The sequence below is a fragment of the Maylandia zebra genome, linkage group LG6, assembly GCF_041146795.1.
Source record: "Maylandia zebra isolate NMK-2024a linkage group LG6, Mzebra_GT3a, whole genome shotgun sequence".
NCBI lineage: Eukaryota > Metazoa > Chordata > Actinopteri > Cichliformes > Cichlidae > Maylandia > Maylandia zebra.
The window spans coordinates 11763937-11836025 of record NC_135172.1 but is presented as its reverse complement, the minus strand read 5'-3'; the positions used below and the strand labels follow the sequence as shown (position 1 = coordinate 11836025).

Sequence of the window (72089 nt, the reverse complement as noted above, 5' to 3'; positions counted from 1 at the left end):
GCTGTAATTTTTGCTATGGGGATGCTCCTCGTGGGTGTATATGTGCTGTTTTCGCACAGGACACTGAAAATTTCGGAATAACTATTTGAAAGTTAAACAGTGTTTGGGAATCTCACTGCATTATAGACTTGATTTTGTCACAATGCAGAATATTTAGGTTCACTTTGTTTGCTTCCTTTGCTTTTATTCCTAACTGTATTCCAAACACGTTTGTACAGTTTTACTTTTGTTTGCTTTAGATCTTCTATTTTTAATGTGAAGCGTTTCTACTATTTTAAATGTCTTAGTTTTTTCGTAGACTATTTTATAGCAAACAGCATATTCCATCCAGCCATTCTTTTCCGCGTATCTATTTCAGGGTCGACGAGGGGCTGGAGCCTATCCAAGCTGTCAGACAGCGTATTCAATTCAATTCAATTTTATTCATATAGCGCCAAAACACAACAACAGTCGCCTCAAGGCGCTTTGCATTGTAAGGTAGACCCTACAATAATACATACAGAGAAAAACCCAACAATCAAGCAAGCACTTTGGCGACAGTGGAAGGGAAAAACCAGGCTCAGGGAGGGGCGGGGCCATCTGCTGCGACCGGTTGGGGTGAGAGAAGGAAGACGGGATAAAGACATGCTGTGGAAGAGAGACAGAGATTAATAACAGATATGATTCAATGCAGAGAGGTCTATTAATACATAGTGAGTGAAAAAGGTGACTGAAAAGGAAAAACTCAATGCATCATGGGAATCCCCCAAGCAGCCTATGTCTATCGCAGCATAACTAAGGGAGGATTCAGGGTCACCTGGTCCAGCCCTAAATATATGCTTTAGCAAAAAGGAAAGTTTTAAGCCTAATCTTGAAAGTAGAGATAGTGTCTGTCTCCCGAATCCAAGCTGGTTCCACAGAAGAGGGGCCTGAAAACTGAAGGCTCTGCCTCCCATTCTACTTTTAAATACTCTAGGAACAACAAGTAAGCCTGCAGTGTGAGAGCGAAGTGCTCTAATGGGGTGATACAAGGTTGTTAAGATAAGACGGGGCCTGATTATTTAAGACCTTGTATGTGAGGAGCAGGATTTTGAATTAAATTCTGAATTTAACAGAATGCGCTGGTATTACCAGCATAAAAAAATGTTTCAGTTGACCCAACTGAATAATATGGAAAAGCTCTGCACTCAAGTATCAACAAATAACCACAACATGGCAGGCCGTTGTGACCACAGAAGCACTCTATGTATGTTTGATTGCTGTTAGTGATTTTTATTTCATTATTCATTTCATTTTCATTGTATCCTCATTTTATAGTTTATTCCTGTATTATTGGGACATTGTCACTAGTAAGTTTTGCCACTTAGCGCTTCCCTTTGCCACTGGTATATATTTAAACATATGATGTGTGTGTGTATAAACTGTGTTGAAAATTTGGATTTACAAAATATGGCAATTACAAATACAGATTACAGTATACAGACAACTAACCTGATTTACAAATGAATTTAGTTGTGGTGACAAGCAGAGACAAAAGCTTTTCACTTGTAAACTCCTCACCCAGCTTCTCGAATAAGGTTCAGACCACTGAAAAACAGAATGAGTGTAATGTACATGAAACAGAACATTAAATGTAATGTTGGCATGGCACTTCATCTGCAACACACACACACACATTTTCATGTGCACTGATGTGATTGCAATCAGTTTCTAGCAGAGAGAACTCTAGTCATAGCTAACTTTAAGAGAATAATAGGGTTCAGTGGAAAATATTACTGAAAACATAACCTGCAAGCGCTAACCAAATGTCCATGATCTCAGCAGCACAGACTGCTGCTGAGATCATGAGCTGTGATAATGGCAGCCTGCGGTGGGCAGACCACAAACTGCTGAAGAGCAGAACAAGCTATACGGGTGTCTTATAATGGTGATGTTTTCAAAATGGTCAGTATTATCATTATTATTATTATTATTATTATTATCATTATTATTTAACAGGCTGTAAATGTGCCTTGTAATAATGTTTGCATAAACATTTTGACAGGAGAATCATTTAACTTTTGGCAAATGTGAAATGATTTTTATTACACTCCATCAGGTTTGAGCAGGAGAGTTTTAGAAAAAATAATAAATATATACAGCATATATACATAAATGTAGAGGAATAATAGAAACACTAACTGAAAGTTACCTGAACATCTAAAATGTTCAGGGCAAGACAGCTAAACCATATTGTTTTTCCTGCAGACAAAAGAAGAACCAAAAAGGAAGGGCATTCATGTTTAGCACAGAGGGGCTTTGTGTGCCAAACCGCTGAACATAAAACATTCATGTCAGTCCTCCTATTTTTCCGTCAGTTACAGCCTGTGAGATAATTGTGTCTACTTTTCATTGTCTGCTACTGTCAGCTTTATGCTTGCAAGCTGGACTCCGACCACCATGCTGCTGACAGATTTTCAAAATGTGTTTGTCTGTTTCATCTTCTACATTTCAGGTATGAGTAATCATTTATACATCCTTATAAAAAACATAGAAAAAACTAAATTTACATTCTAAAATAATTCAAATAAGAAAAAGTTGGGACAGTATGTTAATTAAAATCAAACTGAAAACAGTACTTTGTTAAATTGTCTTTGCTGTGTATTATACTGAAAACAATACAACAGAGCATTATTTAATGTGTTACTCATTAATTTGATCATTTTTGTCAAAATAAAAACACATTCCAATTTTGGTTCTTGCAACACATTTCAAAAAAGAAGTATTCAGTAATTAGTTACTAATTACGTTTTTCAAGTAACTTGTCCAAGACTGTTTGTTGGCAAACTGGCGGTCCTTGGCACATCTTTGCTCTTAAAGGACTAGACCTTTCTTGGATGCTGTTTTTGTACCAAATCATAATTACAATTACCTGTTGACATCACTTTTTTCAAATAACATCATTATTTAACCAATTTTCCTGATTACGAGCCAAAAATTGCTCCTGCCTCAACCTTTTTTGATATGTGTTGCAGGTCCAAATGACAGGAAAGAATGTATATTTACAAATGAAGGGAAGTTGACCGGACAAAACATGAAATATTTTGTGTTCATATCGTCTGCAGTGAAATAAAGATCAAAGTAAATTTATAAATCAGTATTTTCTTTTAATTTTTTCTCAGTTTTCCATACTGTCCCAACTTTTTGGTATTTGGGTTTGTAGGAAGAACAAAAAACACAGTTAATTGTGATAAGACAATAAGTACATTTGCTAGTAAAAGTTTCTGTTAAAGGTGTTAATGGAGGAGAAACCAGGATCTGTGCTTTCAAAGGTTCATCAGTGGATCTGCACTGCTCACATCAACATCTGACTTCAAGCAGAAAATGGTTCACTATCCAATGGAAGGGAAATTATGTTCAGAGTGAGCTCTCTGTGGATGGACAACGTGTAACGTACAACATCTCTGATAAGAAAAACCCAACTTTAACCATCAATGATCTAAGAGAGAGTGATGCAAACGCTTACTGCTGTATGAAGACTACAGACAGTCCAGGACACTGTTGGCTCAACAGAATTACTCTTCAAGTTGTTGCAGGTACAGTGACTTTTACTCATTAATAACTTTCCAAATGACATCATTGTATAAGTTGTTCTCCATCATCCTCTCAGAGCTGCAGGTAAAGGTGATTCCTGCCACAGAGGGACAGACAGTAACACTGATGTGCAGCAGCAGCTGTCCTCTGACTGAAAAGCCTGCAGCCTACATCTGGTACAAGAACAGAGAGTTTCTCTATGAGGACTGGTCTCCCTGGTACCAAGAGCGGCTCAGCAGTGAGGAAGCAGTCACATACTCCTGTGCTGTCAAAGGCTACGAGCATCTCAGAGCCCCTCAAGTCTCTGTGGGTGAGTCATGATGCTCATTCTGTTACAAAACATTATGCAAAGCCCTGTAATAATTCTCTCAGTACAAATATTAAATATTATTTCTCTGTGTTCAGAGTCCATCACACAAACATGCTTCAGTGTGACTTATGCTTATGGAAACATGTCTTCCCACAATCAGACATTAGTGAATGAGTCATGCTCCATCACATATCCGAGAGGTAAAAAAAAAAGAAAAAAATCCACACTGTTTATTAAACACATCTCCACCAAACCTCTAAATTCAGATTTCTTATAACTATCTTTTATATGAATTATATGAGCTCTTTAAATATAACTATGCATAGTAACAAGAAGTGTTTTTATTCTTTTCAACAGAGGTTCATGTTCAAAGAGCTTCTTCCACATCAGGGTTTGTCACACTGACCTGTAACACCAGCTGTAACCTGACTGACCATCAAACTGCCAACATGTGTTACCACAACAAAAGAAACTATTATGAGAATCAAGATTATTCCACTCATAACTCTTCAACTGGCACATTGTCTTGTGCAGTTAAAGACCACAAATATCTTCTATCTAAGGAAGTTTGTAAGTGTCAAACTATCAAGCGCTGAAACACAGACCAATCAAACAACTTTAAATCTTCCATCTATATTTCAGGTGTTCAGGATAAAAACTGCTGGAGAGTGAATTATGTCAGCAGGAGAATCTGTGCTCTGGAAGGATCTTCAGTCAACATCACAAGTGAATACTCACATCCTGACAACATGAAGCCAGAGTTCAAATGTTGGAGTAAAAAATGGAGAAAAGATAAAGTGGAAGTTGAAGAGCTGATTGAGGCTGCAGGTGGTGTGAAGTATCAGGACAACATGAAGAACCAACACATCCTGACCATCAACAACCTGAAGAAGAATGACTCAGGAGGATACACATTCAGATTCAACAAAGATCATAAAAGATGGACACAGTCTGATCTGCCTGGAGTCTTTTTGATTGTCACAGGTAAATCTAAACTCCTTATTCAACAGACTTTACTCATTAATGTCTGAACAGGAGCAGAGGTGGAAGAAATATTCAGATTTAAGTGAAGATGCTACAAATCAAAACCTCATTACAAGAAAATTAGGATTTATCTATTGAAACTGAATTCACTTAAGTTTTTTGCAAATTTGAAGAGTATTGTATTAATTAGTACTTATTTTGCAGAAAAAAATGTGTTTTACTATTTTATAAGATGCATTCATGTGTCTATTTTATTTTTTGCTTTGGTGTTCATGGATTTTATTTGAACAACCTAGATTCTGTTATTTTGTTCAAGCTACATCAAGGACTCACATTTCATCATATGACATTTTGATCTATGGAACGCCAGGACTGCCATAATGAATTAATTAAATACACCATTAAATAATTAATTAAATGTGGCAATAATTAATTAAAATTGGAATTTATTAATTTTATTAATAGTTATGACACATGCAATTAATTAATTATTGACACATTTAATTAATTATTTATGTATTTCACATTTTAATTAATTATTGACACATTTAATGAATTATTTAATGATATATTTATTTATTTCATTTTGGCAGTCCTGGCGCCTGGCTCTCATCTTGAATTAATTTTATCTGTCAGCCTCACCCATCAAACTCAGGGGGCGGGGTTAACGCTGCCCATGCAGCTTCTCTAACATTTGATTGGTTGCCGTGCAAAGTAAGTCAAAACAGGTCGATCCTAGATAATCGATTGCTTGTGTAGACTTGGGGCAGCCAGGTATCCCAGAATGCAGATCAAATCACAGGCAGCAATGGTGGTGGTGTAGTTTTAAAATACCCCGTTTTTCTGTCACCAGCTACACTTTTAACAGTGTTTTAGCCGCGAATGTCGCGACGTATGTCTGGTCAGGTTGTCAACATAGAACATGTTTGTGCTCAGATGTTTTCAGATATTTCACTAGCTCTGCTAACAGTCAGCATGCAGAGTGCACCCAGGGGGTTACGTTAACCGGTTTGTTTACATATTCCACTCTCCGTGTTCCACATGTTGCATTCGCAGATTCTCATTTTCACCGAACGATCGTCTCTTTCCGCCTGGTCTTGTGTTTCTGTAACATAAAGAACGAGCTGACATTTTTCTCACGAAACCAGCGATCAGCTCAACAGACCCTCAGTTTACCTGCATGCATCCTCCTCCTCATCTGTCAGCTGTTTAACACCTGCTGCTAATTCAAGAAACACGCCTAGTTACCTGGTGATAGTCACAGTTTAACTGGGCAGCCGGTGCTCGATATAACGCAATGTCAGCGCATTTTTCTGCACAAGATAAGTAAATATAGTGTTTTCCCCGAGCGCAGAGCTGCTGGAGCTTGTTTCCTTACAGAGCACTTTATAGGCGAACCAGCTTCATCAGCGGCTGATGTCCAATCACCGGCACACAGCTTTGAAACCTCAGCTGAGTTTTAGCTCTCAGTGGTTAAACGCTGGACTTCATTCACTCAGGTTTTGTCTGTCGGGTCACGTTTACTTCGCTGTTTTATTTACAACTGAGCAAATCGGTTTGGCTGAGGTTAAAGTTACGTTTCATAACTGCATAGTTTCACAGACGTTTAATGGTTCACTGGCACATGTGTTAGACTGAACTATTCGCTTTTCTTTATCTGGTGTGTTTTGGATTTAACAGTGAATTTTGAGATTAAACTGACTTTTAAAAGGAAAGAGAAGGCACATTTCCACCGGGAGGAGCAGGGTTTGCAACGGCATGTTCATCATGAAGTCTGCAACCTGGACAGAAATATTATATCATCTGTTTTTTAATAGTTATTCAACTGTATTCTAAGCACCAGCTGTCTGTTAGAATGTGATTTTTTTCTCTCTCTCTTTTTTTTTTTTTTTTTGCTTTTTCGGTCATGTTATGTTTACCTGTCAAAGGTTTGTTACAAACTATGAAACACATCGTGCAGACTTCTGGATGTTAGAAGAAAACTAATACTGCTCATGAGGGAGACTAAAGGCAGGAAGGTGTCCTTTAAAACTAAACATGTTAATAGGACCTCCCTATTTATATAATAGTTTATGATATAGCACATGTATTTCAGTAATAGCCTGCTGATTTCAGTGTAGTGGTGAACAGTCACACAGCTCACGTAGGCGTTATCTGTGATACTCTTTAACTATAATTTATCCAAGTTAACTTCAGTTAACCATTCAGACAGTTCTTTTGCAATGAAAAACATAAACACTCATGCTGCCGGTAGGTTTCCTCAGTGCCCGCTTTTAACATTATAGTTGCTTATGCAGTAACCATGGTAACCACGGACTCTGAGCAGCTGGATCGACGGAGGTCAGACAACAATTTTACATGTATGATCTTAAAACAGGACACAGCCACTATACGTGCTGGCCTTATATCAAATGTGAAGGCAGACTGAGTCTATGTTTGACGTTTTTTATATCTAATCTTCCTTTTCAAACATTTAAACAGCAGCGAGTCTGCAGCTGAGGGAATACAAACTCAAATTGTCGGAACAGGTTTGCTCGTTTCTTGGATTCATTTGGTGATTTATTAAATGTATAACTATTATTCTAATCTGCTGCTGGGTCTCTTACACTTTTCTTTATGCTGTATATTTTCATGTCTCTGGAATAGTTGGAAGTTAGATAGTCAGCTGGGAAACTCTGTGTTAACTCATGGAGCTGAGGATATCGTGGATATGCTGACCTCGCTGCGTGGTGTACAGAGCGAGGTCAGCATGATTAATATTCACAATAAAAATATTAGCCGAACATCATGAAGTCTGTATGTGTTTCATAGTGTCGAACAACCTTTGTACAGTTAAAGCCAGCAGTTACTACATGACAGAAACACCAACGTTATCTCTTTTATGTGTTTATACACAGGTCACGCTGATTACTGAACAAAAACCCAAAGATCAGATGTTAAACAGATTTATTTGCTCTCTCTCCTCCTTAAACATGTTTTTAATGTTAGTTATAATTCAGAATTGGCGACTGAAACACGTAGGACATATAAGAACATCAGGAAATAAAACACCGATAAATATAACCTCAGTAAAAGAAGTCAGCGGGGGTTAATACAGCTGTGTACCGGGGCCTGCACTTTGTCGGCGGTAATAATAGCTCGATTGCTTGCGAGGCGAGCGGGTCTATCCCACGCTTTGCCGTGAGACTGGGCAGACATCTCCGAAATCATCGCAGCACTTTTGCAAAGAGGCTGTATCTTGACAAACCGACCAGACACATGAAGATTAAACCACTACATTCTCTGCTAAAAAAATATTAAAACGGTATTTGGTGACACACAAACAGGGTTTTTCAAAGTTCAGTTCTGTTAGCTTCCACATGCCGGTTGTTGTGTGCTAGAAACAATGGCCACCAGGCCAAAGCAATGGTTTTGACTCGATCAGCGTTAACCCCGCCCCCTGGGTTTGATGGGTGAGGCTGACAGATAAAATTATTTCAAGATGAGAGCCAGGCGCCAGGACTGCCAAAATGAAATAAATAAATATATCATTAAATAATTAATTAAATGTGTCAATAATTAATTGAATGTGTCAATAATTAATTAAAATGTGAAATACATACATAATTAATTAAATGTGTCAATAATTAATTAATTACATGTGTCATAACTATTTATTTAATTAATTAATTCCAATTTTAATTAATTATTGCCACATTTAATTAATTATTTAATGGTGTATTTAATTCATTCATTATGGCAGTCCTGGCATTCCATACTTGACATCCATGAGCATACATTACTTTAAAAAAGGTCAGAAAAAAAGAAACAAAAATACTGTTGTTAAATTTGGAATAATAACATTTCTGGCTAATGGAATCCTTTTTTTCTTTTCTTTATTTGCATATTTGCATTCACAAGAACTGCACTTCCAAACCATAAAGGTCTCATTTCAATTCCAAAATATCTTCATTTTGACAATTAAAAATCAGGGAAAACTGTAGTGGTGCAGAAATAAACGTTTGGACTAAAAATTAACACTTACCCTGATTTCTTGCTTTCAGAGCTGAGAGTGAAGATGAGTCCCTTTGCAGTGGTGACAGAGGGTCAGAGAGTTACACTGACCTGCAGTACCAGCTGTCCTCTGACTGACAACACAAACTACATTTGGTACTTGAACAGTCGACCTCTGACCCTAAGAGAGAACCAGAACAAACATCTGATCCTAGACCCAGTCAGCAGGGAGGATGCAGGAAGCTACTCCTGTGCTGTGAAAACCAACAAAGATATCAGCTCTGCTCCAAAGACTCTCACTGTCCAAAGTATCACAGGAACATGGATACCAGCAGCTGCAGGAGTTTCTGCAGCTCTGCTCCTTTTAATACCTGTCATTGTCTGCTGGTGTGTTAGGTGAGCAATACGTTTATCTGATATATATATATATATATATATATATATATATATATATATATATATATATATATATATATATATGTGTGTGTGTGTGTGTGTGTGTGTGTGTGTGTATACATATACATATATATATTTGCTCTTTTTTTACAAATCAGAAAAAAGAGGATTTCAAACCAGCCTTCAAGAAGTGCAACACTGGGCAACAAACAGCAGGTACAAAATGAGAAACAAAAAACATTCTGCTGCAATAACAGCTGAATTTTTTTTTTTTAATGCCCCTTGAACACCTTGTTTTTCTTCACATTAATCCATTCCTCCGTATCCCAAACTCATGTTATTTTAGCCACTGCACTGTTCTCTTTCATCTGAATTATAACCTCTTTATGTAAATGTATAAAATGTGAAGCTATTTGTTACTTGTCTCCACAGATTTATCCTGATTTCATTGGTAAAAATGTTCCAGCTAAATCGGAAGAGCAGGATACTCATTACTATGTCGGGCTGCGTTGCAGTTTGAAAAACAAAATTGACCCCTACTCAATCATTGAGTTATCGCCTACTAAGTAAATACACATTTTATTTTTGCTATAATCATCATATTCAAACTATGATTTGAAATCTCTTGTTGATTTGGAAATTATTTCTTTCTTCTTTTTTTTTTTAATTAGAATGACGACGACTTCCAGTCACTTTCCAAGAAGTGAAACATCAGACAATAAAGAGCAGGTAGAGGAAAGAATTCAGATATAAACATCCCCTCCTCTGTGGTATTTTCTTCATGTATCATCAATTAGTCTCCTTTTTTTTTGCCTGTCCCGTTTGGTTCTTTTGCCATCAGAATTATTGTCTAAAGGTGAGGAAAGATACCCAACGGATTTACTTTACCAAATTGACCATCTCAGTCTTGCTGTAATGGTCTATTTGATTCACCTTTTATTGTTTATTTTATTTATTTTTTATTTTCACTTGCTAGATACGGGACAGACTTGAATGAGGAAAAGAAAAGGGAGAAAGGAAGAGGGGGAGAAAAAAAACTGCGGAGAAGAGGGACGGGGATAAAGGGCAAAAAAAACAAAAACCAACTAAATAAGCAGACAAAAAAATACATATATCAATCACCTGGATCACCTGTTGAGAAAGAAAAAAGAAAACAAGCAGAAGAAAACGAGAGCAATACAATAAAAAACATCACGATGAGATATGGGAATATAACAGTAAATACTAAATATTAAACATTATTGTGCAGCACGTAATATCGATAGCGCACAGTGTGCTTTGAGGTAGGAGCCAAAAAGGGTGTAGTTTGTGTGTGTGAGTACCCGTGTGTACACCTGTGAGCATGAACGCGCTTGTTTTTAAAAGGTTCCTTCATGTAATGATCTGCTAGAGGGTGTGGGAGACCAAGGAAGACCAACAGAGGGGCAGCCGCGTCACTATCCCAGAAAGAGCTGAGGAGAGTCCCAGATGAGGGGTCACTCAGCAGCCGCGGAGCAGAAGCCGGGGGGGGGGGGGTTGCAGTGACGTGCCCATGAGCTCCGCCGGCAGCAAGCTGTGCCAGAGTGACCCAGCCCCAGAGGCTGAGGGCACCCCACCCCCGAAGTGGCCCGAGCGAGCCCCAGGCTCCAGGCCCCGACAAGCAGCCACCAAGGAGTGAGCCGGTGTGTACATGGGCGCCCATCCCCGGACACAAAGAACCACCAACGCACCGATGTCTGAGGGCGTCTGCCACCGGCAGGGGAAGTGGTGGGGGGAGATAGGCCTCCAAACCTTGGAGGGCCTGAGATGTCCCCAGAGAGGTGGCGTCTGATGCCCAACCTGACATATAGACACAGACATACAGGCACACACAGATACAAACATCCATTCCCACCCTCATGCTCTCATATCAATTAGTCTCCATTTATCCATCCATCCATCTTCTTCCACTTATCCGGGATCTTACACCTCACCCAGGAGAGGCCCAGGAGGCATCCTTATCAGATGCCTGAACCACCTCTACTGGTTCCTTTCGATGTGGAGGAGCAGCAGATCTGCTCTGAACCCCTCTCAAATGCCTGAACTTGTCATTCTATCTCTAAGAGAGAGGCCAGCCACCCTTCAGAGGAAACTCATTTCTGCTGCTTGTACCCGCGATCTTATTCTTTCGGTCACTACCCACAGCTTCTGACCATAGGTGAAGGTAGGGGCGTAGATCGACCGGTAAATTGAGAGCTTCACTTTTACAGTCAGTGGGCACTCCACCCTTTTCTGGCTGAGGACCATAACCTCAGGTTTGGAGGTATTGATTTTCATTCCCACCACTTCACACTTGGCTCTGCATTGTTCTGGTGCGAGCTGGAGGCCATCACCCGATGAAGCCAACAGAACCACATCATTTGCAAAAAGCAGAGATGAGATTCTTAGACCACCCAAGTAAAAGCCTTCCCCCACTTGGCTACGCCTAAAAATTCTGTCCATAAAAATTATAAACAGAATTGGTGACGAAGGGCAAGTCCGACTTATTGCCGACAATGCAGACCAAGCTCTTGCAATGGTTTTATAAGAATCAAATGGCACGTAGCAATGGGCCAGACACCCCATACTCTGGAAACACCTCCCATAGAACACTCCGAGGGATACGGTCGAATGCCTTCTCCAAGTCCACGAAGCACATATACACTGGTTGGGCAAACTTCCACGCACCCTCAAGTATCCTTGAGAGGATAAAGAGCTGGTCCAGTGTCCCTCTGCCAGGATCTGCCAGACTCTCCTTTTCAGCACCTTGGCATAGACTTTCCAAGGGAGGCTGAGGAGTGTGATCCCCCTATAGTTGGAACACACTACAGTCCCCTTCTTAAAGATGGGAACCACCATCCCGATCTGCGGTCTGCCAACCTAGAGGTATCTCCCCTGATCTCCACGCGACATTGTAGAGGCATGTCAACCAAGATAGCCCTAGAACATCCATGGCCTTCAGGAACTCAGTGCAATCCTCATCCACCCCAGGGGCTCTGGCACCAAGGAGTTGTTTAATTGCCTCAGTGACCTGACCCCCGGAGATAGGCGAATTGTTCCCCTTATCCCCAGATTCCTCCATTAAGGAGGTCCTCTAAGTATTCCTTCCACCACCCGACAATTTTCTCAGTCATAGTCAGCAGTGCTCCATCTGCACTATACACAGTACAGCCCAAATAGCAGACAGGTCTGGCCCGGATCTGGTGTCAAGCTGGCACTGCTGGCTGACTTCTGGCATGCTAAGTGGTATGTCATCCAGATATGGGTCAGGTCTGGCAATGAATGCACTGTTTATGTGATGGCATGCCATATCTGGCCCGATCGTGGTTTTGTTTTTGTGGCCCAGGTTCATAGAAAACAGGTCTGGCCCGGATTCTGCATCAAGCTGGTACTTCTGACTGACTGGTGTCATGGCAGGATGTATGTCAACCAGATGCGGGCCAGGTCTGACAATGATGGCACTATTTATGTTCCTATTTTCCTATTTTAGTTAGAAGACCCAAATGCCATCTTGCAATACTATACTGCTATGGTAGCCAACGTTTCAAATGCAGGTTTGACAAGTTTGTGAGTGTACACTTTATCCAAAACCTAGTGAGGGTTTACTCACATTCACCACTGGGTAGCTGTAGCTCAGGCGGTAGAGCAGGTCACCTGCTGATCAGAATGTTAGTGGTTTGATCCCTGGCTCCTCCATTTTGCACTTAGTTTAGAGAAAGTGTGTGATTGGATGAATACAGCATGTAATCCGGGAGAGTAGAAAAAAGGGCTATCAGTCCATTCACTGTCTGAACAGAGTTTTGTCATGTTACTTTTGCACTATTATGTTCCGGGACATGTTGTTATTACATGGCTTGATTAAGGTACACATTAGGCTGACATCTGGGGCCAGAGTTTAAACTGTTCTGGGCCAGCACAGGGCCAGCAGTGTGTCTGCAACTTTGGCTGCACACGACTTACATATGGCCCAGATCAGGTTTGCCAGAAGTAATCCACACATGGGCCAGCACAGGACCACCAGTGTGCCTGCAACTGGCCTTGTTCTGGCCCATGAGTGGGCCACCTCTGGCAAATCTGATCTGGGCCACCAAAGGGCCGTCATTCTTTGAGGTATGTGGGCCGTGTTTAAGCACATTGTGTGGGCCAGATCCGGGCCATACCAATTTTGCTACGTGGGAGGTAGAGCACCGCTTTCCCCTTCTGAGTCCCATGACAGTTTGCCAGAATCTCTTCTAGGCAGACTGAAAGTCTTTTTCCGTGGCCTCTACGAATTACTCCCACACTCGAGTTTTTGCTTTAGCCATTGCCACGTTCTGCTTTGCCTGTCAGTTGTTACCACCACGACAGGCACCAACCAACTTGCGACTTTGGCAATGGAGGTGGTGAACATGGTCCATTCAGACTAGTGATGTGTCGGTCACGAACGAAACGGCTCTTAGAGCCGACTCTTTGAAGTGAACGACGTGATCCGGCTCCTTATTGGGAGCCATGGGTTGTTGTTTTTTTTTCTTTCTCTCACCCTCTCTCTCGCACTTTTTTTCCGCTTCACTCCGCACACGAGCCTTGTGCTTTGCGCTGGAAAGAAGGGGGAGGGGCAGTAGTTACACTCGCAGTAGCACAGGAACAGAGCGGGGACAACAACGTCACATTAGAAAGGTATAGTAATCATCCACAACTATTTTCAGTTGCGGATGATAAAGGATTCAGAAAGTTTATCCATGCAGGCCCATATGACAGAGAATGTGCATCTTCTTTTTGTTTTCATATTTAAATTTATATTTAATTGTGTTGTGGTTTGCAGTGTTTTGTGTTGTTTCACTTTGAATTTGTTTAAAAGGAAAAAGCTGAAGATTTAAATAGTTAAAATTTGAAAATAGTTGCTTTTTGTATTATATGATTTATTTATTACATTTTATGTGGAGTGAATAAATAAAAGTATATTTACGGTGTGGCCACTAGAGACAAAGCATGTACAAACCCCGAAGCACGTACAAACTCCAAAACACATACAAACTCCAAAACACGTAAAAACTCCATAGCACGTACAAACTCCGAAGCACGTACAAACCCTGAAGCACGTAAAAACAACAATACACAACAGAAGTGCTCCAGGATGCTTGGCGCAGTGTTGAGGTTTTGTTATCTAGTGGCTACACAAGCCATGAAGTACCAACGACCAGATTTGGTGTGTGGTAGTAACAGGTAAATGAACATTTATTTAAATTATTTGAATATATATGAGCGTTTGCGTATAAATACACAAACAATACACATATGCCTTCAATTGTGTAATATAAGTGATCTAGGTAGCTCTGTTTTGGAAGTTCAGTTAACGCTAGAAATGTGTTTTGGAGTTTGTACGTGCTTTGGAGTTTGTATGTGCTTTGGAATTTGTAGGAGAGGAGAAAAATGACCTATAACCCAGTATGTTGTTTGTCTTCCTCCTCAGGTGAACCCTGGTCCCATTTATGAAAACATCTCAGCCCGTTATAGCAGATTGCACCTACCTATGACCCACACAACTGATCTCTGCTCCAATATTGACACACTTCCTGCTTACTAAAGTAACTTTGTTACCATAGTGATTTAAAGGGCCTTTTTCTCTGATAGGTTTAGTGACTGAACTAACTTCAGTATCACAGCAGGGACACCACATTTGGTGGATCTGCCAGTGGTTTTCATACTCTGCAACACAAATTACAGAATAAATTAATCTTGAACTTTTTAGTTATAAAATACATGTTATTGAAACATATGTCACAACTGAAAGATGGCAGAAAACAACTACTTGTGTTTGAGTGACGTTTTCTTAACATAGAACATAATAAATGTTGTGACTGTTCAAATTAAGCCGTGTGGGTTCATATGTATTCTATTTCAAACAAGTACTGGTATGTGGTTTGTCTCTAAACCTGAGCTCACTACAGATAAATATCATGGAAAACTTCTAGAGAGTACATTGAGCAGATTTACAAAATTAGGAAATTGCTGCGGTACTTTGTGTGAGACATACATTAAGACAAACACTTAAATAAAAATAAAAAGTGCTAAGCAGATTGATATATAGATGAACACAGGTGATGATCAGTGCAAAGTTGCAACAGGTGTAGAGAACACAATACAGGGGTCATGTGTTTGAATTAGAGCAAGTGGTGGGAACAGTCTTATGGTTATTGTTCATGAGTCCAACAGCAGAGGGGAAGAAACTGTTCTTATGGCGAGAGGTTTTGGTCCAAATGGACCGAAGCTTGCTGCCTGAGGGAAGCAGGTCAAACAGACCTTGTCCGGTCAGTTGTGCGCCCCAGTGTCCTGGAGGTGTAGAGGTCCTGCAGAGATGGGAGTCTGCAGCAAATCACCTTGTCAGCAGAGTGCACAACATGCTGCAGTCTCTGTTTTTCCCTGGTGGTGGCTCCAGCATACCACACCACAATGGAGGAGGTGAGGATGGACTCGATGATTGCAGTGTAGAATTGCGTCATCGTCCATGTTGGCAGGTTGAATTTCTTTAGCTGACTCAGGAAGTACACCAGGTTGTTATGCCTGCACCATAACACCAGACATTCAGCCTCCATCCTGTAAGCAGACTCACCCCGTCCGAGATGAGTCCAATAACGGTCATCTGCAAACTTAATTACCTTGACAGAGTGGTGGTTGGAGGTACAGCAGTTGGTGTATAGGGAGAAGAGCAGAGGAAAAAGAACACCACCCTGAGGGGAGCCAGTGCTGATTGTCTGTGAGTCAGAGACATTCTTCCCTAGTCTCATATGTTGCTTCCTGTCTGTCAGGAAGTCAATGTCCCAACGGCAGACGGGACTGACTTGCATGGTATGACCTGCTTGTCCAGGTCAATAAAAAAAATGTGGATGGTGCTCTTCTTTGTCCCAACAGCAAGCAGATAGAATTGCGTAGTGGAGTTGAGGGCATCAACATGTTTGTGAATGCTTGTTCTGCCTCATTTTAAAAATGAAGAAAAAAGGAAAATATGTTGAATTACCGAATCAGAATTTCCGTTGTTGCAAAGTTCAAATCAAAACCTCATTTATAACAGCCAATATAATAGTCAGTTTCAGGCGTACTATTAAAGCAAGAATAGTGCATAATTACAAAGTAATATATTGTTAATCAACTCTATAATACACCTCATACTGTGTAATGGACTGTATTATGAGCTTGGTATCATGTCTTAAAATTATGTAATTTTATTCATAAGTTGTTATTTATGGGGGGTTCTTTTGTAAAAGATGCTGTACACACTAGTTGATTTGTTAAATACTACCTGTAAAAACTCAAATTATTACCATCTGAAATTAAGACCAACCTTTTTTTTCAACAGAGAAAGAGTCCACTGAAAGCGGCCTGACTCAAACCTGATTTTATTAATGGTTCAGCACAGACACACAGTTTCTCATCCAGGATTAAAGGAGCCAGACTTTGCTCAGACAGGTAGGATTTAATTTTACACTGAGCATGGGTCAGTACTAGTGATACAGTTTAAGTGACGCACAGAAATCAGCAAATAATTTATTATAGATGCATTAAAGCTTGTTGGGGTATTTACTGTGAATCTGTGGCTGCGATGAATCATTTTACTGGTAACTTGATCAACTAGCAACTTAAGTCATGACAGAAGATAGTATTTCAGTCCTGGCATTGTTTAAATATTAATTACTTTACTACTATATACGATAACCGTTACATAGTAACAGTAAAACATTTAAAAACATCTACAATTGCCATGGGAATGAAGCACTGTTAGCCAAGATCTGTTTTACAAGGACCAGAAGACCACAGTTGTGATAATTGTGTCAATCACAGCTAACAGTAAGAAAGCAGAAACACAGTGAAATCGTGGAGTACCAGGGGCTGAAGGACCAACTGGAGGAGATTACGAAGGTAAAGTCCAAAGTGGTCTCAATGGTAATAGGAGCATGAGGAGCTGCCACCCCAAACTGGGAAGAGTGGCTTCAGCAGATTCCAGGCACAGCATCAGAGGTTTCTGTACAGAAGAGTGCAGTCCTAGGAACAGCAAGAACCATATACATATGCAATATACATGAAGTATTAAAGTTGTTATTTCTATTTTACTGTAAAACACACTGAAGGAACTGACTTCTTGAAAATACAGCATGATTTGTTAAATATTACCTGTAAAAATTCTAATTATTAGCATTTGTTCAAGAAGTGGAGCTGATAATCTGATTAGAGACAAGAAAAACTATCCAAAATCAAGGCAAAAAGGCCGAAACCTGAGCTTTTGACTTATAGGGATTATTTGTATACATGTTGAATTTATTATTTAAATCTTGGGCATCCACCACTGTAACAGTATACAAATGATAGAAAATAAATACAAGTAAAATTGGTTCCTTTTAAGCTTGATTATTTACACTATAACTACTGATCCAATATTTTTTACATACTCATTTAAAATGTAAAAAAAAGAAGAAAAAAGCTACTGAAAACTTTCAACATAAGATAATGAAATAACTGCAGATATTTGCACCTCACTTATCTTGTACTGTGAACTTGACAAGAAGTAGCAGAGAACAATTCAAAATGTTGCTGAGATGAAGAGCTAATGGTGTCCTCTGGTGGACATGTCCTAAACTGCTAAGCAACTTCAAGAAGTCCCCCAAAATTATCTAGTTTCATCTTGAAGGTGACACAGGAACAAGTACAGTACTTATTTTTCATTAAAGAATATATGATAGTCCATCCGTCCATCTTGTTCTGCTTATCCGAGGCCAGGTCCCCGGGGGACAGCAGCCTAAGCAGACAAGCCCAGACCTCCCTCTCCCCAGCCACCTCCTCCAGCTTGTCCGGGGAAACACCAAGGTGTTCTCAGGCAACCCAAGAGATATAATCTCTCCAGTTTGTCCTGGCATGTCCCCGGGGCCTCCTCCCGGTGGGAGATGCCCAGAACACATCACCCAGGAGGCGCCCAGGTGGCATCCTTGTCAGATGCCCAAACCACCTCAACTGGCTCCACTATGTATGATAGTGTTTCATTTCATTTTGTTGAATTCCATTTATCCTTTCTGGGTGCGGCTAAAAAAGATTAAAGCCTTCCACAAGTTTTGACTGTTGAGCCACACTCAGCAGTGACATTAAAGAAACAGGAATAACCAAGTCTGCAGTAAGTGACAAGTTCAACCACTACAGTGAAGCAACAATAATAAATTAAGGTTAACTCTTCAAAGCCAGAATACAATTCAATCAGACAACTCAAACACTGGTTGCATATGGATATGCATACAAGCATACAAGAAGGCAAGAGACAAAGAGGAAGAAAGTCAGTTTTAGTGTCAAAGCTGTACAAAGTGTGAAACCAGTTCCTTCTTACAAGAAAAGAAAAAAAAGGTGTTTGTCACCCTCACCCATCAGTCTGCAGAGAAAGAGTGTTTAGTTTGACTAATGCATTTCTTTTTGTCTTTTGGTTGAAAGTTTTACTGTCAGCTTTACACAAAAACCAGGATCTGTACTGTAAAAGGAAACGTTCATGGAAATGGAAAATACAATTCAATCTGAGAGCTCAAACACTCGTTAAGGATATTTTAAATAACGTGTTTCCCATATCACATTGTTTAATATTTTGAAAAAGAAAAGATAAAAATGGCAATAGAATTATGTCTACATCACTCCAGCTGTGTGTTTACATTTTAAACTGTTATACTCAAACATGCTCAGCAGTTTAACACCTCCACAACTTCCTGTTGAACAACTTCAATATATTTAATAAACGGAAGATTTAACACATTCAAATCACAACTGCATGCATCAAGTAAGTAAAACAAAAGAATCATTATATAGGAAATCAATTGATGCAAATTAAAATATCACTCATGCTAACAAAGCATAAAATGAATGCAAAAGATTTAAAGAAAGAGGAAGCAAGTTTACTTTTAGTTTCAAAGATGCACGACATGTGAAACCAAAGAACATGAGTAGCAGACAGCAGCCACCCCCCCTTCCCCCCTCCTCACCCTTCGCTCAGACAAAGAGTGCTGTTTAGTTTGACCGATGACTTACTTTGTCTTCATGGTTCAAGCTTTTACTGTCAGCTTTATGCTCAAAGTCTGGACTAAAACAATGGAGTTGAGAGATGCTGGTCGTCTGCTTGTGGGTCTCATCTTTTACATTTCAGGTATCTGAAATTATTTATGAGTTCTTATGTAAAAATCATTAGTTAATATTAACTTAAGTCAAAAGTTTAAAAAAAGTTGAGAAATTTTTTAACAGATGAGAAATTTTAGATTAGATTAGTTCCTAATTTAAAGTACTGAAAATTATTAAGTGATTACTAACAAAGACATATTAATAAGATAAAAACATTTATTAACTCCCTTTTGTTAAAGGTGTTAATGGAAGAGAAACCAGGATCTGTGCTTTCAAAGGTTCATCAGTGGATCTGCACTGCTCACATCAACATCTGACTTCAAACAGAAAATGGTTCACTATACACTGGGATGGTAACAAGTACATTCAGAGTGAGCTCTCTGTGGATGGACAACGTGTAACGTACAACATGTCTGAAGAGAAAAACCCAACTTTAACCATCAATGATCTAAGAGAGAGTGATGCAAACGCTTACTGCTGTATGAATACTACAGACAGTCCACAACTCTGTTGGCTCAACAGAATTACTCTTCAAGTTGTTGCAGGTACAGTGACTTTTACTTATTACTTACTTTCCAAATGACATCATTGTATAAGTTGTTCTCCATCATCCTCTCAGAGCTGCAGGTAAAGGTGATTCCTGCCACAGAGGGACAGACAGTAACACTGATGTGCAGCAGCAGCTGTCCTCTGACTGAAAAGCCTGCAGCCTACATCTGGTACAAGAACAGAGAGTTTCTCTATGAGGACTGGTCTCCCTGGTACCAAGAGCTGCTCAGCAGTGAGGAAGCAGTCACATACTCCTGTGCTGTCAAAGGCTACGAGCATCTCAGAGCCCCTGAAGTCTCTGTGGGTGAGTCATGACTGTTGTTGCTACAGACTCTCCAGCTAAACCCTGTGAAAATGACCTCAGTACAAATATTTAACATCATGTCTTTTTGTTCAGATTCCATCACACAGACATGCTTCAGTCTCTCTTATGCTTATGGAAACATTTGTTCTTATAAACAGACATTAGTGGATAAGCCGTGCTCCATCACCTACCCCAGAGGTGAAGTTTATATCATATTTGTTGCAACAATACATGTATATGTCTTAAATAAGATGTATGATTATATCAAATATAGTGACAAGCAGTGTGTTTATCCTTTTTCAACAGAGGTTCATGTTCAAAGAGCTTCTTCCATCTCAGAGTTTGTCACACTGACCTGTAACACCAGCTGTAACCTGACTGATGATCAAACTGTTTTCATGTGGTATCACAACAAACAAAACTATTATGAGAATCAACATTATTCAGTTCAAAACTCTTCAAGAGGCACATTTTCTTGTGCAGTTAAAAGCCACAAACGTCTTCAATCTACAGAAGTTTGTATGTGTTAAAAAAAAATTATTGATTCACTGACATCCTGAAATATAGACCAGTCAGTCATTTCATAATCCATCTATATTTCAGGTGTTCAGGATAAAAACTGCTGGAGAGTGAATTATGTCAGCAGGAGAATCTGTGCTCTGGAAGGATCTTCAGTCAACATCACAAGTGAATACTCACATCCTGATAACATGAAGCCAGAGTTCAAATGTTGGAGTAAAAAATGGAGAAAAGATAAAGTGGAAGTTGAAGAGCTGATTGAGGCTGCAGGTCGTGTGGAATATCAGGACAACATGAAGAACCAACACATCCTGACCATCAACAACCTGAAGAAGAATGACTCAGGAGGATACACATTCAGATTCAAGAGAGATCATGAAAGATGGACACAGTCTGATCTGCCTGGAGTCTTTTTGATTGTCACAGGTAAATCTAAACTCCTCACTCAGCAGACTTTACTTATTAATGTCTGAACAGGAGCAGAGGTGGAAGAAATATTCAGAGCCTTCTTTGTTCTTTAATAATGTTAAAATATTCCCTTACAATGAAAAAGTTTGCTTTTAATTAAAATCATGTGCATTTTATGAAACATAACTTTAGTTAAAATATCAAAAGTAAAAGTTGGCTTCTATTGTAGATAATCATAATAGTTTTAATATTATATACAGTCGGGTCCAAAGGTGTTCAGACAAACTGCCCTTCACCACAGTTTCAACAGGTGGCATACCTGCTGCTTCAGAGCTATTTCTATTTATTGAATTACTGTTTTGATACTACAGGTTCTGTTTATAAAAGAAAATAATACTCATCAATAATACTCATATTATTTCATCAATATTTTTGCTCTCGATTGCTGTTAAATATAAAAAAAAACACCTCTGCTTTCAAGAAGAAAATAAAACAGTTTTCAGCTCTGACTCACAGCAGTATAAAGTTAAGGAAAGTTTCTTCGTGGTTCAGAGGTCACTCAGCAGAGGATGGTTTAAAGATGTGCATGAAATGGAGTGTTACAATTCACCAATAAAATTTTGATAAATGTTAACTTTTTTTTAAAGAAGGAAAAGACATTTAGTATTTTCATTTAAGTAGTTTTTTAATTATTAAAAATAAAAGCTAAAGCTACGCCCCCTTCTACCGTTGATTGACTGTGTGTAAACCTTACCTGACACAAACTCTTATCTATCATCCATCCATCTATGCATCCATCCAGCCACCTCCTCCAGCTTGTCCAGGGGAACACCAAGGCGTTCCCAGGCCAGCTAAGAGATGTAATCTCTTCAGCGTGTCCTGGGTCCGCTCCAGGGCTCCTGGGTCCTCCCGGTGGGACAACTGGCTCCTTTCGATGTGAAGGAGCAGTGGCTGTACTCTGAGACCCTCCCGGATGACTGAACTTCTCACCCTATCTCTAAGGGAGAGGCCAGCCACCCTTCAGAGGAAGCTCATTTCTGGATCTCAATCTTTTGGTCACTACTCACAGCTGCTGACCATAGGTGAGGGTAGGGACGTAGTTTTAATAGTAAATTGAGAGCTTCGCTAAGCTCTCTCAGCTCTCTCTTTACCACAACAGACTGGTGCAGGGTCTGCATCACTGCAGCCACAGCACCAATCTGTCTGTTGATCTCCTGCTCTCTTCTCCTGTCACTCGTTAACAATACCCTCAGAGCCAGGTGGCGGCTAGGAGCCTCCTACAAAATTAAAAAGGTGATAACACATCCAGAGTTTGAGTCCTGTGAGTAAAAAACAAAGCTGACTGAGACAAAAACAGCTGAAAACTTGTGATTATTAGATTAAATACAGCAACTTTTTCTCTATATGTTTTACTTTATAAAGCAAATTATTGTTTATTACGATCAAAGCCAGCAGCTGTCTCTAACAGTCTCAATTTGCAATGTTTGTGTGGGGATTTCTCCAAAACATGTGTTATTCACCATCATTGACAGTCTGGTTTAATAAGTATTTTTGTTTAGAATTGTGCTTGTCTGCATCCTTGTTTCACAAAACAGCATTATCAATTTGTGGCGATAGTCAATTTGGCCAGCAGATGTCACTGTGGAGATGGGTCTCAGATTGAAATAAAATTAGAAGCAGAGCACAGCTTGAGTAAACTAACTGAAACACAGACACTGACTAGCTGACAGGAAATACACAACTGGGCAAAACAATGCACAGGTCAAATAAGTCAGCCCAATGACAATGGAAGCAAAACTGAACACTACACACAGGACAAAAAACTATCAAAATAAATCAGGAGACTAACACTGACTGAAACACAAACTAGACAGGGCAAATTAAACACAAAGTTAAAACTGACTAAACATGGGAAACATAGGAAACATAAAAGAAACACAGACGAGGCAAAGAGAACATAGGAGGGCAGGAAAAACTTGAGAATATCTAACAAAGAAATCTTGAATACAACACAAGATTGACGACTGAACATAAGCAAATGTAATGTTTAAATTAAAACTAGAACGAAGTCAGACAGAAAATTTACTGAGTCCAAAACAGAAAACACTGAGTATAAAACCAAAGATCATGACATAAAGACCCAAAGCACAATGCAAGTTTCAGTTACTGAAGACAAAAGTCAAGGCGGAGACCCACAAAAAAAGAAGCAACTGGACAGGCAGGATGCAACGGTAGGATAAACCTTAAAGTAAATATTAACTCAGGCTGTCATACATTGTACATGGAGTGGAGTTTAAAAAAGCAACTATTCCCTCGTAAATGTCATAAAAGTACAGAACTTAAGTCAATGTTAGATTTTATCAGTGCATGGGGGATTAAAGAGTCTGCTTTTTGGCTTAACTCACTCAGATTCAGTCTCTAGCACATGTTGCAATTGTGTAATGTTTCATCTTAACATATAACATCTGTCATTATTAATGTTCCTGTTTCAGAGCTGAGAGTGAAGATGAGTCCTTCTGCAGTGGTGACAGAGGGTCAGAGAGTCACACTGACCTGCAGCACCAGCTGTCCTCTGACTGACAACACAAACTACATTTGGTACTTGAACAGTCGACCTCTGACCCCGAGAGAGAACCAGATCAAGCATCTGATCCTAGACCCAGTCAGCAGGGAGGATGCAGGAAGCTACTCCTGTGCTGTGAAAACCAACAAAGATATCAGCTCTGCTCCAAAGACTCTCACTGTCCAAAGTATCACAGGAAGGACACGAGGAGTTTCTGTAATAGTTCTGGTTTCAATAGTTCTCTTTTTCTTCTTTTTGATTAGGTACGCAACAGTGTGTTTGATTCAAAGTGACAACATTTTATCTCTGGCATGAACTCACTTATTTTTTCTGTTTATTACTTTCAATAACCAGAAAAAAGAGGACTACGAGTCAGTCTTCCACAAACGAAACATCAAACAACATAGTGGAGGTAAAGATTACTGTGGAGTTGGAAAACACATTTTCATACTGAATGATCTTTCTTACAGAGTCAAAGGAGTCAAATCTTTAAGTGAATTATGATGTATCGCTTTTTGTTCTCAGCTAAATCCTGATCCTGCATGTGAAGACGTCTTAGCTCAGCCACAGGTGGAGGATGAAGTCCTCTACAGCAAAGTTCACTTCTTCAAAAACCACACAGATCCTCTTTTTTCCACCATAGAGACACTTCAGCCAAGAGAAGAGCAGCATGCTGATTATGCTGCTGTGAAGTTTAGACATGAAACGAGCTCTGATGGAGAATCTGTTGTCATTTCAACAGAAACAGATGACACTTAAAGACCTGCAGACGTACACTGCGGCGAACAAGCCTTTTAACAAACCTCTGCACCTCTCATTTAAATGTTTGTGCGTTGTACTTGAATCTATATTTCACATTATTTATACATTTTTTTTCTGTATTCAACACAACTAGATTAGCCAGTTTGATTGGCTTCGTATGTTACTCGTGTTAATGTAATAATTCATGGTCATGTAAAAAAAAAGAAACAATCATAGTAAAAGTTAATCTGCCTTTTGTCTCCCTCTTCTGACATTGAGAGCAATTACACACAATGAGAGGGTGTAAAAACAATATAGCTCCAAGAAAGAAGGGATACAACACCTGTAATGTTTGCTGTGGGGATGCCCCTCGTGTGTATAGATGTGCTGTTATAGCAGAGGACACTGACATGTTTGCGAATCTCCCTGCATTATAGCCCGTGATATTGTCACAATGCAAAATTGCAGAATTCATTCAGAGCTATATATTAAACACATTTGTATAGTTTTACATTTGTTGATTTTAGATAGTCTAGTTTTGATGTGAAGCATTTTTACGATTTTAGATGTTTGAGTTCGTTCCTAGACAATTTTATAATATTATTCCAGACGGCATACTTCATCCGTCCATTTTAGTTTTGAGGAGGGGCTGGAGTCTATCCAAGCTGTTAGACAGCGTATTACCACCTAGCACTGCTTTTTGCCACTGGTACTGTACTGTACTGGCAAGTATGTACTCGCGTTCTCGGCGAGACCAGACTTGCCACTGAACACTGAAATAAACCAAACATTAACATTTAGAAGTGATCTAAGTTACTTATATATCATGTTTAACCTCAGTAGCAAAATCTCTATTAATAAAAATAGTGTGCATGTATGTCTTAATAAAAACAAGCAGGTGAGATGTTAGAACGCCTTTATTTTTATTTTAGTACAATAGACAGCTGCTGGGGTTTGTTTAACCTGACTAGCGAAAAGACTGCGTAGGGGTTGAAAATTATGTGCCAGGAGTCCGCTGTTCTCGCCGGCTCTAGTGATCCTCGACCTCACTGTCTGCTATGGAGCTGGCGGGTCACAGACGTCTCTGAAAACGTCAGAGCACGTTTGGAAATATATGATATCTTGATAAATCGAGCAGATATTTGAAGCTTACACAGCTACATTCTTGCTTGAAAATAACTTAAAAGTTTATTTTGTGACCCAGCAAGAGAAATATTTAAAAGTTTTCAGCCCTGCTCGTCTGCCATTGCCGCGTTTGAGTTTTGAATGAAATGCATTCTGGGATATTTAGCTGTACCAAGTCCACACAAGTCACCACCGATGCATGCTCGATAAAACAGGCGGAGCGAGAAAACATCCGGGACTTTTTCGCGTTCTCGGCTTGATGCATACTTTGAATTGGAACAGTACTTGGTCTCCGACTGATGACGTATCACGAGTACACGAGAACGCAAGGATGCACAAGTACGCATATTGAGACAGGACTCAGTAGCCAGAAGAGAGCAAAATAAAAACCGATTTTGCTAAAAAAATAAAATAAAAAAAACCTGCAGAACTCCTCAGATCCTTGTGTTTTGAAGCCGATAAATTCAAAAATTCAGATCCAATTAAATTCAAATCACTCATAATGATTCTCTGGAACACTGGAACACATAGAAAGCAAGCAAACAAAAAAGTGAGGCAACCGCGCGGTGCAGAGCCTTAAAGCACGAACAGAAAATACAGACAAAGACTGACAGGAACAAAGCAGCAGAAGCAGAAGAGAGAGAGAGAGAGAGAGAGAGAGACCCAATGCAGATTGGATGTACCTTATATAGGGACAGTGATCCTCCCCTCCCGTCGTTGGATATCCTTTTGTAAGGAAGAGGACTCCCTTACTACATTCATTTATATTATATTATCTGTATAGCACTTTAGAGCACACCTTTCACTTTATTAAAAGCACCTTATCAAGCACTTTATTTAGCATTGCACTTTAAGCATGGATTTGCACACAAGAAGTTTAAATTTAAATATTTATTGACTATTTATTGGGAATTTTAAAATCAGTTGGTAGCCTTATTTCAGATCCTGCTCATCTGCTCCTCATCAAGGAATGTGGTGGTTGTCTGTCAGGAGAGAAGAATGGTGATTGAGATTGTGATTAAGCAGTAAGGAAAACTAATGCAAGTGTGTGTGAAATCTAGGAATAAAAGTGGTGCAAATAAGTGTTTGTAAGATAATGATTACTCATCACGTGGGTGACCGTGGCTCAGGGGGTTGGGAAGCACATCTGTAACCGGAAGGTCGCCGGTTCGATCCCTGTACTCTCTGTCCTGGTCGTTGTGTCCTTGGGCAAGTCGCTTTACCCAAGGACACAAGTCTTTTACCCTACCGCCTACTGGTGTTGGCCAGAGGGGCCGATGGCGCCATATGGCAGCCTCGCTTCTGTCAGTCTGCCCCAGGGCAGCTGTGGCTACAACCGTAGCTTGCCTCCACCAGTGTGTGAACGCGAGAGAGAATGAATAGTGGCATTGTAAAGCGCTTTGGGTGCCTTGAAAAGCGCTATATAAATCCAAAACATTATTATTATTGTCACCTTTCTTGCCTGTGTCCTCTTCAAGGTGTTTGGACAAATGTTTCCCCGGGGGTTCAGACACCATTTAAAGGTTCCGGGAGAGACCATTGTTAAAGAGAGTGTGATGAATCTTTTTGTGCTTGGGGTTTCTGGGTTTTTATAATATTGGGTTTGGTGTAAAATTAAAGTGTGGAATATTTATTAATATGAAAATGTGAAATGTACTTATGTATTTATTTATTCTAATTTATATATTGTAAACTGTGGTGGAAGGTTGGGATTTAAGAATTTACCTGAGAGTGGAAGAATGGGTTAGTCCAGGGGTAGGCAATCTCAGGCCATGAGGGCCGGTGCCCCCGAAAGGTTTTAGATCTCACCTTGGGTCAACACACCTGAATCACATGATTAGTTTGTCACCAGGCCTCAAGGACATGTTGAGGAGCTAATTTAGCCATTTAAATCAGCTGTGTTGGTTTGAGGACACATCTAAAACCTGCAGGGTAGTGATGGCCAAATGAAGCTTTCCGAAGCACTGAAGCTTGTATCGAAAAATGGTTCATTACTCGAAGCTTTTCAACACAGTCCTCTCCGGTGACATCTGGTGGCGAATATTTTGAAGAGCAGCTTGAATCTGCAAAATAAAACGGACTGCTCAATCATCACTGCTCACTCAAGAGTGGAGTTCTCTCTGATATTGGGCCACCGTTCCGTTGCTTTGAACATGTAATTGGTTTTGTTGTCTCGATTGGGGGGCTGAAAAAATGTAATGCGTATTTGCGTAATACATGTTGATCAATAAACTATCCTTATTTAAACATGCACTATGGTGTGGCCTTTCTTTGCTCATAACTCCTTGATGTTGGTAAATACAATAAGTGAGCAATATATACATTATACATATGATAACGCACAGCACATTATGGAGTATGCCCCTGCTGTGGAGTCCTTCCACCATCTACTTGTCATTCAATCACTGGACAGCTGGACAGGTTCATACAAAATATTAGATGAGGCCAATTGTCCCATACATATTTTTGACCTAGGGGTAGGATTGATTGTGAACTGGAAAGGGAAAATGCTTAGGGGGCTGAGTACGGCTGCATCGTTACTGATTTGTAGAATCATTTTGATTCGATACAGGATCCGATTCAATATGATTGGAATCTGGAAAGTTTTGCCCCAGTCAGAAATATTACAATTCTGGTCATGTATCAGTATATATCCATAATTTTGTATCTATTAAAAGAAAGCTGACACATGTGAGACTTCATTAGAGATGTAAACAGAGAGTTATGAAACCTGCAGCTGCAGAAGCCAACGGAAAAAAAAGAGGCAAACACAGCGCGGACCCGACGACACACCAAAATCTGATTCTGACGCGTCGGGTCCGCGCTCTGTGTTCACGTTTGTATGCAGAATCCGTAAACCTGCTCCCAGTTACTGTTTTAGCTGTATGGTGTTTGACGACATGTTGTGAGGTTTAAGCTGAGATGCTGGCGTTTCAGGCATAATAACGTTAATTCACAAATCGACACAGGATTGTAATGAATCAATATCACTTTATTCTTTTTTTTTTTTTTTTTATCAGTATCATCGTCATATATTTTGCAATCTACATGCGAATGAACTTTTTTTTTTTTTTTTTTTTTTTGGCCTGTCCCGTTTGGCTCTTTTGCCATCAGAATTGTTGTCTAAAGGCAAAGAAAGATGCCCAACGGATTTACTTTACCAAACTGACCATCCCAGCCTTGCCGTAATGGTCCATTTGATTCACCTTTTATTGTTTATTTTATTTTCACTTACTGAATACGGGACAGACTTGACTGGGGGAAAGAAGGGGAGAAAGAAAGAGGGAAAGAGAAACAGCTGAGAAGAGGGACGGGGGAGAAGGGCAAAAGACAAAAACCAACAGAACGGGCAGAGAAAAAAAATGCATATATCAATCACCTGGATCACCTGCTGAGAAAGAAAAAAGAAAGCAAGCAGAAGAGAACAAGAGTAATAGAATAAACAACATCACAATGATATATGGGAATATTACAGTAAATACTAAATGTTAAACATTATTGTGCAGCACATAAGATCAACAGAACACAGTGTGCTTTGAGGTAGGAGCCAAAAAGGGTGTAGTTTGTGGGTGTGATCACCGTGTGTACACCTGTGAGCATGGACGCGCTTGTTTTTTGTTTTTTAAAAGGTTCCTTCATGTAATAATCTGCTAGAGGGTGTGGGGGGGCCACAGCCCCGTCCTCCAGGGCGTGAAACAGGTGTGGAGGAGATCAAAACTCCAGACATCCAGAGGCCCCCAGAACACAAGAGACCAAGGAAGACCAACAGAGGGGCAGCTGCGCCACTGTCCCGGAAAGAGCTGAGGAGAGTCCCAGATGAGGGCTCACTCAGCAGCCGCGGAGCAGAAGCCAGGGGGAGTTGCAGTGACGCGCCCGTGAGCTCCGCCGGCAGCCAGCTGCGCCTGAGTGACCCAGCCCCAGGCCGAGAGGCCGGGGGCACCCCACCTCCGAAGTGGCCCGAGCGAGCCCCAGGCTCCAGGCCCCGATAAGCGGCCGCCAAGGAGTGAGCCAGTGTGTACCTGGACGCCCATCCCCGGACACAAAGAACCACCAACGGACCGATGTCTGAGGGGGTCCGCCACTGGCAGGGGAAGTGGTGGTAGGGGGAGATAGGCCTCCAAACCTTGGAGGGCCTGAGATGTCCCCAGAGAGGTGGCGCCTGACACCCAACCTGACATATAGACACAGACATACAGGCACACACAGATACAAACATCCATTCCCACCCTCATGCTCTCATATGCACTTACTCCACACTCAACCAACGTGGAGACAGACATAAAGAGACGTTGTACACACGATCACACTCCCCAAGCGTACTCTACAAACCGGGTCTAGGTGCCCTTGCCCATGCACCCAGACCCAGGTGGTGTTTCCCCCACTTCGATAAGTCTTCACATATCTCGCGCCAAAACTTCTGAACTGGTGGACAGAACCAAAGAGCGTGGATATAATTGTCCGGTGAATTGGTTTGGCAGTGTGAGCAGTTGTTGGTAGACGAAAAGCCCATCTTGAACATCCGATGACCTGTATAGTGCACTCTATGTAATATTTTGTATTGAATTAATTGAAGACTGGGATTTCTAATTAGATGAAAGGTTTTTAAGCAAATCTGAGACCAGAAGTTTAGGTCTAAGTTAACTGATAAATCCGCTTCCCATTTTGCAATAGGAAGTGATATTGATTCATCTGTTTTAGAAAGCATTCTGTATATTTTGGATAGTAATTTGGGGGGTTTAAGAGTAAGAAATTGAACCACACTTGGTGGTGTTTGTAGTTCAACTTGACCCGGTTTAAATTTCTTTTTTACTATGGATTTAATTTGTTGATATTCTAAAAATCTTTTCTTGTTGATCCCATATTGTGTAACTAGTCCGTCAAATGAAATAAATTCTGTTCCTTCTAGTATATGTTCTAAATATTTGATTCCTTTATCACTCCAATCTGAAAAGTTTATCATATTATTGTTTTGTAATATGTCAGGGTTGTTCCAGATATGGTAAATGGTAAATGGCCTGTATTTATATAGCGCTTTACTAGTCCCTAAGGACCCCAAAGCGCTTTACATATCCAGTCATCCACCCATTCACACACACATTCACACACTGGTGATGGCAAGCTACATTGTAGCCACAGCCACCCTGGGGAGCACTGACAGAGGCGAGGCTGCCGGACACTGGCGCCACCGGGCCCTCTGACCACCACCAGAGGGCCCGGTGTACGTTTGCATGGGATTAATGAAGACGCCGTCAATTTTAGAAACTCCCACCATGCTGTCAGAGAAGAGCTGATGTTGATGCTTTTAAAGCATATCACTTTATTCAATTTACCATGGATTGTAATCAGAAAGGCGATAATCAAAGCCCACCCCTAATCAAGAACTTGCAAAGTAAAAACATGATCTATGTCAGGTAGCCCTTTTGTTAGTTACATTTAAAAAGAGGATTAGTGTTACTGTGCGCTGGCTGAGTCTGTTCCTTTTCTTAGAAATAGTTTCTCCTGCCCTGGAGAAAATCCACTTGCATGGAACAGAAGAGGCTGTGGAGTGCAGGAACTACACTGCAAGTTGGTAGATATGCAGGTATTCCTGGGTCCTGCAGACTATCACCTAAAAACAATAAACAAAATGATTGTCTAAACTGTAGCAATGTAATGTACGTATAGTGTCAAATACATTGTTGTAGTCTTCATCAGCTTTAATTCACATAGAAGTGTTCCTAAAGTCATATGCTGTAATGGCATTTCCATTATGAAAACATGATTTTGGACATGTCAGGTTTTTCACTTCGGCAGATAAAATGAATTGAGCAAAATCAACTCAAAATCCCGCGAATGATTCACCTGCCTGTAAACCACTGAAACACTTGTGTTCGGAATGAAGCTTCGGACGTCACCGATCACGTGACTCTGGCCAAACGACACAGTGCTTCTGCAGTGTGTTGTTTTTTGGGTACACACCGGAGCGCCAGCTTCAAGCGGGCCATCATTAGTCTAATGGGTAGATGTAATCAATAAACCGTTCTTATGTAAACATGCATTATGGTGTGGTATTTCTTTGCCTGTCACTTCTTTATGTTGGTAAATAAAATACATGCAAAATACATATAATAACATACAACACAGTATGGCGCATGCCTCTGCTGTGAGGTCCTGCCTCCAGGTACTTAGCAATTAACCACTGGACACCTGGACAAATCTGTTCATAGATCATATGATATTTGCTACATCTCTGATATATTTTGAAACTGGGGAAAGAACTGATTGTGAACTGGGTGGGGGGAATCCTTGCGAACATGTGAAATACAAAAATTCAGATTCAAATTCAAATTCAAATTTTATTTGTCACATACAAATAATCATATAACATGATGCATTTAAGGTTATCCTGTGTGGCTTCTATTCAAGAAAAGAATTTGTTCCACTGTGCGAGGACTGAGTCTGTTCCTTTTCTTGGATATGATTTCCCCTGCCTTAGAGAAGATCCTCTCACATGGAACGGATGATGCTGGGGTGCACATAAACTGCAAAGCAAGTTTATGAAGATGGGGGTATACATTCTTCCTGGTTGCCCAGAAGTGGAGCGGATCCTCTGTCCGGGGAATCAAAGGATCTGCCATGTACCTCTGTACTTCCACTGTGGCATCTGCTGTGGCATTCCTCACCTGCCTCTCCACCATATGGCTGTCCAGCAAATCCCACAGCCCACCACCTGAAAGACTAACGGAATTAAATAGCTGCACATTCTGTAGACTGACATTTCCAGATGTATTTTAAAATGACATCACATGTGAATATTCAACTGTAAGTGTTACTAAAGATATCTAATGAAATTTATATTTCGACAAGCAGATTGTCGTTTTGTTAAGAAACGTCTAATAGTCACATATTTCCAATAACGGAATTGAAACTTTGGGATATTAAAGCATATTCTTACTATTGAGACATTTTTAGAATATGCTGGAACCCTGTCATTGTGTTATGGACTTCAGGTCAACAAAAGCCATACCTGACTGAGTTGCAGAACTGGTTGCTGGCTCTGGCTGTGACGAGGTAGATGGGATAGGAGGGACGGGCATGATCTGGTCTTTTTCATTTTCAATGATGGTGGCACATTCTGCAGTCAGACGTCTCACTGCAGCTTGAGCATTGGTCTGACTGCAAAACCCCACAGCCTTGAATCTTGGATCAAGCAGGGTAGCAATGGTCATGACACTCATTGTTTCCAAGTGAGACGAACATTCACCCAGCATTCTTGTGAGGTTCATGCACAGCTGGCGGGCTTTGTCATCCAGAACTTGAGGTTGTTTTTTAGCAATTGCATACCGCAGCATGCAGACAAGTGGAATGACTTTGGACCCAGATACTCTCTGCTCTCCAGAAAGTTCAGTAGTGGCTGTGTAAAAAGGAGAAAGCACCTCCAGGCACTCTTTAACTGAGTGGTACTCCTCAGCAGTGACAGGTGTGAGATCTGTTCTCATTGAGACAAGGGCAGCACTAACTGGCTCTCTCTCCTCATACAGACGCTGCAGCATGGTGTATGTGCTGTTCCACCTGGTATCAACCTCCTGAAGGAGCTTTAGATGTGATCTGCCCATCTGCTGCTGCATTTGGCAGAGCTTCTCCTTTGCTGTTGTGCTAGATCGGAAATAGCTTACCAATTTACGTGCCTTACCTCTGATCTCCTCAAGCCCAGGCTATATATATATATATATATATATATATATATATATATATATATATATATATGTGTGTGTGTGTGTGTGTGTGTGTGTGTGTGTAAAGACAAGGTTTGTGAACTTTTCAGTCAAAATAAACAAATGCAAAACAGAGGCAAACAAGAACACAAAGCTGGCAAACCTACCCGATTGACCGAAATCAACTCAAAATATTCCCACACGCCAGAACGTCCTCTCTTCCTTGCTGGTTCCATATCTGTCAGTGGAATGGTCACCTCTTCGCTCTCTGTCACCATCAACACACTCCACGAATCCCGTGGATGATTCACTTCCTTATATCCGTTTGAATCAGGTACCGAAGCAGTTACGTGCGTAATGAAGCTTCGGACGTCACTGGTCACGTGACTTTTGCCAAACGAAGCAAGCCTCGACACAGTGCTTCTGAACCAGTGTGTTGTTTTTTTCGACACACGCTCCGGAGCGCCAGCTTCAAGCGGGCCATCACTACTGCAGGGACACCGGCCCTCGTGGACTAACTCTACGTCCACACGTACATGGGTATTTTTGAAAACTGAGATTTTCCGTTTTCATTTTAAAAAATAATCCCGTCCACACGTAAACGCAGAAATGAAGGAAAACGCTGCTAGGAACATGCCAAAGCAACAGGTGGCGATATATTCCTAACCGTGTAGAAATGTTGGGCAATCAGAAGTCTAGAAGCCTCGGTGGGAAATAGTAAACAAAGATGGGGCATAGAAGCAGAACCGAGTTGTATGTGTGGAGGGACAGTAACTGTTTATGCATATGTAAGCATTTAAACACTGCAGAGAGTATAAGTAACAGTACTGTAGAAATTAATTTGATCAAAACAATAACGTGGCGCACAGTGTGATGTCAAAAAAAGCGCACACCTTTGACGCTGCGTTTTCTCAGTTTTTCTCGTCCACACGTAAATGCAAAAACTGAGTTTTCGAAAATATCCACCCTGGCAGGCGTTTTTAGAATCTACGTTTTCAGTGACCGAAAACGCCGTTTACGTGTGGACGAAAGGTGCAAACGCATAGAAAAATCTGCATTTTCCAAAATACCCGGGTACGTGTGGACGTAGCCTGAGATTGCCCACCCCTGGGTTAGTCTGACAGCTGAACATATTTAAGGCTGCCAGTTGTCATTGGAGAGGGGGGATTTGTGCTGTGAAGAAGCTCGATGAGTTAAGGAGAGCTGTATAGCAAATAAATACTTTTTGTTCCACTACACTTGCCTTGGTCCATCTCACTGTGTTTCCAGCCGCTAAGGGCCGCCCTGTTACACCTTTCATCCTTTGTTTTTTCTTTTCATCTTCCACTTATGATATACACGACCCTACACCATAACTTCTTGCAAACCAGTCTCTCATCCATCATTGCACTGGGTCACTTTGACAGTTCCATGGCCAAAGTGAGTCTGAAAGTCTGCAGAAAAGCAGTTAATCAGTTAATCCATTCAAGAATTTTGTTGGGCGCGCATGCCAGACATAAACTGCTATCCATGCTGAGTGAGGGTTTACTTGTTCGCTTCTGGTGTTTGAGGCAAGAACCAGAATTCCAGGTACATGCCCTGCAAAGGCCAGGTATATTTGCTTATAAGGATATTGAAAGGACTGTACACTTCGGCTTTACCGTCATTTAAAGAGCTGTATGCATTTGTGTCACGGCCCCAGAAAGGGCTGCAGGCCTTTGCTTTACAGCTATCCAAACAGCTACATGCTTCTGTTGTACAGCTGGTTAAAGGGCTGCATACGGCGTGAAGCAGTCCAGTTAAGCACAGCTGCATGTTTCTGCTGCACAGTCAAAGGCAGCTGCATAATGAGAAGGGTCCTATGTGTTACACACTGGAGGACGACAGGGTTCATTCAGGTGCACATGAAGATTTATTGCACTGAAACACAGCAAAACAATTCAGTGTTACTGGCGGCTTCCATTGTAATAACTGGCCTGCGTTACTTTTGTGTCATTACGTGTAATGGCCATGTATTAATCAGCCCTTAACACACAGAGAAAATGACCAGTAAACAATAGACAACATAACATGTACTGGCTGGTCTATTTCCTATAACTTTAACTGACACCAGCTAACTGTTTCCTTTCACCTTACTGATGGAACAACACGGTTACAGAGATTAATGCAGGAGGCTAACATGACTTAGCTAGCGCACAAATGTTACTAGCATTACCCACAGATAACGTGAAACAACTCCCTTATTCGCTCACATCAAACACCATATAAACAAGAATTACACTCCAAACATGTTAAATAAGTATCAACTTTGCATAAATGTATGTAGTTCTCGTATATTGCTCTCACCTGAAACACAGCAAAACAATTCAGTGTTACTGGCGGCTTCCATTGTAATAACTGGCCTGCGTTACTTTTGTGAAGGATTATTTTGCCAGTTACCCATTTGGCTGAGCCGCCACTGCCACCTACTGGCGAAACTAAATATCGCCCTAACTTCACATCAGGTGGGAGCAAATGAGCTTTTCGCTCTGTGTTATGATGCAAACTATTGTCACAACAAAGATGATGGGGGGTGGGCACGAACACATAAGGAACACATCTGAGACTTGTTCTTAATGCTCAAAATACTCAGGGTGCCACATATGCACATACTTTAGCAGTGCCAAGCTAAATTGGCACTTCCCTTTGTTGGACTAATCACAGTTGGCCATAATACTAAACTATATTTAACCTAAATATATGGGTCCTGTGATTTGAGTATGCAGGTTAACTGCTTAATACAGTGACTCCACTATATAAAGACTTCATTGTGAGTATGCATAGTATATATGAGTATATATGTGTAAGGAAGAGGACTCCCTTACTATATTTAGGGCCCGAGCACCGAGAGTGCAAAGGCCCAATTGTATCTGCTCCGTTTCTTCTTATTATTATTCAGGCAAAACAAGGGCCTCTTTGAGGGCCTAAACATGCTCAAAAACTCATGAAATTTTGCACACATGCCAGGTCTCATGAAAAATTTTGTATTTTAATGGTTTTACATATGAGCACTGGGAAATGGCTCTAGAGCGCCACCTATGCTTTGTTAAATGCAGCCCTACAACCACATCGTTTGAGGTACATGTATGAAATTTGGCACACATGTGTATCATGCCAAGACAAACAAAAAAGTCTGTGGGCCCATTGATGCAAACCCAACAGGAAGTCCGCATTTTAGAAGTGAAGGTGACATTTTTGCTCTAATTTTGCCATTTCCATGCCTCGAACTTTTTCGAACTCCTCCTTGGAATTTGGTCGTATAAGCTTCATGTTTGGTCAGTGTCAACTACATACCTGGGCCATGTTAAATTGCGGAGCTTTTGAGTTTTCGTGATACGGTGTGGCGGTGGCGCCACGGCGAATTTCGATGACTCGCCATGAAAATCTTATTGCCTCTCATTCCCTCATACATTGTCCGATCTGGACCAAAGAGCACACATATGATAAGGCTCCACCCCTGAACATATTTCAACTGCCATATTTGACATCAAGGACAGCTTTTACACTTTGGGGTACAGTATTGTGATGGGTGACATCTGCAGCCTCAAATTTCTCCAGGAAAGCCTTATGGAGTTGGTCTTGGGTTACAGTGAAAACTGTGACTTTTCGCGAAAGGGTGTGAACCCTGCAGAATGGCGAACTTTGATGTCTTGCCATGAAGAAACAAATTAGTATAACTCAATGAAATCCAGTCTGATCAGTACCAGACTTTACAGGCATGGTGTCAGACCCGCCCTGAATAGATTGATGTGCCCATTGTCAGGAATACGCAGAATGCCACCTAGTGGCAACAGGAAATGTCATGTCTTTCATTTTGTCGTACTGATTTTCACAGGTTCATCGTGGCCACCTCAAAAGCGGTGAATATCACCATCAGTCCCTCGTGATGCTTCAGTGCAAAAATTGTGACTTTAAACTGAACGGCGCACCCTGGTGGCAACGCGGTTCACCGTGAACAATGAAGTGGCGTTTGAGGGGCTTGGAAAGTTTAAAAAGTCTTGAAATTTGGCACACACCTCCAATGGGACGAAGGCTTTGTTGTTATGTGATCACCTTCCTTGAATAGCGCAAAATGGCTCCACAGCGCCCCCTAAAAAAACTTTCAAATCATCAGCCCCTGCTCTGTGTTTTATGTATGAGTCTGAAATCTGGGAAGGTTATAGGAGGGATCAAGATGTACAAAAAAAGTCTCTTGGAGCAAAATCCCAAATCCAACAGGAAGTCAGCCATTTTAAAATGAATGTGTAATTTTGGCGACATTTTCCCCTCTTTTCAGGCACCGTTCTTTGACGAACTCCTCCAAGGGATTTCATCAGATTGATGCAATTTCCTGTGTGTGGAATCTAAAGACCTTTGTGATGTTAAATTGCGAAGCTTTTTACGTTCAGGGAAACGGGGTGGTCATGGCGGCATGTGGAGTTTCAATCACTCGCCAAAAAGCAGTAATCTGCTGTCACTCGAAAACACAATGTCCAATCTCTCCCAAAGGTCGTAGGCATGATTAGACTCGAGCTCGGATATGTTTGTTATGCCATTTGTACATAATGGTTAGAGCGCCACCTAGTGGGACGACTATAATCCTGGTTGAATAAGATGAAATGTTAGCTGGTGGTTAAATGCATGAAATCCATCAATGTCACATCAGATCGGACATGCTGGTATTAGGTTTTGGGCGTGGCTCGACACGCCAGGGTGCGAGGGCCCTCATAACGCTGCTTGCAGCTTTAATTATATTATATTATCTGTATAGCACTTTAGAGCACACCTTTCACTTTATTAAAAGCACCTTATCAAGCACTTTATTTAACACTGAACTTTAAGCATGGATTTGCACACAAGAAGTTTAAATATTTATTGACTATTTATTGGGAATTTTAAAATCAGTTGGTAGCCTTGTTTCACATCCTGCACAGCTGCTCCTCATCAAGGAATGTGGTGGTTGTCTGTCAGGAGAAAAGAATGGTGATTGAGATTTTGATTAAGGTTTACCAGTAAGGAAAACTAATGCAAATGTGTGTGTGTGATTACACACAATTTATGAAAGTAACTATGATTACATGTCTAGTGTATACAGGAATATATATGTCATAATAAAATCAACAAACCTCAACATGTAAAAACACTTTGAGTCATATGTTCAAATACCTTTGGTCCATTTAATAAGAAGGTGTCGCATGTTAGGGAGCTGAAACTCCTAAACCCTTTATCCAATTTGAATGTGGATACCTGCACATGACAGCTGAGACCATACACATTTTGTCCATATTCATTATGTGTTTATGTGTGTATGTAAACTGTATTGAAATTTTGGATTTACAAAGTATGACAATTGCAAATACAGATGTCAGTATGACAGTACACAGCCAACTAACCTGTAACAATGTAGCCAAAACAGAACATGTGATCACAATCACTTTCTAGAAAACAAAACTGGTCTTTTTGCATGCTAACTTAAAGAGAATATAAAGAAACAGTGCAGAATATTATGGGAAACATAACCTGCACTAACCAAATGTCCATGATCTCAGCAGCACAAACTGCTGCTGAGATCATGTGCTGTGATAATAGCAACCTACGCTGGGCAGACCACAAACTGCTAAAGAGTAGAACAAGCTAGATGGATCCTTAATAATGCTGATGTTTTCAAAATGGCCACCATTGTTATTATTGTTATTATTATGATTATGATCATTTATAATATCATCATCATTATTATTATTCTTATTTTAACATGCCTTGTAATAATGTTTGTATAAACATTTTGACATGAGTTAGAACTGAATGTTTCATTATATCACATCACTCCATTAGGTGGGAGCCACACAGCACATAAATATATAAATATATATATAGGGGAATAATATTAACACTTTATTGAGAACTGAAAGTTACCTGAACATCTAAAATATTCAAGGGTAAGACAACGAAACCATATTGCACTTCCTGCAGAGAACAAAAGAACCACAGAGGAAGGACGTTCATGTCTAGTTTCAAAGGTGCTTTGTGTGCCAAACCACTGAACATAAAACAGTCATGCGAGCCCTTCTGTTTTTCAAGCGATTTTGAGATGTGAGTAAATCGCGTCTACTTTTATATTTATTGTCAACGTTATGCTTCCACGCTGGTCTCCAACCAACATGTTGCTGACAGGTTTTCGATATGTGTTCCTCTGTTTCATCTTCTACATTTCAGGTATGAGTAATTATTTATACATCCTTGTAAAAAGATACCTAAAAATAATTTACTTATTTACATTCTAAGGATAGAAAAAAACGACAGGTGATAAGACAATAAATCCGTTTGCTAATAAAAGTTTGTGTTAAAGGTGTTAATGGAGGAGAAACCAGGATCTGTGCTTTCAAAGGTTCATCAGTGGATCTGCACTGCTCACATCAACATCTGACTTCAAACAGAAAATGGTTCACTATACACTGGGATGGTTACAAGTATGTTCAGAGTGAGCTCTCTGTGGATGGACAACGTGTAACGTACAACATGTCTGAAGAGAAAAACCCAACTTTAACCATCAATGATCTAAGAGAGAGTGATGCAAACGCTTACTGCTGTATGAAGACTGCAGAGAATCCAGGACGCTGTTGGTTCAACAGAATTACTCTCCAAGTTGTTGCAGGTACAGTGACTTTTACTTATTACTTACTTTCCAAATGACATCCTTGTATAAGTTGTTCTCCATCATCCTCTCAGAGCTGCAGGTAAAGGTGATTCCTGCCACAGAGGGACAGACAGTAACACTGATGTGCAGCAGCAGCTGTCCTCTGACTGAAAAGCCTGCAGCCTACATCTGGTACAAGAACAGAGAGTTTCTCTATGAGGACTGGTCTCCCTGGTACCAAGAGCTGCTCAGCAGTGAGGAAGCAGTCACATACTCCTGTGCTGTCAAAGGCTACGAGCATCTCAGAACCCCTCAAGTCTCTGTGGGTGAGTCATGACTGTTGTTGCTACAGACTCTCCAGCTAAACCCTGTGAAAATGACCTCAGTACAAATATTTAACATATTTAACATTTTTTTTCAGATTCCATCACACAGACATGCTTCAGTCTCACTTATGCTTATGGAAACATTTGTTCTTATAAACAGACATCAGTGGATGAGCCGTGCACCATCACATACCCCAGAGGTGAAGTTTATGTCATATTCATTTAACTAAATAATATATGATTAAATAAGTTGTGTGATTATATCAAATATAGTGACAAGAAGTTTGTTTATCCTTTCTCAACAGAGGTTTATGTTCAAAGAATTTCTTCCACTTCAGGGTTTGTCACACTGACCTGCAGCACCAGCTGTAATCTGACTGACCATCAAGCTGTCTACATGTGGTATCACAACAAAAGAAACTATCATGAAAATCAACATTTTTCAACTCATAACTCTTCAACAGACACATTCTCTTGTGCAGTTAAAGACCACAAACGTCTTCAATCTAAGGAAGCTTGTAAGTGTTAAATATATTTTGCCAACTAATAATGAAATACAAAAAATCAAACAACTTTAAATCTTCCATTTATATTTCAGGTGTTCAGGATAAAAACTGCTGGAGAGTGAATTATGTCAGCAGGAGAATCTGTGCTCTGGAAGGATCTTCAGTCAACATCACAAGTGAATACTCACATCCTGATAACATGAAGCCAGAGTTCAAATGTTGGAGTAAAAAATGGAGAAAAGATAAAGTGGAAGTTGAAGAGCTGATTGAGGCTGCAGGTGGTGTGGAGTATCAGGACAACATGAAGAACCAACACATCCTGACCATCAACAACCTGAAGAAGAATGACTCAGGAGGATACACATTCAGATTCAACAAAGATCATGAAGGATGGACACAGTCTGATCTGCCTGGAGTCTTTTTGATTGTCACAGGTAAATTTAAACTCCTCAGTCAGCAGACTTTACTCATTAATGTCTGAACAGGAGCAGAGGTGGAAGAAATATTCAGTTTGGGTGAAACTGGCAACGTCACACTACAAATCATCATTACAAGGAAAAGGCCTGTATTTAAAACTGAATTCATACGTTTTCAGAAAAATTGCATTTAATATTGTAGAAAATAGTACTTATTATGCAGGAGAAATGCCTTTTACTTTCTATAAGATGTATTCACATGCCTGTTGCAATTTTCACTTTGGGTGTTTATGGTTCAGGTTTGATCAACCTGGATACTGTTATTTTGTTTGATCTACAGCTGTCATGTACAGCTGTGCAGCAGCCAAGGCAGGACCCAAACACAGGACTCAGAAACAATATAGGGGAATAAACCAAAGGAAGCAAACTTTATTTGCTGAATACGACTCGATCTAATACTGACTAACAGGATTGGGAAGGGGTCGGCAACCTGCGGCTCCGGAGCCGCATGCGGTTCTTTAGTCCTTTTAGTGCAGCTCTGCGTGGTTTGGGAAAATAAATTATTTTTTTAAGTAATTAGCTGAAGTGTATTTCATTAATGTTAGTTCTTTTTTTTAACTTGTAGTTCTAAATTGGAAGATTATTGTGATATTGAAATATAAATATAAAATTATATTCTATTATTTTTTGATTGCTCAAAATAAGCGTCACACTCGCGGGTGCCGCTCAGGTGCGACCGCCTCCCCTGCAGCGGCGCTGCAGACCACGCCCCGCCACACACATTAACCAGGTAAAATACATATTTAGGCTGAATTTTGTAAATATCTATTTTTCATCTTTTAGCAGCATAGTGCTTTTTTTCAAATTATTTTTTTAAAAGTCAGGTCAAGGCTCCAAAAGCCCAAAGGAGATATAAGGGTGGCGGCTGACAACAGTTTTTGTTTACTGGATCATTTTAGTTCAGTTGGGTGTCTTTCCTTTTGTTATATTTCCTTAAGAGTTCAAAATGTGTTAATTACATAAATAAAAAAGTAATTTTCTCTGTAGCACTTCATAGATTTAAGCAACACAGCTTAGTTGTTTACACAAAGCATACAGGTAAAATAACAATATATTCAGTGTTATCTTCATTTTAGACGTCAAAAATTATTTGCAGCTCCCAGTGTTTTTGTTTGCGTGGAAATCATGTCCAAATGGCTCTTTGGGTGTTAAAGGTTCCTGACCCCTATGATGGGGGAAGCAAAACTGAACACAATGAACACAGGATGAGGGGCTGTCAAAATGAAACAGGAATTATGATAAACACAGGCTTGACATGGGGACCAGAGGGAAATAGTAATGGGGACATGACTGACTGTGGAAACAGAAGGGAAACACTTGGAACAACACATTGTCTGGATAATTGAACATGCTTTTTTAATTTATTTATTTTTTGTCAACATAAAGGTCTCATTTCAAAATATTTTCATATTTTAGTTTAATAGAAAAACATTTAAAGTCACATAAAAAAACAGTAGTGGAATACAAATATAAGTTTGCACAGAAAAAAATAACACTCACCCTAAATTTTTGCTTTTAGAGCTGAGAGTGAAGATGAGTCCTTCTGCAGTGGTGACAGAGGGTCAGAGAGTCACACTGACCTGCAGCACCAGCTGTCCTCAGACTGACAACACAAACTACATTTGGTACTTGAACAGTCGACCTCTGACCCCGAGAGAGAACCAGAACAAACATCTGATCCTAGACCCAGTCAGCAGGGAGGATGCAGGAAGCTACTCCTGTGCTGTGAAAACCAACAAAGATATCAGCTCTGCTCCAAAGACTCTCACTGTCCAAAGTATCACAGGAACATGGACACCAGCAGCTGCAGGAGTTTCTGCAGCTCTGCTGGTTTTAATACCTTTCATTGTCTGCTGGTGTGTTAGGTGAGCAAAAGTGTGATCTCATTCAGATCAATAGTATTCATCTGATATTGTTTTAGTTGTGTATATATACACATGTGTGTGTGTGTGTGTGTGTGTGTGTGTGTGTGTGTGTGTGTGTGTGTGTGTGTGTGTGTGTGTGTGTGTATGTATATATATACATATATATATTTGCTCTTTTTTTACAAATCAGAAAAAAGAGGATTTCAAACCAGCCTTCAAGAAGTGCAACACTGGGCAACAAACAGCAGGTACAAAACAAGACACAAACAATGCTGCTGAAATTGGAAAAAAAAAATCCCCATTGTCAACCTTATTTTTTGTTCACATAACTCTATTCTATTTTACTTTTTTATTTATAATCATTATCATAATTAGCAATAATTATCATTTAATCAGGTATTTTAAGTATATATACATTTATTGTGGGCATGAATGTCAAAGCAATTTGGGGTTTTTTTCAACTGTTGTTTTTCAAGCGTGGTATTATTGCAGGAATAAAGTGTTTTAATTAAGTTTATAAAACACCTAAGTGCATTTATTTTAGACTTTAGATTTTACAAACAGCTTCAAATAGATACATATCTCCCAATAATATTTGTTCAAATGTCCTTTAGCGGGTTGCAGCTTAGCCAGACATTTTTAGTAAAGATCAACAACAGTCTGGCATATTTCTGGTTGTATATTTGACTACTTATCTTTATATAAGTGGAATTCATCTTCATTTGTTGGATTCCTGTCGTGTTCCTGGCTTTTAAGCATACTCCACAAATTTCCAATAGGGTTGAGGCTGGGGCTTTGAAAAGCCTATAAAGCTTAATGTAAGGCTGCTTTATTTATAGCTCAATTTTTGTCTCATTTGACGACAAAATTGTTCTCCAGAAAAAAAAATGGCGTTTAGATATGGGAAGCTACAATTTTCGGTTAAGCTTAAAGGGGTTAATTTTGAGGCAGGAGCTCTTTCTTGTCAGTATCCTCTGAGTCCATTACAGTGTAAAACATGTTTTCACTGTGGACAGTGTTCCAGCAGTTTCCAGGTTATGGCTGGCTTGATTTTTGGTGGTTTCTGGGTTATTCCTGAACATCCTAACTAATTTCCTCTCATCTGAGGGTGACAGTTTAGGTCTTCCTCGAGGCCTAGGCAAAGTGGTCACACATGAAAAAAATATACTTACACTTATATACAGCTGTTTGAAATGATGGTCTTGCTATCTGCAGTTGTTTAGAATTGGCTTCTGACACTTTTGTTTGATTGTTTTTATTTTTTATTTATTTTTTTCATTTTTAAAAATGGATGCTCTACAACTAGTCAACCCTGGAAAAAACAGCAGTTGAAAGCAGTCATCAAGAGCCTAACTTTACTGTGAAGTTCATCCCCGTTATGAATATATATAAACACAGCTTAAATGTACACTTTATTTATCTGAATTCAATCATTTTAATTTCAGATTCATTTTATCAATGTATTTCTTTTTTCTTATTGCATTTTAATGAGCGACACAATCTACTTATCTATTTGTTTGTTCTACTTTACTTACTTATAATTGTTATAGCAAAGGAATTTCACAGATTTTATACTTTATATTTTGTCACCTCACAAACCTGCTGGTCAGAGTATCACCTGCAAATAAAGTAAAAATATTTAAATGAGGAGAAAAATGACCTATAACACAGTATGTTGTTTGTCTTCCTCCTCAGGTGAACCCTGATCCAATATATGAAAACATCCCAACTCATTATTGCAGAGTGCACCTACCTATGACCCACACAACTGATCTCTACTGCAATATTGACCCACTGCCTGCTCACTAAAGTAACTTTGTTACCATAGTGATTTAAAGGGCCCTTTTCTCTGATAGCTTCCACAACACAGCAGCGACACCACATTTGGTGGATCTGCCAGTGGTTTTCATACTCTGGAACATAAATTACAACAGAAATTGTTCTTGAACTTTTCCGTTATAAAATGTATGCTATTGAAACATATGTCACAACTGAAAGATGACGATCACAACAATTTGTGTTTGAGAACAGCTGAGTGACATTTTCTCAACATTTCTTTTATGCACCATATCCCAAAACCACGTGAAGTCACTTTTACATCCCTCATAGCTTTCCAAAGAAATTGTAATGACATTTACGGCAATAAATGTGGTTACTGTTTGAATTTGTCCTTGTGGTTTCATATGTGTTCTGACTGAGAAACACTGTCCTCTGAATACTGACAGACACTCTTCACTAAAAATCTAATCTTTACAAAACTAGTCATGTTATGATTAGCAAATAAGAGAACCACGTGACAAAATGTACGAGACAAGGAAGCAAAAGTGTCCAGTGCACAAACATAGAGCAAGACAGGGGGAGGCAACAGATGGAAACACAGGTGGGGGGAGATGACTAAAGCTACTCACACTGAAACCCACATGCCCTACATTACAGAGAGCTCATTTCTAAAACAGAGATAAAGAGAAAGCAAAGAGTCTAAACAGCAACTTAAACTTTAAAATGTGAAGTAAGAATTCAAGACTGCAACAAAGAGTCAAACAACAGGAACCATAAGAAATAAAGAAGGAAGTGATTTTGCTGCTGTTCAACTGTGTTTAGTTTGTAGTGGAAACTGCTGAAAACAACAGAGGAAGCAGAACTTTCTGCTGAAAAGAGTTGTAAAAGCTAAACTGCTTGCATTTGAAAGGGTACAGTGAAGATTATCGAGAAAGCTGAGCACATGCAAGCGGGCGAACACGTGTGGGATTCGAACTTTCGCCCCCGGGTCTCATATTATATTAAACCCACTGAGCCAAACCAGTTCTGATGCCAACCAAAGATATAATGACAAAAACAATTATCACTGATAAAAGGTGAAAAAGCTCAAAATTCTGCTGAAAAGAGCAGAAGAAACAGAAAATTGAGCTGAAAAGAGCGGAAGAGATTGAGATTTGTACTGAAAAGAAGTAAAAATTCTGCTGAAAAGAGGTGTAGCTGTGGCTACAATGTAGCTTGCCATCACCAGTGTGTGAACGTGTGTGTGAATGGGTGGATGACTGGTTGTGTAAAGCGCTTTGGGGTCCTTAGGGACTAGTAAAGCGCTATACACATATAAATACAGGCCATTTTAGCAGAAAGAGCAGAACAGTTGAAAATTTGAATGGTGAAAATCTGCTGAAAACTGAGGGAGTAGTTAACCAGCAATGGTCGGAGCAACTAGAATAAGGTAGAAGAATAAAGCTTATCTGACTACAATCAGATAAAGTCTAAATGTTGGTACAAAGAATCAGAATTCCACTTTTAAAGTCAAGAGAAATGCTGTGGGGGAAGCTGAACAGCTGACTGAGTTTGCAGATCATGTGGAGTATGATGATAGCAGGTTTAATATAAATTTATAAAAACTGTCTTGTCTACTCAGATGATTTCTCATCTTATGTATAAAAACAACTCGGCTCAATCAGCAGAGCAGGATCATTTCTACAAAATTTGCAGCTTTATAGACTTAGTTTAGTTTAAATAATTAAAGTCAATGTGTTCTATAGAGTAAAACATTTATAAGAATTGCATTAATATATATCCAGTGTGATGTTGAATACCTGCAGCAATACATCAGTTCTACACTATGTCTCTTTGTATCTGAAGAAATGATAGATAAATGAGGAAGTGATTGTGTTAAAGCTGAACGCAGTTTGTCTGCAGAAATACTCTGAATTTAACATTTCCTCTTAGATGGATGTTGATTGATTAATGCTTCTGATATTTTATCAAGTTAGATATGAGCAGTGGTAGTAATCAGGCCTTGAAAATATTCATATAGCCAACTTTTTCTGATTAGAAGTAAAAATCTGCAGCAGCCATGTTGTTGCCAGAAACTGGATGTTTGTTTATGGGTTTCATTCTGTGTCTCTCAGGTAGGAATAATTTGTTTCTCTTCATGACAAGTAAGTAATGATGTGTCAGGAATGTAGATAAAAGATGTAAAAAGTTCATTTCAGAAAACAGGAGATTCCCAGTTAACAGGATTTTTACTTGTTCTAGTGTTCTGAATTCTCCAGCGTATAAAAGCACCAGATTGTGATCCTTCTCACTGAAAAAAAGGCCACATTGGGTTTACTTAATTCAATAGTGGACATTGGTTGCACACAACTGTTTTGCTTTGGCAGAAACTTAAACAACTGAGTTAAATCAACACAACTTACTCATATTCAATAAACCTGTGCATTTTGTGTTGATAAAACGTGATTGAAACATGTTTAGATGAAGTAAGGTGAGCTTTTGGAATATTTTAATCCTTCGCAATGTTGTCATTTTATTTCAACACTATTCAATAACATTTACCCCAATACTACTTGGTCACTTAAATACTACATGCTGTCTTCATATTACATAATGTTCAACAAAGTCTAGAGTCTGGTTAGCATAAAAATGAAATGGATCTACAACTTCCTCCTATCTTTATCCATGGTTGCAGAGGGGCTGGGGCATAACCCTGAAGTGATAGGTTACAGGAGGCAGGGTACACCCTGGACAGCTCACCAGTCTATCACATAGAGACAAACAACAATTTTCACTTACATTCATGGGTAATTTAGATTCACCAATTAACCTAACCTAACTCTTTTGACTTTTAACTGTGGGAGGAAACTAGAATACCTAGAGAGAAACCACTGCAAGCCAGATTGGGGATTTAAACCCAGGACCTTTTTACTGTAAGGCAACAGCACTAACCCCCATGCTACAAAGCCAGGCTTAACAAAAGTAGGAAAGCTATGATTTCAAGGCTTGATGCAGAATTTTTCGTATGTTTTTGTCCTTGACAGGTTAAACCACAATAAATAGAATAAATAGCGATAGCATACACGTGGTGTGTGTGTGTATCTGCCTCTTATAACTCCAGTGATTTTCCTGCAGTTTGAAATCTTTTGCAATCTTGTGAATTTCATGAGTCCAGCAACTAACCACTCTTACTAGATTGTGTCACGTCATCTGAACAAGTTGTTGAATTTTGTACAGATCCTACATGATTTAGTTACGTTCAAGATAGAAACATGAAATTTTTGTGTTCAAATTACAAGTTAGACTTTTTTAATGTAACAACCACCCAATTTACTTTTTTCGGTATACCAAAAAAGTAGAGGTGGCTGCTCGACTTGACTGAGATGGATGCCTTCCTGAAACCACGATCCAAAGCGCACAAGACTGAAATCCCTTGCGGTGTCGCAAGATTCAACATCGCTATATTACTGACTTAGTTCACTCGAACATGATATGAACAATTTAATCTACCCTCTCTACATGTCATGTAGTTTCTACACTATATAGTTACACTTAACTTTAAAGCATAAGGCAATTGTGTTAAATACACGCAAGATGCTTACATAAATCCAAGAGATGACCAATCCCCTTTTTTTCAGTGTAACATGCTGTCATCACAGATTAGCACAGAAAAGAAAGTTAGCATAAATGTTCACCATGTTTTCTAATCACATGTTGTGTTAAAGGTGTTCAGGGAAAACCAAACAGCATCTGTGCCTTGAAAGGTTCATCAGTGAATCTGCCCTGCTCACATCAACATCCCACTGCAAGAAATGGCTGGTACACTGGACACTTGACTGTCTCCAAGATTGAACTCTCCACAGATGAAACACATGTAAAGTACAGCATGTCAGCAGAGAGTAATTTCACTCTAACAATCAATAATCTGACAGAGAGAGATGGAAATTTTTACTGCTGCATTAAAACTGCTCACAGATCAAAGTGTCAACAAAGTGGAATTCATCTCCTAGTTACAGGTACAGTTCTTTTTACAAATGCATCATAAATGAATGAGTTTATGAATGATCAGTGTATTCATGTTGGTCATGTGACCTCTCAGAGCTGCAGGTAAAGGTGATTCCTGCCACAGAGGGACAGACAGTAACACTGATGTGCAGCAGCAGCTGTCCTCTGACTGAAAAGCCTGCAGCCTACATCTGGTACAAGAACAGAGAGTTTCTCTATGAGGACTGGTCTCCCTGGTACCAAGAGCTGCTCAGCAGTGAGGAAGCAGTCACATACTCCTGTGCTGTCAAAGGCTACGAGCATCTCAGAGCCCCTGAAGTCTCTGTGGGTGAGTCATGATGGACACCTCCTCATCATGTTATGAGATGTTAAACACAAACACTTTACTCTTCAGACTCTAATGAATTTACTGGAAGTTGTTGATTTTTCTCAGGTTCCATCACAGAGACCTGCTTCAGTGTGACCTATGCTAAAGGGAGAATGTGTTCTTCTCAGCAGACATCAGTGGACGAGTCCTGCTCCATCACATATCCCAGAGGTGAAGTTCTGGACAAACTGCACTTTGAAACTTCATTTTTATTTCTTAATTTATTTGACATGACAGAGATGAACTGGTGGAAAATGTGTTCATCATCTCCCAACAAACTCCCAGAAAGCCTCAGATCAGCTGAAACACTCAGTTTATTTAAATCCAGGTTGAAGACTCACCTGTTCTCAGCTGCATTTGAATAAAGCACCAAATCCACAATTTAAGCTTAAATTTCAAAACTTACATTTAACTACTGATTTTATCTACTGTTCTGATTTAATCTGTTTTGATTTTATATACTGTTTTGTTTGTTTGTTTGTTAATTAGTTAGTTAGTTTATTTGCTTGTTTTAATCAATTTTAAATCATGCTTTTTATTTGTTCTTGTTTCTAATGTCTCTGTAAAGCACTTTGAATCACCTTGTTGTTGAATTGTGCTATACAAATAAACTTGCCTTGCCTTGCCTAGTCTGAGTGTTTTTCAGAACTGAGAGTGAAGATGAGTCCTTCTGCAGTGGTGACAGAGGGTCAGAGAGTCACACTGACCTGCAGCACCAGCTGTCCTCTGACTGACAACACAAACTACATTTGGTACTTGAACAGTCGACCTCTGACCCCGAGAGAGAACCAGAACAAACATCTGATCCTAGACCCAGTCAGCAGGGAGGATGCAGGAAGCTACTCCTGTGCTGTGAAAACCAACAAAGATATCAGCTCTGCTCCAAAGACTCTCACTGTCCAAAGTATCACAGGAACATGGACACCAGCAGCTGCAGGAGTTTCTGCAGCTCTGCTGGTTTTAATACTTCTCACTGTCTGCTGGTGGATCAGGTGAACGTTACTGTGTTATCTCTAAGACCAGTTATGTTTAAAGTGTGATGTGAAATGTTTTACCCATTCACTGATTTGTTTCTTTTATGCAACCGAAAAAAGAAGACTTCCAGTCAGTCTCCAAGAGGAGAAATGTCAGAATCAGTGCAGCAGGTACGAAATAAGATTCAAATAATTCTGCTGTGTTAGAAAAACATCCCCTCATCTTTCCTTTTTTCCTCACACGATCATTTATTCTGGAAAAAAGCTTAAACTTATTATATGTCTGCCTTTTTCTGAGTAACCAACTGTAGCATTCTTTTCAGTGTCCCTACCTACACCCGATGTTCATGTTCATCATTGTATCAAATAAGTCAGATATACATCAGCAATCCTTACCACACATTACATTAATATCATCTTCAACTAGATTTGTAATTGATTGGACATTGAACAGTCGTGATGTTTACCACTGACAGGAAAAATAATTTTTGAGTTCATTGCCATTTTTGTCCCGTCTGTTTCTCATTGTTATATCATGACCTCTGACCTTAATTGACACAATTGAGACCTGAAGTTCTTTAGAGGTTGTTTTTTGGGGGGGTTAGGTCTCTTAACTTGTTTCAGTTTGTCAGACAGGTTCTATTTGAGAATCTCAGTGACAGTGCAGTACAGTGACAATGTAACAAACAACAAACAACCAGCTATGAGTTATTGATGCAGTTTGATATAAATTTATAAGAACTGTCTCGTCTCCTCAGATGAACGTTGACTCCATGTATGAAAACATCTCAGCTCAGTCAGCAGAGCTGGATGATCATCACTACAGCAGACTGGACTTCAGTGAGAACCACACAGCTGACCTCTACTCCACCATTGAGCCACTGTATGCTCAATAAAGAAACGTTTGTTACCATGATGATTTCAACTCCAGTGATATTACTTTACCATCACAGCAGAGAAACTGCAGCATCTGGATCTGTCTGTGGGTTACACTTTCTTCACTGGAATATAAAATAAAGGTAGAAATAAGTAGAAATTGAAATCAATTGAAATTGAAAAGCTCAAGTAGAAATTCTCAAGCTTTTGAATTAAAACATATTTGGTAATGATGTACGTCTGTCACAAAAACCTGCAAAAAATGACGCAACCGTTTAAAAATTCTGCTATGTCCAAAAGCCCACGAGTGTGCATTTACTGATCACCCACTTAAAGGGTGCTATTTTTGATAACTTTGTTAGACATTGTATTACTTTGTGTGCTTTGGGTGTCACTAATAAAAACATCAAAGCCATTGTGTCCGCAGGTTTGTCTTCTGTTAGGTTTTTGTCTGTACCACAAAATAACCACTAACACTGTCCCCTGTCTCTGCTTTCATTGTCAGCACTGTCAGGTTTTTGATGAACATATAATAATATGTAGCCATGTCACATGTTTAACTGAGCTGCTTTGAATGCAGTTTGTCTGGAGAAAGACTCACAAAATTAAAATCTTTTTTCAGCCTTTCAGGTAGGAATGAACTATTTAAGTAAAGAGCAGATTCACTGTTTGACATGATTTGTTCTGTATGACCTCTCAATTGTATTTAAGTACCAGATTTGGACTCTTTAACACTAAAGTGTTTTCTTCACACAATTTGAAGTCCATCATTATACAATGAGAAAGATGAAACAAAGATGACAAGTGAAAAACATTCAAAACAGTTGCCAATCTTCATAGGGGTAGACGTCCCAGACAATTCACCCCAGTCAGACCACATAAGGCTCAGAGAAACTGCAAATCCCCCCAGGAACTACAAGACTCCAAAGGCCTCAGTTAGCATGTTAAATATTAATATTCATCTAAGTGCAATTAGAAAAAGACTGAACAAATATGGTCAATACAAATAATGAACAGCACCACATTTGGAGAGCATCTCAAACTAATTAAGCACACAAGTCATATACACTGAACGAGGGCTGATGATATGGGCAGTTTTGCCTACACAGAACCAGGACACCAGGGCTGAACTGGGCAGCTGAACTGCTGCTACGCCATATATCTTAAGGCACCCGGGCCTTCACGTATCTGCGATACGCACCTTGAAGAACAGAATTTAATTTTGAAGAAATGAGAAAGGATAAGAGTTGACAAGTTAAGAGAAAACAAAAAACAAAAAGAAAAAATAGTAAAATCAAAAGAATCGGTATGTTAGCTGTTGGGGCTGCTGTCACTGCACTGTCAGCAGCACAATCAGTAACAACTACTAACAAGCCCTCACAGTCACAGTGGGGTGCTTTTGTAGGGACAACAATCCCAATAAAAAAGTGAGGAAGAGACACAGGAAGTTGAAATTAATGTATTAAGAAAATAAATGATTATGAAGTGAGATATTCAGGGATTCAGGTAAAATGAATGGGAACTTTGACCATGAGCCACTCTTAATAGCTAAGGTGTGGCTTCTGATTGTCACAAGCTGCTGTGCAGCTAAGGCGTCCTAAACCAACGACAACGTGATTTAAACTTGATTCAAATAAATAATCAAACAAAATGAAGTATATTCATAATATGTGTATCGGAGCTCAGTGACCTTCCAGTCACTGAGGTGGCCATGGCCCTCACATTTGACTCTAAAATATTTTAAAGTCCTCTGTCTGACAGCTAAAGCCTAGAGTAAAATGAGTCATACAAAGGACAGTGAACCCAAGCTCATCAGCAAATCTTCAACAGAATGGCTTAAAAAGAAAAGAATCAAAGTGTTGCAATGGTCCAGTCCAGTCTTTCCAGACCTTAGGGGTGGCTGTAGCTCAGGTGGCAGAGCAGGTCAGCCACTAATCAGAAGGTCGGTGGTTCGATCCCAGGCTGCATCCTGGCTGCATGCCAAATGTCCTTGGGCAAGATACTAACCCCGTGTTTGCCTACTGGTGGTGGTCAGAGGGCCCGGTGGCGCCTGTGTCCGGCAGCCTCGCCTCTGTCAGTGCGCCCCAGGGCAGCTGTGGCTACAATGTAGCTTGCTATCGCCTGTGTGTGAATGGGTGAATGACTGAATGTAGTGTAAAGCGCTTTGGGGTCCTATGGACTAGAAAAGCGCTATACAAATGCAGGCCATTTACCTTAGCCTGATGGAAAAACTGTGTTGAGTCATTAAGAGGGATGTGCATAAAAACATGTCTGCAAACTGAAGCAATGCTGTAAAGAAGGGTTGGCCAAAATTCCTCTGCGATGATGCAGTTCCTTATAGGAACTGAAACTAAGATATTTAAAGACTTAGCAGCTCTTGAACTTGAGACACTCTGTCTCTGTCAGGCTCTCTCACACCAAATAAGAGGAAGCCTCAAAACTTTGTCAGATTTAGCTTCATATAAAGGCAAGCAAACCAGTAAATTGTCTGAAATCAGGCGTACTAAAATCCAGGAACTTTTCACTGGACACAAATAAATGTGTTCAGTTCTAATAAATGTTCTATTTTAGGTATTATCACTTTGTACATTATTGTGGATGGAACAGAAGGTAAAAATCTTGATCCCAGACTCAGAGGACTCAGAACTGGTTCATCATCACCATCATCTCAGCTGCACCTAATATATTCTTGATGGTCTGGTTGTATTAAAGGTTCTTTTTATTGCACAGCTTAAGGGAAAATTTCAGTGACTTGGATGCCTTTTGAAACTGCTGGAGTGAGAATGAGGAACGAGACAAAAAGAAAAGAGAAGGAATGCAACAGTCAAATGATGATGTCACAGTCAGTATACATTTCCTCTGTACTCACAAATCACAGAAGAATAAGCTGTATAAAATCTGTATTAATTTATTTTTTAAACTTCCTGGTGACCTTGACTTTGAGGTAAAGCTCACACCTTGACCAGTTACCAGTAAAGAATTCAAACTCATGTTTTTCGTAGATGCACCTGCAGCTAAGGGGTAAAAGGAGCTCAAAGCTTCACTTAAATTTATTCATGAATATCTCGACTGGTTTTAGCAACACTTACTTAAGCTACGCTGCCATCTCCTGGCAAAACTGACTATCACTACCACATCAGTTGAGAGGAAGAACCGTTAAAATCATAACACAAATTTTTAAAAAGTAATGTATATTTACTAAGGTGATAATCAACATTTAAAATTCCCACCAGTAAAAGGCTGAGATTTCTTCTTTGACTCTTATGTCTTTTCTTTTCCCTTTCTTTGATTTTGTGAACTTTATGCTTCGAAGATGAAGATGAATCTTTTGAAAGATGCTCATTAAACTTTTCTGGGTTTCATCTTGTACATCTTAGCTATAAGTGATTATTAAGTAAGGTTTACGTTACTTACTCATTACATATTTAGTAAATTAATAATCTGAATTTATGCTGGATTAATTAATTAATTAATTAACTAATTAATTACTATTACTGTGGTCTCAGAGGTCCATCAGTGGATCTGCACTGATCACATCAACATCTGAGTTCAAGCAGAAAATGGTTCACTGTACACTCGGATGGTTACAAGTAAGTTCAGAGTGAGCTCTCTGTACGTGTAACGCAGAAACGGCCCTAACCAATCTGGCGCCCTAGGCAAGATTTTAGGTGGCGCCCCCCTACATCAGCAGTGTAGTGTAATGTTGTAACAAATAATATTTCTATTAAATAAGCTTTACTTTGCATTTTAATTAACGTGGGATTATTTTTTGCATTTAGAAATAATAGTACCAACTTTTTTTTTTTTCAACATTTGTGGCACTGGCGTGGCGCCCCCTGATGGACGGCGCCCTTAGCATTTGCCTATACGGCCTATGCCACGGGCCGGCCCTGGTGTAACGTACAACATGTCTGAAGAGAAAAACCCAACTTTAACCATCAATGACCTGAGAGAGAGTGATGCAAACACACTTTTACCAAGAGCTGCTCAGCAGTGAGGAAGCAGTCACATACTCCTGTGCTGTCAAAGGCTACAAAGATCTCAGAGCCTCTGAAGTCTCTGTGGGTGAGTCATGATGTTTATGGTTGCTACAAAACAAACAGAATGGGTCATACAGCAAATCATTACAATCAGGATCACTTCTTTGTTTCTAGGTTCCATCACAGCAACCTGCTTTAGTGTGACCTATGCTAAAGAGAAAATATGTTCTTACAGGCAGACATCAGTAGATGAGCCGTGCTCCATCACATATCCCAGAGGTGAAGTTTTCACAAATAAGCAAACATCTTCCACCAAACCTCTAATATATTAGTTTGATCTCATTTTTCTTCAAAAAATATAAAGCTCACATATTACCTTTATTAATACATGTATTAGCAAGCCATATTTAATTACTCCTTTTTCTTAACACCAAACACCAAAAATAAAATTACATACATTATGTCAAAGTGACTCATTAAAACTATATTTATCATCTCAGAAAGCAGAAATTACAAGAATCAACAATTTTCATTTCAAAGCTATTCAACAGACAAGTTCTCCTGTGCTGTAAAAGGCCTTGAGTACCTTCTGTATACACGGTGTATATACACACACACACACACACACACACACACACACACACACACACACACACACACACTCTGTGCTAATATTTTCTTGTGCTGCTTGAATCGGCAACAAAGTTCCTTAGCTAGAAGACTCAGAAACAATCTTCTTTTGCCTGTCCGCCCTGTGCATGCCTTATACAAAATGTAGGCATTCACCACCGCCAGGTTCAGCATATTGTAGAAAACCGCTACTGGTCACCTGCGTGTTGCTGCTCTTACAGAATACATGCGTGCCATTTGGTCCAACACGTCTACACCACACTGTAAAAGAAGAGAGAGAGAGTCATGAGTATATGTTTTTTCTATAGGCCTGTATAGCACACATCAGAAAACATTGTAGCACTGATGTAAAATTATACACACATTCGCATACCTTCATGTGGTTATAGTTTCTTATTGCTTTGGGTTTCCTCTTTCTGCCGTCACTGATCGTCACATCTTAGTGCATGGAACTAAGAACACACACAGTCTTGGTTTTTTTAGGTCCATAAATTGTGAAGGAGACACCGCCACTTCTAAGCACTGAAGTGGAGAATTCCTCTCGCTGTGCAGTGTCTTTTGCAATTTGAGGAAGTTCACGGCGGACTTTATTCACCGGCACGGTGAATAAAGTCCACAAAACAACGTTACTTGGCACAAGTAACGTTGTTTTGCGCTGCAGTAGTCTGTGCGACAGCGACAGTGAAGTGAAGGAATTGTCCGTTGTGACGTTTCTCCCATCATCCAAAAACAGCTCCACTAGTTTCATGACCACGTTCTCTGCCAGCCTCTCTTCCTTCTGACGACTGGGGTCCTTTCCCAAGTAGATGCACTGCAGACATATTTGGTCTCCAGATCCGTGGCCATCCAGAACTTGATCCCAAATTTGTCTGGCTTGGTTGCGATATACTGTGTGAATGGACACCGAACCTTGGTAGGGAAAAGCTGTTCATCTATGGTCATGTGTTCTCCTGGAATGAAACTCTTAGCACAGTTCTCATTGAAGCGTGTCCAGATGTCAGAGATTGCCTCAAATTTATCTGTTTTCACCCGTTCTGCCCGCGTGTCCTTGTCATCAAATTGAAGGTGTTGCATAATTAAAATGAATCTATCTCGGGGCATTGTCTCTTTGCTTACTGGCACCAGAAATCTTTCTGACCAGCAATCTAGAATGGCACCAACGGGACACATGATTGCTCTTAGGGTCAGGGTTTTTTTTTTTTTGTTTTTAATTTTTGCTATTTTTACAGGAACAGGCAGAGGAGAGAACATGTAAAGCTGGAGTGATCACACATGTCACTCATGTCATTGTATTAGCAACTTGTCATTCTGTTTTCACACATTTTTTTATAAATAAAATGGACTTGTGTTTCCATATATTGTGAATGTGACCAAAAACAAATGTCCATTACAGAGGCCATAAATGAATAGGCTGGTGTGGTGGGGCGTGGTCTGCGGTGCCGTGAAGGGAGGGCGGATGCACCTGCACGGCATCCTTAATCACGCCCGCCTAGTTAAAACACGGGGATTCAGGGGTTTGGGTGTGTTGTGTTGAGATGTACATATCCGAATGATACTCCGTGGTCCCGCCGTGCCTTATTCTCGCCACAGCTAGTTCTCAGGAGGGTGTAGGGTCATATAAAGACAAAATTATACAGAATATATATAACATAATATAATAATATGATATATATAATATATAACTAACCAGACCAATTTGTGGTTTGCAAGGACGAGAGGACCATAGTTGGATAAATGTGTCAATTCTAGCTAACAGCAAGATCAGAAATCAGAAACACAATGAAATCAAGGAGTACCAGGGGCTTAAGGACCAACTGGAGGTAAAGTCCAAATTGTCTTAGTAGTAATAGAAGCATGAGGAGCTGCCACCCCAAATCAGGATGAGTGGCTTCAGCAGATTCCAGGCAGAACATCAAGGGTCTCTGTACAGAAGCGTGCAGTTCTAGGAGCAGTAATGGAAGATACTGCATAGAACAATATACATACACAATACATATGAAGTATTGAAGCTGTTATTTATGTTTTACTGTAAAATTCACTGAAGGCTCTGACTACTTGAAAGTAGACCATGATTTGTTAAAAATTACCTGTAAAAATTCAAATTGTTACGATTTGTTCGAGAAGTGAAACTGATAACCTTAATAAAGAAAAGAAAAACAAAGGCAATAAAGTCTGAAGCCTGAACGTTTGGCTTACAGGGATCATTTGTATATATGTTAAATTTATTTTTCCAAACTTTGGGCATCCACCACTGTAACTGTATGCAAATGACAGAAAACAAATACAAGTAAAATTGGGTCCTTTTACGTTGTGGGGCCCAATTATTTAAACAAAAATAAAGATCAACCATTTTTTTTAAAATCTGCAACATAAGATAATGAAATAACTACAGATATTTATACCTAACTTATCTTGTCTGTGAACTTGAAAAGAAGTAGGCAGAGAACAATAGAAAATGTTGCTGAGATGAAGAGTTATAATGGTGTCCTCTGGTGGACATGGCCTGAACTGCTAACCAACTTCAAGAAGTCACCCAAAATTGTCTGGATTTATCTTAAAGTTGACACAGCAACAAGTAAAGTACTTATTTTATAAAAGTAATACATGATATATATGACTTTTATATGTTAATTATTTATATATGATAGTGTTTCATGCAGCACAGTAAGACCAAAAAACAAAAACAAAAACAGAGTGAATTTAAAACAAAATTCTTGTCACCAGTGTTTACCTCTATGGTTCAAATCCTATTTTTCCTTCTGGGTGCGGCTAAAAAAGGCTAAAGACTGGCAGACGTTTTGACTGTAGAGCCACACTTAGCAGTGACATTAAACGAACAAGAATACGACAGGACAAGTGACAAGTTAAACCACTACAGGGCTGCAACAATAACATTAATATCACCTCTTCAAAGCCAGAATACAATTCAATCAGACAACTCAAACACTGGTTGCATATGGTTACCCTTAAAGAAAGTAACTAGAGACAGGCTACATAATCATATATATATATATATATATATATATATATATATATATATAAAACACCAAGCACGCCCCTGCGGGCGGTTTATCCTTCAAGCTCGGGTCCTCTACCAGAGGCCTGGGAGCTTGAGGGTCCTACGCAGTATCTTAGCTGTTCCCAGGACTGCGCTCTTCTGGACAGAGATCTCCGATGTTGTTCCCGGGATCTGCTGGAGCCACTCGCCTAGCTTGGGAGTCACCGCACCTAGTGCTCCGATTACCACGGGGTCCACCGTTATCTTCACCCTCCACATCCTCTCGAGCTCTTCTCTGAGCCCTTGGTATTTCTCCAGCTTCTCGTGTTCCTTCTTCCTGATATTGCTGTCATTCGGAACCGCTACATCGATCACTACGGCCGTCTTCTTCTGTTTGTCTACCACCACTATGTCCGGTTGGTTAGCCACCACCATTTTGTCCGTCTGTATCTGGAAGTCCCACAGGATCTTAGCTCGGTCATTCTCCACCACCCTTGGGGGCATCTCCCATTTTGACCTCGGGACTTCCAGGTTATACTCGGCACAGATGTTCCTGTACACTATGCCGGCCACTTGGTTATGGCATTCCATGTATGCCTTGCCTGCTAGCATCTTGCACCCTGCTGTTATGTGCTGGATTGTCTCTGGGGCTTCTTTACACAGCCTGCACCTGGGGTCTTGCCTGGTGTGATAGACCCCAGCCTCTATGGATCTTGTGCTCAGAGCTTGTTCTTGTGCTGCCATGATTAGTGCCTCTGTGCTGTCTTTCAGTCCAGCTTTGTCCAGCCACTGGTAGGATTTCTGGATATCAGCCACCTCCTCTATCTGCCGGTGGTACATACCGTGCAGGGGCCTGTCCTTCCATGATGGTTCCTCGTCTCCCTCCTCTTTCTAATATATATATATATATTAATGAGATCATTAACGAAGAGAGGGAAGGTAGTCAGAACTGAGGGGATTGAACTACCAGAAGGCAACATTGCAGACATAGAGGACAGTTACAAGTACTTGGGGATCCCGCAGGCGAATGGGAACCATGAAGAGGCCACTAGAAAAGCTGCAACCACCAAGTACCTGCAGAGGGTCAGGCAAGTCCTGAGGAGTCAGCTGAATGGTAAGAACAAGATCCGGGCCATCAACACGTACGCCCTGCCCGTGATCAGGTACCCTGCTGGGGTAATAGGCTGGCCAAAGGAGGAGATAGAAGCCACTGACATAAAGACAAGAAAGCTCCTTACCATGCATGGAGGGTTTCACCCCAAGTCCAGCACCCTGAGGCTGTACGCTAAGCGGAAGGAAGGGGGCCGGGGACTGGTGAGTGTCAGCACCACAGTCCAGGATGAGACAACGAACATCCAAGAATACATTGGGAAGATGGCCCCAACTGACCGAGTGCTCAGTGAATACCTCAGGCAGCAGAAACCCAAGAAAGAGGAGGGAGACGAGGAACCATCATGGAAGGACAGGTCCCTGCACGGTATGTACCACCCGCAGATAGAGGAGGTGGCTGATATCCAGAAATCCTACCAGTGGCTGGACAAAGCTGGACTGAGAGACAGCACAGAGGCACTAATCATGGCAGCACAAGAACAAGCTCTGAGCACAAGATCCATAGAGGCTGGGGTCTATCACACCAGGCAAGACCCCAGGTGCAGGCTGTGTAAAGATGCCCCAGAGACAATCCAGCACATAACAGCAGGGTGCAAGATGCTAGCAGGCAAGGCATACATGGAACGCCATAACCAAGTGGCCGGCATAGTGTACAGGAACATCTGTGCCGAGTATAACCTGGAAGTCCCGAGGTCAAAATGGGAGATGCCCCCAAGGGTGGTGGAGAATGACCGAGCTAAGATCCTGTGGGACTTCCAGATACAGACGGACAAAATGGTGGTGGCTAACCAACCGGACATAGTGGTGGTAGACAAACAGAAGAAGACGGCCGTAGTGATCGATGTAGCGGTTCCCAATGACAGCAATATCAGGAAGAAGGAACACGAGAAGCTGGAGAAATACCAAGGGCTCAGAGAAGAGCTCGAGAGGATGTGGAGGGTGAAGGTAACGGTGGTCCCCGTGGTAATCGGAGCACTAGGTGCGGTGACTCCCAAGCTAGGCGAGTGGCTCCAGCAGATCCCGGGAACAACATCGGAGATCTCTGTCCAGAAGAGCGCAGTCCTGGGAACAGCTAAGATACTGCGCAGGACCCTCAAGCTCCCAGGCCTCTGGTAGAGGACCCGAGCTTGAAGGATAAACCGCCCGCAGGGGCGTGCTGGGTGTTTTTATATATAATATACATGAATCCTGATATAAGAACAGGAGTAACTTTACTTATGAACGACAGGATGAGTTAATACTGTATGATTCATAGATCACGACTTTCAGGTCCAATTAGTTACAGAATATTATTGTGTGATTAACGATAGGAAAGTGAAAATGAGTTTCTGTTAAAAGTGCTTCATAAATAAATGTTTATAGAAATGGAAAATACAATTCAGTCTGAGAGTTCAAACACATTTCAGATATTTTTAATCAATTGTTCCCCATAGCTCATTGTTTCATATTTTTTAAAACAAAATATAGTCACAGTAGATTAAAGTCTGAATCGCTCCAGCTGTGTTTATTACAAATTGTCATACTGAGATATGCTCAGCAGTTTATCACCTCCACACCTTTCTGTTCAACAACTTATATTTAATAAACTGAATATTTAATGCATTCAAAACACAACTGCATGCAGCAAGTAAATAAATTAAAAGCATTATTATTGAGGAATTGAACTGATGTAGATTAAAATAATATTCATGCTACAACAAAGCATTTAAGGATGCAAACGATTCAAAGGAAGAGGAAGCAAGTTTACTTTTAGTTTCAAAGATGCAAGATATGTGAAACCAAAGAATATGAACTAGCAGCCCACCCCTCGCTCTGATAAAGAGTACTGCTTAGTTTGTCTGATGACTCACTTTGTATCTTTTGGTTTGAGCTTTTACTGTCAGCTTTACGCTCAAAGTCTGGACTAAAACAACAATGGAGTTGAGAGATGCTGGTCGTCTGCTTGTGGGTCTCATCTTTTACATTTCAGGTATCAGAGATTATTTATGAGTTCTTATGTAAAAATCGTTAGTTAATATTAACTTAAGAAAAAGATCTTGTAATATTTACAGATGAGGAATTTTAGTTTAGATTAGTTTCTAATGTAAAGTACTGAAAATTATTAAGTAATTAATAACAAAGACATATTAATAAGATAAAAACATTTATTAACTCCCTTCTGTTAAAGATGTTAATGGAGGAGAAACCAGGATCTGTGCTTTCAAAGGTTCATCAGTGGATCTGCACTGCTCACATCAACATCTGACTTCAAGCAGAAAATGGTTCACTATAGACTGGGATGGTTACAAGTATGTTCAGAGTGAGCTCTCTGTGGATGGACAACGTGTAACGTACAACATGTCTGAAGAGAAAATCCCAACTTTAACCATCAATGATCTAAGAGAGAGTGATGCAAACGCTTACTGCTGTATGAAGACTGCAGACAGTGCAGGAAACTGTTGGCTAAACAGAATTACTCTTCAAGTTGTTGCAGGTACAGTGACTTTTACTCATGAATTACTTTCCAAATGACATCATTGTATAAGTTGTTCTCCATCATCCTCTCAGAGCTGCAGGTAAAGGTGATTCCTGCCACAGAGGGACAGACAGTAACACTGATGTGCAGCAGCAGCTGTCCTCTGACTGAAAAGCCTGCAGCCTACATCTGGTACAAGAACAGAGAGTTTCTCTATGAGGACTGGTCTCCCTGGTACCAAGAGCTGCTCAGCAGTGAGGAAGCAGTCACATACTCCTGTGCTGTCAAAGGCTACGAGCATCTCAGAGCCCCTGAAGTCTCTGTGGGTGAGTCATGATGTTTATAGTCCCTACAAACCCTTCAGCAAAAAACTGTAAAAATAACCTCAGTAAAAATATTAAATCTCATTTCTTTTTGTCCAGATTCCATCACACAGACATGCTTCAGTGTCACTTATGCTTATGGAAACATGTGTTCTTATAATCAGACATCAGTGGATGAGCCGTGCTCCATCACATACCCTAGAGGTGAAGTTTCCACAAACAAATTGTATAAACACTTCTCCAAACCTTTATATCATATTCGTTTAAACTGCACAATTATGTGACTTAAATGAGCCGCATGATTATATCCAAATAGTGACGAGAAGTGTATTTATCTTCGATCGACAGAGGTTTATGTTCAGAGAGCTTCTTCCACCTTGGGATTTGTCACACTGACCTGTAACAACAGCTGTAATCTGACTGACCATCAAGCTGTCTACATGTGGTATCACAACAAAATAAACTATCATGAGAATCAACATTTTTCAACTCATAACTCTTCAACAGACACATTCTCTTGTGGAGTTAAAGGTCACACACATCTTCAATCTAAAAAAGTTTGTAAGTGTCAAATCTGTTTTTCTTTTCAACTAATAATGAAACACAGACCAATCAAACAACTTTAAATCTTCCATCTATATGTCAGGTGTTCAGGATAAAAACTGCTGGAGAGTGAATTATGTCAGCAGGAGAATCTGTGCTCTGGAAGGATCTTCAGTGAACATCACAAGTGAATACTCACATCCTGATAACATGAAGCCAGAGTTTAAATGTTGGAGTAAAAAATGGAGAAAAGATAAAGTGGAAGTTGAAGAGCTGATTGAGGCTGCAGGTGGTGTGGAGTATCAGGACAACATGAAGAACCAACACATCCTGACCATCAACAACCTGAAGAAGAATGACTCAGGAGGATACACATTCAGATTCAACAAAGATCATGAAGGATGGACACAGTCTGATTTGCCTGGAGTCTTTTTGATTGTCACAGGTAAATCTAAACTCCTCAGTCAGCAGACTTTACTCATTAATATTTCAATATGAGCAGTAGCGCTAGAACTATTCAGATCTTTCTCGGTTATATAACAATGTTAAAATATTCCCTTACAATGAAAAGTTTGTTCTTAATTAAAAGCATGTAAATGCTATGAAAAATAACTATAGTTAAAATATCAAAAGTAAAAACTGGCATTTTGCTTGATTTAATATAATAGTTTTAAAATTATATACAAATGAGTTTTTCGACAAAGAAATAATTTTTGTAACAACTTTCATCTTCAATTGAGGCATTTTAATAAAAGAATTACTTAAATGGTTCAGGAAATACAATCATATTTATACGGTCCCCCATTTTCAGAGGCTCAAAAGGGAACTGGATATCTGATAGCAAGATACATTAAGCAAAGAAAGATCCGGAGTTTATTTCAAGTATTTCATGTTTATTTACTAAAATGTTCTGGAAAAATGAAATATTTGGACAAATGAATCAAGATTCATTTGTACCAGAATGATGGCCAAATGCCTCAAATGCAATAGTGTTTCACAGTCCCACTGGATAAGGTATCATGGGCTGATTGTGTTGTGCCCTTAAACAGGGGAAATAGTGAGGAGAGGTGAAAGAACGGCACAGACACGCAGCTCTCACTCTCACTTGTCTGTATTGAGTTTCAGAAGCAATACAACCAAAACAATATTCTTATGGATGCACTCAGTCTCAGGACAACTGTATCCAAACTAAGTCACTATTGTTCGCTGCATTAGCTGATGAGAATACTTTAGATAACATGAACTGTAGCATTAGACAAAAACATATTTTTAACTCGCACATGTTAGCTGACACAGTCACTAACTTTCCACAGCAATGAAATAATACTTTAAGTACTGCATGTCTTTCAGTAGTTAACTTATACAGATCGTAACAGAAAAATCTTCACACAATATGGCGAAGTAATAGCGAAAACTAGCATACGCAGCAACAGAGATTAACTGGAACTTCTCAGCAAAATAGTCCGCAATTCACATCTTCCGCTACAATGAACAATGATAACAATGTAATAATCAACAGTAACACACATTTATATAGATTTGTGCATGACAGTTACCTTAAACAGGGGAAATAGTGAGGAGAGGTGAAAGAAAGGCACAGACACGCAGCTCTCACTCTCACTCGTCTGTATTGAGTGAAGGAGGAAGCGCGCGAACCCACCTACTGGAGCCCTGAGGCATTAACAATGGATCGATGCACAATCAACCCAGGCAAAACTTTCACTACTTATCTCCCTCTATATTCCCACTGCATATTCTATTCGAAAACAGTCAAAGCAACAAATAAAACATTAATAAGGGCATGACATGAAATGTAAGGAACAGAGATGTACAACTTCAAAACTAATCAAATTTATGATCCACCACAGTTGCATGGCAGGCAGAGACACAAATACTCACTAACAGAGACGCACACTCAACATGAGGAACCAGCAACGTGACAAGGAACACTGGGAAGCTGGGAAAAACAAGGCACATGTGAAATAAGTCAGACTAATGACAAGGGAAGCAAAACTGAACACAACACAAGAGACTACCAAAATAAAACAGGAACATAACACTGAGACTGAAACACAAATTTAACAGGCCAAAGTAAACACAAAGATAAAACTGAGTAAATATGGGCAACAACAGAAACACAGACATAGGAGGACAGGAAAAACCTGAGAATAACTAACAACGAAATCTTAAACACACATTTAGAATGACACCCTAACCTAAGAAAATATAATATTTAAACTGAAAACTACTCAAAGTCAAATAAATGTTTTATTATTTAACTGAATATGAGGACTGGAGGGTCTGCCTGCAGTCAGGCCTCAATTAAAACTCATGTTTTGTGAGTAATTCATGTTGCGATTTGGAAGAGTTTCATGTCTTGCCTTAATACTATTATTATTACTATTATTATTATTGTTGTTGTTAAATGTTCGTCTTTCAGAGCTGAGAGTGAAGATGAGTCCTTCTGCAGTGGTGACAGAGGGTCAGAGAGTCACACTGACCTGCAGCACCAGATGTCCTCTGACTGACAACACAAACTACATTTGGTACTTGAACAGTCGACCTCTGACCGCGAGCGAGAACCAGAACAAACATCTGATCCTAGACCCAGTCAGCAGGGAGGATGCAGGAAGCTACTCCTGTGCTGTGAAAACCAACAAAGATATCAGCTCTGCTCCAAAGACTCTCACTGTCCAAAGTATCACAGGAACATGGACAATTGGAGTTTCTGTAATAGTTCTGGTTTCAATACTTCTCCTTTTCTTCTTTTTGATTAGGTAAGCAACACGGTGTTTGATTCAAAGTGACAACATTTTATCTCTGGCATGAACTCACTTATTTTTTCTGTTTATTACTTTCAATAATCAGAAAAAAGAGGACTACGAGTCAGTCTTCCACAAACGAAACATCAAACAACATAGTGGAGGTAAAGATTACTGTAGAGTTGGAAAACACATTTTCATACTGAATGATCTTTCTTACAGAGTCAAAGGAGTCAAATCTTTAAGTGAATTATGATGTATCGCTTTTTGTTCTCAGCTAAATCCTGATCCTGTGCGTGAAGACATCTTAGGTGAGCCACAGGTGGAGGATGAAGTCCTCTACAGCAAAGTCTACTTCTTTAAAAACCACACAGATCCTCTTTTGTCTACCATAGAGCCACTTCAGCCAAGAGAAGAGCAGCATGCTGATTACACTGTGGTGAAGTATAGAAATAACACGAGCTCTGATGAAGAATCTGTTGTCCTTTCAACAGAAACAGACCCCACATGGTGTTGAACAAGCCTTTTAACACATCTCTGCAACTGTCATTTAAAATTTTGTGCATCACACTTGAATCTTCATTTTACCTTTTTGCTGTGTTCGACAAAATTAGATTAGGCAGTTCGATGGGCTTCACATGTTACTCATATGAATGGAATAATTCATGATCATGTAAATATTATGCTCATGTATTTTTATTTTTATTCTATTTTAGCAGGTCACGTGCCTTTTGTCTCCCTTTTCTAACCGTGAGAGCAATTACACACAAAGAAAGGTTGTTCACTATAATCCAAGAACAAAGGGATACAACAACTGTAGTGTTTGCTGTGGGGATGACCCTTGTGTGCATGTGCTATTATAGCAGAAGACACTGAAATGCGGGAATGTCACTGCATTATAGCCTTGATTTTGTCACAGTGCAGAATATTTAAGTCCAAGTTGTTACTCTTATTTATTTCGTAACAACTGGAAACCTTGTTATGTCTTTTTCAGAACTGTACATTTAACCATTTCATTGCTGTTAGTAATTTTTATTTCATTGACGGTTTGTTCTTATATCATTATATCACTGGTGAATTTTGCCACTTAGCGCTGCCCTTTGTCACTTTTATATATGTATAAACATATGATGTGTTTTTGTGTATATATGTAAACCTTGTTGAAAATTTGGATTTACAAAGTATGACAATTACAAATACAGATATCAGTGTCACAGTATAAAGACAAATAACCTGATTTAGAAATTATTTTATTTGTGGCAACAAGCAGAGATAAAAGGCTTTTCATCTGTAAACTCCTCACCCAGCCCCCACACTTGCATGTGCATTGCTGCGATTGCAATCAGTTTCTAGCAGAGAGTCTTTTTGCGTGCTAACTCAAAGATAATAACAGGGTTCAGTGGAAAATATTACTGAAAACATAACCTGCAAGCGCCAACCAAATACCCATCTGCAGAGACTGCTACTGAGATCATGAGCTGTGATAATGGCAGCCTACGGTGGACAGACCACAAACTGCTAAAGAGCAGAACAAGCTAGACTGGTGCTTAATAATGGTGATGTTTTCCAAATGGTCACTATTATTATTAATATTATTGTTATTATTATTATTTTAACAGGCTGTAAACATGCCTTGTAAAAATGTTTGTATTTTAAGCATTTTAACTCTTGTGCCATTTTTTATTGCACTCCATCAGGTTTGAGCAGGAGAGTTTTAGAAAAAGTAATGAATACATACAGCATACATATATATACATAAATGTAGAGGAATAATATCAATACTTAGAACAGTCATTGAGACTGAAAGTTACCTGAACATCTAAAATATTCAGCACAAGACAACTAAGCCCCATTGTTCTTCCTGCAGACAGCAAAAGAACCACAGAGGAAGGACATTCATGTTTACTCTCTTTTCTTTTTGTCCTTGCCTGTCCTGCCCGGCAATCAGAATTATTGTCTGAAGCCCAAGAAAAAGCCCAGCAGATTTATGTTCCCAAGTTGACCAAGTTCCGCTTTTGCTGTCCTGGTCCACTTGATAGTAATAGTTTTTATAGATAGATAGATAAAATAGAGGATTTTTTATTATGAGTTATTACAATCAGAACAGATAGGACGGGGAGAGGAAAGAGAAAGAAAAAGGAAAGAGAAGTTTGGAAGACAGTTAACAGAAGGAGAGGAGAGATAGAGAGAGAAAAGACACTGAAAATCTGCTGAAAAAAAATGAGCAAAAAAAAAACAACAGCAGGGAAACCACAGCAACAACCAACATATGCAAAAGTAACAGTAAATAATAAATATTAAATGTTACTGAGCAGCATAGAGTACTAATAATGCATTATGTGTTTAGAGGCAGCAGCCGACCAAGATACTGTGCATCTGTGATTACCTGTTTGTACACCTCTGTGTGTAAGAGCTCTTGTGTTCATAAGATTTCTCCATCTAAATGTCTAATAGTAGGTGTAGGGAGCCATATGCCCCCAGGACATGAAGCAGGAATGGAAGAGACCCAGACCCCCAGACATCCAGTGCTTTCTATGCCTGCTGAACATAAAACAGTCATGTTAGTCCTTCTGTTTTTCCATCCATTATGACCTAGATGAAATTTATTCAAGAAAAAAAACAAGACATACAAAAAAAGTTTTGAGCCTTTGGCTTTTGTTACTGTTATAGGAGGGGTAAATCTGGGATGTCCTTTGGGAACATGGTGGGGTTTCCTCATCCTCACACTCTCTCTTGGTAGAAACGAAGGTTTCTGTGCGTGATGCCTACAATCAGTGTAACGTTGCATTTTCAACTGATATTTCTGAACTGAGTGACGTGCAATGTTATCCAGTGGAGACACAGCAGAAGGCAAAGGGAGTACATCCAGTTTAGTAACCATCTTTCTGCCATACAGGAGTTCATAGGGAGAGAGGGAAGTAGTTACATGCGGTGTTGCACGGTAAACTTGAAGCCAATCCAGCACAGTCTCCTTCCATGGTTTTGACTGCTGGATTGCTGTCTGGATAGAGGTGCGGAGGGCACGATGAAACCTTTCGATTGCTCCATTTGCAGCTGGGTAGTAGACAGATGTTCTGCTGTGGGAGATGCCTCTATTACAGAGGTAAACTGTGTACCATTGTCAGTTACAATGTTCTGGGAGCAGGATTAGTATGTGCAGTTTTGTCATTGAACTGGCAAAGGCGTTTTGTGAGCACAATCCCTTGGTGACTTCCATGTGCCAGTGCAATCAGTTTAGGTCTCACTGAAAGTGGTGCAATGAGCCTTGAGCCTCTGAGAACATAATCACTTAGGGTTGAGAGTGCATTACAGATTTTGTAGTAAGGTGCAAGTGTGACATCAAGTGCTTTGATTGAGGCAGGCCAGCCACTTTATATTTGTGAACGCAAAGCAACCAGTTCAGGGCAAGTTGAACAGGCAGAGTCAGAGTCAGCAACTGGAAGTGAGGACATGGCAGCAGCAACTTGAGCTATCATTTCATGATCTGCATCTGATGTGGGATGGGAAGAAACAGACAGGGGCAGGCGAGAGAGACAGTCAGCTGTATAGTTTGGAGAACCTAGGCAGACCAGCGGGCGATGCACATGCCAGCCCGATTAATCCCTTTGGTGCTCAGCAGTGTTGTCAGAGCTTGGTGGTCTGTCTGCAGAGTAAAACGTCGGCGTCACAAATATGTTCTCCATTTCTCTGCAGCCCACACACAAGCATAAGCTTCTTTTTCAATAGTTGAGTACTTTTGTTGTGTTGCAGACAGTGTGCGGGGAGCAAACGCCACAGGTTTTTCTGTGCCATCAGATTGCACTTGAGCAAATACAGCACCAAGCCCATAGTCACTTGCATCAGTAGAGATCACTACACGCAAGGCAGGGTCAAACAGTAGCAGTGCAGGACTATTCACCAGGAGTTTTTTAACTTCTTCAAAGCTCGCTTGTGCATCTAAAGTCCGTGTGAAGGTGTTCTTGTCGCTAGCACAGGCATGCATAGGGGCTACAACAGTTGCAAAGTTTGGCAAGAACTTGGAGTACCATGACATCAAGCCCAAGAAGGATCTCAAAGCAACAGCATCAGATGGGGGAGGGGCTCTTAAAACAAAATCAATATGCTCCTCATCAGGAAGAATGCCATCAGCAGTGACAACATGACCTAGGAAGCATAGTAATGTCTTCCTAAAATGGCATTTGTTTTCGTTAAGCACAAGTCCAGCATCTTTGAGCTTCTGCAGGATAGTGTTAAGGTTTTGGTCATGCTCAGCTGCACTTTTACTGTAGACAGTAAGGTCATCCAGGTAATTTTGGAGACCTGGGAGGTCTTTTTTAAGGATTTCAGCCATCATTTTCTGAAAAGCTGAGGGGGCAGAGGCCAGTCCATAAGGTACTCTGCAGAATCTGAAGAGTCCATCATGTGTAATGAATGCTGTCAAATCTCTGCTATCTTCATGCAGGGGCAGCTGGTAGTATGCATTTGCAAGATCAATTGTAGAAAACACTTTTGCACCCCGTAAGCTGGCAAACAATTCATCCACATGTGGTAAGGGGTAGCAATCAGTGATCACAGCTTTGTTTGGTTCACGGAGGTCTGCATACAGCCTTATTCCACCAGTTTTCCATCCTGTCACAACAATTGTGGATACCCATGGTGATGCATCAATCCGTTCAATGACACCAGCTTTGAGTAAACGATTCAGTTCTGCTGAAACTGAAGCCCTCACAGCAAACGGGAGACGTCGCAGCTTCTGACGGGCAGGTTTGACTGTTGGGTCAACTTTCACTTTATACACAAAGGCACGCACGCAGCCAATATCTGGGGCAGCAGGGATGCAAGAAGCAGGTGATGGATTTGTAGACATCACAGAAGCAGTAGGATCAGTACATGGAGGTAGAACAGTATTGCCTGCAATGCTGACATTCAGTGCTTCCATCAGATTTCTTCCAAGAAGAGGAGTTCCTTTTTTTTTACAACAAAGAACACAGCTGAGGCAGATGCATTTCCTCTGCTCACTGTGACTTGCAGGCAACCTAACAGGAATTGTTTTCTTTGTGTATGTAACCAGTTGAAGGTCAGGTGGTTGTAGTGGCGTATCACTGAAGTGCTCTTTGTAGATGTGGTTAGGCAAGATAGAAACTGCAGAACCTGTGTACACAATCAGTTCAATGTCCTTAGCTGATGAGGTAGGTGTTCTCACATTTATGCTGCATTGCAATCCTTTTGATGCATGCGAAGGATCTGTTAAGTAGAGGACTGTGAGTTGTGGTAAATGGACTTCCCATACATCTTTTTTCTTGGATGAGCAGCAGACACGAGCAAAATGTCCAATTTTATGACACATTTTACATGTAGCTTTGGCAGCAGGACTCTGACGAAGGTTGGCTAAATGACTGTTTGAACCACATCTAAAACAGTTCTTAGTGGGTGTGGTTGCATGAGATGGCTTTGCAGGTTGAGCATTGGATTTGTGTTTCTCACTCACGCTCCTGCATGGAGTGTGAGTGAGACTGCACAGCTTGGACTGGAGTACTGCTGTCTGCAGCTATGGATTTAGCTTGTTGAACTGCAGATTCCATTTGTGTTCCCAGTGTAACAGCTTTATCTAGAGTCAAATCGGGTTCAAGCAAATTTCTTTCTCTTATGCTGGGGCTAGACACATGTTCAACTAGCTGTTCACGGATCATTTCTTCTGTCCTGTCATCAAACAAACATTTAGAAGCAAGGTCACGCAAGCTCGCCACATACTGGATAACAGTCTTATGTGAAGCTTGTGTTCGCTTTCTGAAAGCATGTTTTTCCACAACAACATTTACCTTGGGTGAAAAGTGTTGTTCTAGGGCAGTAACAGCAGAGGCGGAAGTATCACCTGTATTTGGCATTGAGCAGAAAATCCTTTGTCCCTCTGTTCCTAAGCAGTGAAGTAAAGTAGCTCTTCTTCGTGCAAATAATTGTTGAACATACGCATCCACATGTTAAAGGCCAAAGCAGGATCTCCAGGGCAAGGCAAAGCAGTGGAGAGGCGTTTGCAGCCATGATGACAAAAAAACTAAGCAGAAAAAAACATGCACATTGAGTTATCAGTTAGCATCTTAACTTTATTCTAACTCTAAATTTTCCCGACTGCACTTTACTCTTATTTCATGACACCACCCTCTAGTGGTGCAATATGGTATAGTCATTACAGGACACGACACTTGCTTATGTCAGCTGTTAGGGAAAATATTCTAAAACACTTCTTCAGTAAAGACTCAGAGAAGAGAAACACACA

The 72089-nt window shown here is 40.1% G+C and overlaps 2 protein-coding genes and 3 long non-coding RNA genes across 5 annotated transcripts; all 5 read left to right on the top strand.

The window, feature by feature from the left end:
* The first annotated feature begins 8921 nt into the window (after positions 1-8921).
* Positions 8922-9950, top strand: LOC143419141 (uncharacterized). Its single transcript, XR_013099118.1, has 4 exons — positions 8922-9235; positions 9394-9451; positions 9668-9801; positions 9907-9950. It is a non-coding gene; the product is annotated as an uncharacterized LOC143419141 (long non-coding RNA).
* A 9312-nt stretch (positions 9951-19262) lies between these two features.
* On the top strand, positions 19263-22014 carry LOC143419140 (uncharacterized). The gene is made up of 7 exons (XM_076885457.1): positions 19263-19376; positions 19588-19893; positions 19968-20201; positions 20295-20399; positions 20508-20720; positions 20805-21146; positions 21931-22014. Exons 1-7 carry the CDS (start codon positions 19271-19273, stop codon positions 21981-21983), a joined length of 1359 nt encoding a protein of 452 aa, XP_076741572.1. The 5' UTR covers positions 19263-19270; the 3' UTR covers positions 21984-22014.
* Positions 22015-22052: 38 nt separating this feature from the next.
* LOC101464227 (uncharacterized) lies at positions 22053-24690 on the top strand. Its single transcript, XM_076885456.1, has 4 exons — positions 22053-22210; positions 23621-23954; positions 24046-24103; positions 24217-24690. Exons 1-4 carry the CDS (start codon positions 22102-22104, stop codon positions 24448-24450), a joined length of 735 nt encoding a protein of 244 aa, XP_076741571.1. The 5' UTR covers positions 22053-22101; the 3' UTR covers positions 24451-24690.
* Positions 24691-40187: 15497 nt separating this feature from the next.
* Positions 40188-63510, top strand: LOC112432200 (uncharacterized). The gene is made up of 4 exons (XR_013098866.1): positions 40188-40208; positions 62631-62735; positions 62880-63092; positions 63178-63510. It is a non-coding gene; the product is annotated as an uncharacterized LOC112432200 (long non-coding RNA).
* Positions 63511-65662: 2152 nt separating this feature from the next.
* Positions 65663-67387, top strand: LOC101484795 (uncharacterized). Its single transcript, XR_192024.3, has 3 exons — positions 65663-65851; positions 65943-66000; positions 66114-67387. It is a non-coding gene; the product is annotated as an uncharacterized LOC101484795 (long non-coding RNA).
* Positions 67388-72089: the final 4702 nt, after the last annotated feature.

Bases quoted from the DNA above. Each gene is read 5' to 3' on its own strand.
- LOC143419140 (XM_076885457.1), top strand. From the start codon at position 19,271: ATGGTTCAAGCTTTTACTGTCAGCTTTATGCTCAAAGTCTGGACTAAA. The intron at 19,894-19,967 runs GTACAGTGACTT...TCATCCTCTCAG, and splicing joins TACTCTTCAAGTTGTTGCAG to AGCTGCAGGTAAAGGTGATT. The intron at 21,147-21,930 runs GTAAATCTAAAC...GCATCCATCCAG, and splicing joins AGTCTTTTTGATTGTCACAG to CCACCTCCTCCAGCTTGTCC.
- LOC101464227 (XM_076885456.1), top strand. From the start codon at position 22,102: ATGACTGAACTTCTCACCCTATCTCTAAGGGAGAGGCCAGCCACCCTT. The intron at 23,955-24,045 runs GTACGCAACAGT...TTCAATAACCAG, and splicing joins TTTTTCTTCTTTTTGATTAG to AAAAAAGAGGACTACGAGTC. The intron at 24,104-24,216 runs GTAAAGATTACT...TTTTGTTCTCAG, and splicing joins CATCAAACAACATAGTGGAG to CTAAATCCTGATCCTGCATG.